Source organism: Cibotium barometz, chromosome 41, assembly GCF_041138505.1.
Source record: "Cibotium barometz isolate CiBa-2024 chromosome 41, ASM4113850v1, whole genome shotgun sequence".
In the NCBI taxonomy this organism is placed as follows: Eukaryota; Viridiplantae; Streptophyta; class Polypodiopsida; order Cyatheales; family Cibotiaceae; genus Cibotium; species Cibotium barometz.
The window spans coordinates 6,932,959-6,996,042 of NC_141086.1; the positions used below are offsets into that span (position 1 = coordinate 6,932,959).

The 63,084-nt window shown below is 42.0% G+C and overlaps 1 protein-coding gene across 1 annotated transcript; it reads left to right on the top strand.

Moving 5' to 3' along the window:
• Positions 1-14,678: 14,678 nt before the first annotated feature.
• LOC147614646 (uncharacterized) lies at positions 14,679-39,499 on the top strand. The gene is made up of 11 exons (XM_086779912.1): positions 14,679-14,902; positions 34,037-34,164; positions 34,282-34,344; positions 34,503-34,624; positions 35,565-35,686; positions 35,769-37,341; positions 37,746-37,967; positions 38,073-38,168; positions 38,313-38,507; positions 38,604-38,717; positions 38,857-39,499. The coding sequence occupies exons 1-11, from the start codon at positions 14,793-14,795 to the stop codon at positions 39,115-39,117; spliced, it is 3,006 nt and encodes a 1,001-aa protein (XP_086636038.1). The 5' UTR covers positions 14,679-14,792; the 3' UTR covers positions 39,118-39,499.
• The last annotated feature ends 23,585 nt before the right edge of the window (positions 39,500-63,084 follow it).

Below are 63,084 nucleotides of genomic sequence, written 5' to 3' on the forward strand. Positions count from 1 at the left end.
TCCTCATCGAGAGAGATTTAAATTGGAGTTTTCATAATGTCTTTAATTTCAATGTAGCTCGGATCATCTCTTTGATCCTTGGTTTATCTGCATCTCTCATCCTTATGGGCTTGTAAAGCTTTTTGGGCTTTCTTCCTAAGTTCTTCAATTCAATCCATTAGGATTGTCCCATCAAGGTTGTCTAGAGTGGCTTGAATCATTTATTAGATCCTTGGTTTATCTGCATTTCTCATCCTTATGAGCTTGTGAAGCTTTTTGGGCTTTCTTCCTGACTTCTTCAATTCTATCCATTAGGATTAGCCCATCGAGGTTGTCTACTCATCGTTCTTCTTCTAAAGTGATTTGAGTGGAGGAATCTGGAACATCCTCGATCTCAAAATACCACAAAAAGTCCTTTGGATCCTTCTATTTTGTTTCTTTCTCTCCCTTAGGACTTTGAGAAGTCCTTGATTTCATTAGTTCGGTTGGAGGCTCGATTAGAAACATTGTTGCCTTCTCTTTGTTATGATCTCTATTTCTTCTTTTCCCCTTTTTAATATTAGGAGATTCTAATGCTGAAGTTGTCATAAAGATGTCACGGACAGGGCTACCCAATCTTGCAATTGCCGGCTTGGGCTCTTGACCACCAACAGTACTTCCTTTTTTCTATCCGAGAAAGATGATGGACAAGTAACACTAATGATTCCCAACCCTATGGCAAGTGATGATGTATTCATTGTAGGATGTGGAGTTGTTAGCTTAAAAGGGCAGTAATTCATCAAATGATCAATGTCGCACTTTGTACACCATCAAATGATCAATGTCGCACTTTGTACACCATCTATCCAAGGGCAATGGGTTAGCTTTGCAGCTTCTAGGCTGGCTTTCATTGGGTAGTCAACCACTATGTGAGGGCCTTGACATCTGAAACATGCTAATGGAGCTCACCTCAGTGTATTGATGTCCCTCACTCGTCAGTAAGCTCCTAGTGCTATTTTCATTAATGTAATCAATTTGGTGTGTGCCTACTAGCATCAAATGTCATGGCTAGGTCATGTGGTGTTCACTCCTTGGTGGGCTTCCTACCTCCACATAGGTTCTTTTATGATAGGCTTGGTACCCTTTCCTAGTGGGGGGTGGTTGAGGCGCTAACACTGGAGGTGGAGTCTCCATGTCCCTATAAGGATTCCTAGCAATAATTTGGCTTTTGTTGACATGAGCTAGATTGGTACCGTTGGGAGGTGGTGCTCTAATGGTTAAGGAGGCACCGATAACGCTAGCGCTCCCATGGGCCATTCACATCATTCCCTGGGCATGGTAATAGTTAGATGATTCATGATTTTCATTTCTTATATAGTATCCACACATTGGTTTGCTCTAGCTCTTAGAACTAGACATTCATGAACAATGTGGTTGCCTCTACAAATAGCACACCACATCATTTCACATCTAGGATCTAAGTGAGGATGGCCAATCTCTCTTGAAGCGGCTTTGAATACCCTTTTGAGTCTTTTGATTATAGTATTGGCATCACTCTTTGGCTCTTTAGCCTTCTGCCCGAAGTTATCGTCGAGGTCTATGTTTTCTAAGCAGCACTCTATTAGTGTTCGATACCTCTTAGCATATAATGCATCATGGAGTTGCTTGCTTCTCAACCCATCTAAGAACAAAGAGATTAGCTTGGTTTGGCTTGGTTTCCCCTGTTGTGTTCAAGTTCTTGAGATGTTTGATGTAGTCTCTCACAATCTCGTGTTCAAGTTGTTTGAATTGGTACAATTGAGTTGTTGAGCTATATGCTACCTACCTTGGAGAATCCCATTTGTAAATGCTAGCTCCAAGTCTTCCATGGATTCTTTCCTGCAAATCCTCTACATTTGGAACTAAAGCAAACCTCTAAGTTCAAGCCGAAAGAATCTATCTTTGTCCTAGGATTGGTCACCCTTTTTCTACACTACAAAATTTCTTGAAAATAGCCAAATGGCTAAAGCAAACCTCTAAGTTCAAGCCGAAAGAATCTATCTTTGGTCACCCTTTTTCTACACTACAAAATTTCTTGAAAATAGCCAAATGGCTATAGGGATCTTCCTTTCCTTTGTACTTGGACATTAGTTTGGCTATGCAATAGGGTCTTATCTTTGGATGGCTATGTTCCACTTCCTCTCTCATTCCTCTTGTGGGTTTGACTTCCCCGCAGGAATGGCATCTATGATTCTTCTTATCTCAAGGGCGAAATGATATGAGACCTTTGTTTTGACCAATTTTGCTATTGGCTCACAGAAGCCACTGCCATGTGTCTTGGTTCTCAACTCTATGAGATACATGATTATAGGATGGTCCCACATAACCATAGGCTGGTGCCCTAAAAGATGCTTCTCTTGATTATTCACAAGGTATGAAGCCTTTGCATGTGTCATTGGCAATATAGTGGTACTCCATGAGTTATCGGTGCACTTGAGGCACTATGTTCATGGATCTCAAATCTTGCGGTTCCTTGTCCTAAATGGATTGATATGACTACCTTGATTGGGTTTACCATTCTTTCTAGAGGCAGAGTTTCTTGCCTAATGGTTCTCATTCCAATGAAAGCTAGATGTTTCTCCTTATTGGATCTAACATGGATGGAATCCTGACTTCGGCTTTAGGTCTACACTTAGTTTCCCTTATGGAATAAAATGAGAACTCATCTTGTTAGCCACAGAGTTTCCTAGTCTAGAATTTATTTTCTCTACAAAAGTCTCTTTTCTCCCAACCTCAAAGTTCTATGTTCTAGGTTGGTATTGGATGGAAAGACTCACCCCTACCCATACCTTTCTATACCTCTCACTTCTTTGGTAGTTATTGGGACATATGAGCTACCATCCTCATCCACATATGTAGTTTGATCGGTTGTTGGATGATAACACTTTTGCTAACTAAGGGTGCATCTGGAAATTTGAGGTTTCCATCCACATCCATTTGCAGAACGGTGCTAATGTAGAGGTTATCAAAGGCATCTAGGAATTTAAGGTTTCCATCCACATCCCTTTGCATAATGGTGATGATGTAAAGGTTGCCAAAGGCATCATCATAATAACTATGTCACCTTGATTGGCTCAAACTCTCCTAAAAAAGAATCTATCCTACTGCTACATTCAAAGGTTGAGCCCCGATAAGCTTTGTGCAAGCTCTTGATGTTTCATGTACTCTATAAAAAGTCCTTCTACTCTAGTTGGTACTCCAAATGTCCTGATATACTACTAGAGGAGTTTTTCATGGAGATACACATGCTTCCTTTTGGATCTACGTAGAATTCATGTCCACCATCACGCATAGCAAGAACGACTTTTGGGTTGTCAAGGATCTCTAGTTCAATGCCAAAAGTAACCATCGTTCCAAGAGTACCCTATTATGGTCAATGTAGATTGGAACTTTAGCAATCTCATGCTAGTCATAGCATTATAATGCATAGGTTTCACTAGGTGTTTGAATATACACTCGTTCCCCCATATTCTCACTAACCACATCTTTCTCTGGTTTGGTGAGCTACTTGATCCCTTTCGGCCCTTCTTAATGATTCATTGACTGATGCTCTATTGATTCCTATCCTACTAGCAGAAGCTCTACAGGGTTTATACCCCGCATTACTGATCTAGTCTCTTTCATTGTGAAGGACTCTTGGTCTACTTCTGAGCTAGTGTCTGGAACAACTAAAGAGGCTAACTCTACATGTGGTCTAGTACTGCTTCCTCTAGTGTCTGGCACGACTAGGGAGGTTAACTCTACATGTGGTCCATTATTACTCCTTGGTGTCAGACTGTGAGACAAAGTCCCATATTTGAAGATTGGGTTTGAATAGGACTGAGCACGAACTCACGGCCTGAGTGCAAATGCATAAGCACTTGATCCAACAGCTGTAATTTTTGGACAACCCTTACTGATCCATCTTTCGGGAATGATGCCCATTGCCTCTTGCCCAAAATACACCCCTCACATACATGTTTAATAGGTGCCTCATACTTTGGCAATTCTAACACCATCTCTTGCCTTTTAAGACATAACAAACTACCAAAATTCAAGTGACCAAAGTGAGCATGCCATAGGTCATCACTCATAGCACATGTGTAAGTAATTGAACAAGCATTATGTGACAATCTCTCATACCTCCTGTCCAACCTGTAAAGCCCATGGCTTAGAGTGATAACTCCATCACTCCGGTCCATGAATTGTACACCTATCATCAACAAATTTGACCACTAGGCCAGCTCTAGCAATGGCAAAGGACAACAAGTTCTTTTTAATACATGGCACAAACAAGACTTTTGAGAGAGTGATCGCCCCACCATTTGCAGTAGTGAGAACAACCTTACTAACTCCTTTCACTGGATATGAGGAGTTGTTTGTACATGTGATTGTGCCTCCTTGAGGAGCATACTCAAGAGAGGAAAGCAAATCATGCTATGAGAAGTAATGTGCTTGCTAGCACCACTATCAAAATATCAAACATGATGATCTATCACTAAGATGTATACATCATGGATAGAAGGGTCATAACTGTAGTGCACATCATCATGTGCATAGTTTGCTGACTCCTTCTTTTTAGCACTCGGTGCTAATGCATATACCAGCCCACAACCATGCCTGACTCTTTCTTCTTCTCCTTCTCTAGTCTTAGTCTATACATTGATATAATGAAAAAAATAGTTATGTTTGCCTTTCTTCTTAGGCTTCTCGCCCCCTTCTCGTCGACATAGAAGACTGGGTTGATTTTGCATTTGGCTTATAGTTGCCCTAAGAAAAGGCTTTACCTTTACCTTTTTGGTTGTTAGAGAATGCCTGATCTGCCACACACATACTAGTTTGGTTTTGCCAAAATTTCTCTTCTTGCTAGAGCACTACAACCAACTCATCAAACATAAGGGCATTCAGATTACCCTACATCATGAGCGAAACTTTGGTATGAATCCTGTAAAGTTGTGAGAACACTAGACACAAATGAAATGTATCCTTGTGAGGAATTTATCCATTAAATCTCCCTCATTCATATGCTCGAACTCTAATTGCTTATGTAAGTGAGCCACTCAACCCTTTGGTAAACCAATACATGATGCCACATTAGTCATATGCTCAAACTCTAATTGCTTATGCAAGTGGGCCACTCAATCCTTTGGTAACCAATAGATGATGCCACATCATATAAGACCACAACAAGTAGTTGGTCTCGTGAAGCTTATTCTCAACAGATAGCATCCCAAATACATCACTGCCTACCATTTGAGCCTACAAATAACAAATCTCTAACACAAAATACAAATATCCCAACTACCCTATATGTAATATCAATGCTTACTAAATGCAACCGAGATGGCCTACCAACAATAGATCATTGATGATGAAGGAAACTTGCAAAGTGTATGAAAAAATAGCATAGTGTAGAGTATAAATAGCATAGTGTAGAGTATAAATATTACTAGCAAGAATGCAGAAATCGATGACAATAATGAAGGATGCTATCGAAGCTATTTAATGATGAGCTCGAAGATGTAATGTCAAAGATAATGACAACCATGTCTGAACACCAAATGCTAATACGGTGTAGAAAACCCAAAATCAAACAAAGACACTTTGAACTGACACTCACATGGGATGTTTACAAAAGCCTTATAACACGTGAATGAGTCCCGAAATGCATAAAAACTCTATTAACAACACACTATAGGGTATACCTTCTCCGTCTAAGAGGATAGCTCAACTTGAGACAATTAAAAAAACAAATCATTGTATGAGGTATGCCTGGGAGCTCGCCTCTACTGGGATGTTTTGCCCCCAAAGTCCAGCTTGCCAGAGAACCACCTATTTTTTTTGTGGCGTTCACCAAGATGGTGAATTAAGTAATAGTGGGCAACCTGTGGTGGCAAGAAGCCGGGTCTTCCATACTCCACCAAGAGACTCCTACCATCACCTCCGGACTGCTTACATGTGCCCTTCGACACCTCCAACTGCTCCGACCACCATCACCGCCAGTGCCCTCCGACCGCTTTGACCGCCATCACCACCGGTGCCCTCCGACCGTTGTCACCACTGGTGCCCTCCAACACCTCCGACTGTCACACCGTCTCGGTACCATCCGACACCTCCGATTGCTCTGACCACCGTCACAGCCGATGCCCTTCAATATCTCTGACCCATCGGGTCCTCTGACTACCAGTGGCACTTGGCACTTACGACTTGCATGGCCAACTCCAATAGTACACATGGAGGCAACACCCCTCTCCCTTTCCCAAGGCAGGGCCTCTTGAGCACCATCTCACTTTTCCCGTCACTTTTCCCGATGGAAGATCTCCTCTCTACACAACATGATGAGGGTGGACTTCGAGGAGGAGGACACCCAAGGAGGAGTTAAGGGGAGCACTCTCTCTGCCATGGAGCACATTCTCTCTCGTGTACCACATTCTCTAGGAGAGGACATTCTCTTGTAGCACATTCTCTGGTGTATCACATTCTCTATTGGAGCATAGTCTCTCTTGTATCATTCTTTTTGGAATTTTGTTATACAGTGTTACACTCTTGTGGTGTTTTCTCTCTCTCTCTCTCTCTCTCTCTCTCTCTCTCTCTCTCTCTCTCTCTCTCTCTCTCTCTCTCTCTCTCTCTCTCTCTCTCTCTGTGTGTGTGTGTGTGTGTGTGTGTGTGTGTGTGTGTGATCAAGGTGAGTGAGTGGTCAGTGATGGGTGTGGTGTGAGTGAGAGACCTATAGGGATATTGCGGTGCTAGGTGGTGGTTAGAGGGCACAATAGACAGTGTAGAGAATAGGTCTTGCATGTCTAGCCAGTAAGGTCGACTCATCCTTGGTGGGTATACTTCCCTAAGAAGATCCACGCTCCCTTTCCCGTAACCCTAGTGTTTGTGTCGGTAGTCCGTGAGCTCCCTAGTGAGGACCAGCAAAGTCATCCACACATATGACATATCTAAAAATGCTGGTAAATGTGCCAAAATATCAAGTGCCTTTATGTCTTTCAAGACCAAATAGCATAAATGCCTAAATCTCTTGTGCCACACCTTGTAGTGCCCAAATTGGCCTACACAAAAATCCTAACAATTTATATAAATTGTTATGACTTAAACATCTCCCAATGACATTGTTGCTAGCATCCAAGATGACTACACTAGCCCTTGATCAAAGTGAGTGAACCTTGAGGTCACGATCTGCTATGGCTATAAATTATAGATGCAACAACAAAGATTAGGTTTCACTTAATATCTAATACATCTAGCAACTTTTTCGTGTCACGTTCACACAAAAGACTATTGTGCTTTTTCAAATTGAAACAAACATGACTCATGCAAGGTTCTCCAAGTGGGATTATGGTGGCCAACATTGTTTGGTGATGCCATATAATTTGTTAAAGGATGTGAGGAATGTCAAAGATTTCTGATAGAATACCCCTCACACCAATTATAGTCATACAACCCTTTGAGAAATGGGGAATCAACTTCGTAGGACCTATTAGTCATGTCACATGCCAACAGCCTACCATGATCACATCCTCCTCGTATCCTCCTCGTCTCGCATGAACTTTAAGAGAGAGAGAGAGAGAGAGAGAGAGAGAGAGAGAGAGAAACAATACACATTCATTTTGTCTAGCCAAGTAGTGTAAACACTAGTCATTAGTATATAAGTTAATTTTGACATTAAGCAATACACATTCATTCCCTTGTAATAATAGAGTACTTTCCCCCTTCTCTGCTCTCTTGCTTGCTTGTGTTTTGTTGGATTCTTGCATAACTTGATGGTTGCTTAGATGGATAGTTTTGAGTCTAAGTTTCTCCCTCTCATGAGCTTCTCTTCTACCCACCTCTTGTGAGCTAGAACCACATGAAGGGACCCTCTTCTTGCCTATATCTAGGTAGATAGATTCCTTCCTCCTTCATACCCATAGATATGGAAGCATTTCACCGTGACAATTGAATGAGGAAGGATGGGATAGCATACTCATATAGGGAAGTTTCATTTCATGACTCTACAACAAAGTACCAATGGCACATGTTTTGGCATAGACAATGTAGGCTCTAGTCTTGAATAGATTGACACCACCCCTAAGGACTAGCCTAGGTGGTGTCCTTGCATGAGCTATCTTGTACTATCACATTCCCCTTCTCAATCTCCTTTACTCTATGTCTATAAGTCTTTGAGGCAACTCTTGCTTTTTCTAAGATTTCATTGATTGGTAAAACCCATGCTTGCCCCTGGATCCTTTGAGAGATGGAAGCCTCTCCTACTATATGGGAAACTACTCTCTCTTAATTTGCACGCATGCAATAATTGCGTTGAGGAAGATTGTCTAAACATATCCATCTCTCTCACACTTAGCAAGTTAAGACTTTCCAATCATTTTGGACCTTGGGCTAGGTCTGGCAAGGATGCTTGCAATGGGTAAGTCTTGTACATGTGATCTATGCCACGGAACCTATACAAAAGTGGTGTGTCAATGGTGATTGTGTTGGTAGTGTGATTGCCATGGCTTTCTTAATGTAGCACTCATCCACACAATGAGGTCCCTTGTAATGGTAGCTTACAATGTTAACATTGCAGTGGCTACCTTGCTCCTAGAGAGTGTTGATATCTCTACCTCTAGTGTTCTGCCTTTCTTAATGTGGCACTCATCCACACAATGAGGTCCCTTGCAATGGTAGCTTACAATGGTAACATTGCAGTGGCTGCCTTGCTCCTAGAGAGTGTTGATATCTCTACCTCTAGTGTTCTGCACTGTAATGTGGTAAGTTGTCACACCATCTGTGACATAGTGGCTTACGATCTAAGTGAAGGAGGACTATGAGCCTCTAGCGTCTACCCTCCTCCCTGCCATCCCCCTCAAAAGAGGTGGTTCGAGTGGCAACACCAACGGTGGGTACCCTCAAAATTCCTCATTGGGACACATGTTACCCTAGGTTAGGTGAATTAGCGATTAACGGCCTTGCCTATGGTGCTAGCAATGCCAAAGGTTTCCTTGCATGGGCCGGTTTTGCTACCTTACTTACTAGTTCTTATAGCAATGAGTCATGTCATGGTTCTTCTCAAGTCTCGTTAAGCACACTAAGCCTTATCTCGGCCTTAATTTTGGGCATTCCATGCTAGTGTGGTTAGCACAACAAATTGGGTACCAAAACAACTCACATTAAGGATATATAAGTGGTTGGCCCATGTCTTTTCCTAACCAAGGGTACATAAGTGGTTGGCCCGTGTTGTCTTTTCCTAGTGTAAGTGGTTGCTACATGAGTGTAGTGAGCTCTACTATTGATAGTGCCATTGATGGCTCTTTTCTTTCGGTCTTGCAGTGACCTCTACCTAACTGGTGGTGGTGTTGCTATTGTGGTTGTGATGCTCTTTCAAAGGAGTTGTGCTAAAAGAGGCCTTTAGGCACTCACCTTTACTTAGTCATCTCGCCATATCCAAAGCTAAAACATTTAGCCAAACATTTCTAAGTAAGCAATGGGATATTTTGTCCCATTTAATTTCCACACGAGTTTAGCAATTTGGATTGGTTTAACTTTGTTAAGTTGCTCTGAGTGGTGCAATGTTCGATACATTGCGAGTGGTTTAACTTTGTTAAGTTGCTTTGAGTGGTGCAATGTTGGATACATTGCGAGTGATATATCACTAATTTAAGTATCTACGCTAGGAATGGTTAAGGGTAGTAAGAATAGGGATATGGCTAAGGATACAAACTTGGGGCATAGGATGGAAGTGGTGTATGTCCAGCCATAGTACTGTTAGAACTGTGGGGGATATACATGAATATTAGGGTCATAATAAGGATAATGACCTCCCCCTGTTAAAACTGTGGGGGGATATCCTTATTATGACCTTGATATACATGAATATCATGATCATAATAAGGATAGTGACCTCCCCCTATTAGAATTGTGGAGGATATCCATTAATAGTAGGGCCATAATAATGATAGTGACCTCCCCATAGGGTGTACCTCCCCCTGTTAGAACTGTGGGGGATATCCATTAATAGCAAGGCCATAATAAGGATAGTGACCTCCCCATAGGGTGAATCTCCCTTTCTTAGAACTGTGGGGGACATCCATTAATAGCAGGGTTGTTAATAAGGATAGTGACCTCCCCCCTCTCCATTGGGGTGAACCTTGGGGCATAGGGTGGAAGTAGTAGGGTGGAAGTAGTGTATGTCCAACCATAGTAATGTTAGAAATTGTGGGGGATATCCATGAATACCAGGCTTGTAGATTCCTCCTGCTCTTGGGTGAAATTGTTTATAGCTTCTTATACTTTGGTGATGGTGTGAACCCTGAAGCTCATGTTCTTCATGTTGCCCTTGTGCCATATCCAAAGCTAAAACTTCTCATACCAAAGAATGAGGATTGAAGCCTAAAGCTCTCCCAAAGCTCAAGTGCTCAAGTGCTTCTCCCAACCCAAATATTCTAGTGGTTCTAACCCCCCGAAGCCTCATACACCAAAGCCAAATGACCCTAATTTATGTTGAGGAGACAAAGGCTCTTGATGATGATTAACAATGGTTATTATTGTGTTGGTTATGTTAAGGGAGGAGCCACTCTTCCCTTGAGGGGTTTGCACTTCTTCCCCTTGATCTAGATGTATTGTGTTCTATGCTTGGGATGGATTATTCTAAGGCTACCCTTTTTGCCAATTCTGCAACTCTTGCGATATGGGCTTCACTAGGCACCAAAGGTCAATATGGGACTCCTACAATGTGTCTTTGAATCAAGAAAGCATTGGGTAGGGGTTGGTGAGTCTAGCTCATCTCTTGGAGCTCATCGTCCATATATGGTTGGATTGTACTTGGTTTCTAGTTCCCACTAGCTGTAGGCTTCTCCTAAGCTAGCATCCTCGCTATCATTAGAATGTGTTGGGTTTTGCCCAATATTTTGGGTCTTAGTTAGCCCTGGGAACAAGTTTGTAGAAGGGGGTGAGAATGTGTTTTCTAAACAAGTGGAACTGCACATGGATATAAGGACATGTGAATATATGTGGCTATCTAGGAATGCACATTCATGGATAGCTATGTGAAGTGGAAACATGTGTATAGATGTGAGAATGCATGCGGATTTATGCATGTGAACAGACATGGACAAGTCTAGGAACGTGCATTCATAGACTATATACAAGTGTGTGTGGTAAGAGGTGGGTACGTGCATTCTCAAGGTGACAAGGACGTGATTGCATGACCGAATAAGCATGCATTCATTAGCCTATTAGGATGGTTGGCTAGAAGCCAAGCCAATTGGGCCAATTGGGTTAGTTTTGCCAATTAATAGCCACAAAAAATTAGGGTTTGCCCAATATTTTGGGTCTTAGTTAGCCCTAGGGGAACGTGTTCGTATAGGGGGTGAGAATGCGTGCTCGTAAATGGGTGTGTGAATAACATGGCTATCTAGGAATGTACATTCATCATGGATAGCTATGTAAGGTGGAAACATGTGTATGGATGTGAGAGAATACACATGGATTTGTGCATGTGAATGGATGTGGACAAGTCTAGGAACGTGCATTCATAGATTATATACAAGTGTGAATGGTAAGAAGTGAGAACGTGAATTCATAGACTATATACAAGTGTGCATGGTAAGATATGAGAACATGCATTCATAGACTATATACAAGTGTGCATGGAAAGAGGTGAGAATGTGTATTCTCAGGGTGACAGAGCAGGGACATGACTGCACGATCATTCACACATGCATTTGTAGGTAAGCCTATATATGTATATGGAACACCCATTCTTGATGCGTTATAGTCTGCATGTAGGAACACGTACATGGCTACCTTTTTGTGTGAACGTATGTTTGGCAATCCCTATGTGAGTGCAAAGAATGGGGGAGAGAAGGAGAAGAAGGAGGAGAATGCAACAACGAGATGAAGACAAGAGTAAGCAATCTTCACTCTAAACACTCACACATAATCCACAAGAAAGCAAGAAAGCAAGAAAGTATAAATAGAAAGCAAACAAGCAAGCCATCACCACAAGAGCACAAGATCAAACTCAATCATGGTAACATAATTGTGCGATTTCTCATTGGTTACATCTCTTATGTCTGATCGCCCAATAAAATATTTGAGGGCCCAAAAGCTAAAACCAGGCTAATGTCCTAAACTATGTATAATTCAGCGTTATACAAGTTGTAAGATCAATGCCATTATGCAAGCTGTGAGCTTAGTGATTTCCTATACTATCTTATACACTAAGCACACATTGTGCATTACAAAAAGATGTGGCATATCCACAGTCATGTTAGCTAATGTGGTTTCATATGGCGTGGTGTGCTGCTTGGCCCACTCTCCTCAACTGTGTGGCCTAATGAAGAGGCCATTATATATGTGGATTCATTTTAAGTCCTTATTATTAGGAATAGTGATAATCTCTCTCTCTCTCTCTCTCTCTCTCTCTCTCTCTCTCACACACACACACACACACACACACACACACACACACACACACACACAATGATGTATTATAACGAGGCCCAATAATGCTTTGGGAATGCTAGAGAAGAAGCTGAAGGTGAGTATATGAAGTTTGTGAAGAAAATAAATTTTGAGTGTTTTAAAATTTTGCCTAAGTGTTAAAATTGTGTATAAAATGTGGCAGAGTTTTAGTACAATCTTAATTTCCATAACTATAAAAATGGGATAGGGTGTGGTGTATGTGTACTTCTACAATCGTACAAGTATAAAGACTTCATGACTGAGATTTTTGTTGACATTTGTAGAATTTTGGTATCAATCGGAGAAGTATGGGGTTTGACTTCTACAGCCGTAGAAGTCAAACCCCATACTTCTACAACCGTAGAAGTATAAAGACTTCATGACTGAGATTTTTGTTGACATTTGTAGAATTTTTGTATCAATTGTAGAAGTATGGGGTTTGACATTTGTAGAATTTTTGTATCAATTGTAGAAGTATGGGGTTTGACTTCTACAGCCGTAGAAGTCATGGATTTCCATAATGATTTCTACAATTGGAGAAGTGATTTGGACTAGTAGTAGATCGTTCCTTAAGAGCTTTAGTGCATGTACGAATTCTTACCTTGGGATCTATGTGTTGCCTTTAAACAAATCCTTGAGCTTCCAAAAGTAGCCATGGTACCCACATGGCTCTCATTGTTGTGGCTTGTGCCACTTCTCTTATCTTCCTCCACATCTCGGTTCTCTTGATATGATGTGGCCAAATACCTTGAGTACCCACACACTAATATTCTCGTGATCACTTCTAGCAACTAGGTACCCACTGCTATTCTCTTGATTTTGGAACATGAGAAAACTTGTTGTTAATATTCCTTTCCTTGTTTCCCACAACCCTTCAACATCATTTGACTTGAGTCATGCACGGAGTGGTTGTGAAGTTTGTATTGAGTAATTGACATAGTTGTGGTCGGGCATTATGTTGTTGAATAATAGAATGAAGCATTAGTTGATGATTAGTGAGCAAAGGCTTTGGTGGGTGAAAGAGTTGTGATTCTTAGTGTGACGGCTTCTTGGGGAGGAGGTGTAACCTCATGGATTCCCATTGGCAGTTCCATCTTTTTTGAACGCCATTTGGTGGGTAAAAGAGTTGTGAAGGCTTCATGGGGAGGTGTGACCACATGGATTCCCATTGGCAGTAGTTCCACATCATTTGAAGGGTTTTATTTGTTGTTCGTCCTAGTGGATATGGCAATGATATTTTGCTATCCACCCTCTTTCCAAGAATCCTCTAATCGAAGGAAATCCTTGTCTCGAAGGAGTCTTAGTTTTTCACGCTTGTGAAAAACTTAAGGATTGATTTTTTTCATGCATTCATGACATAAAACTTGCTCTTCACGAGTCAGATTTAATGCAAAATGAGAGATTTACACAACCCGTAATCTCAACAGTCGTGGCATCACAAAGGATGCCAACAAATGAAGAAGTTGTACCTAGTCGTAGAAATTGTACCTAGTCGTACAGTTGTAGAAATGAGACTTCTACAATCGAAGAAGCGTGACTTCTATGGGTAAGACCTAAGACCTATGATTAGCCCAAAGTGGGAAAAAAACTTGATGCACACATTAGTCATAGAAGACACTTCCTATGTGATTTGGATAAAAATATGCACAATACTTCTATGTGCGTAGAAGTAGGAAGTGTAGATTGAGAGAATAGTTTTTGAATTTTGGAAGCAAAATTTGGGCTTCTTGCCACTTCAAAGGATGCTAAACTAGTCCTAATCCTACTCCAAATCACAAGTACTATGTAATGATTCAACCTCACACACTCGTGATAGAGAAGAGTAGAAGAAGCACTCTACCCCATGAGCATGCAAGTAATCCCTCTCTCAATCATGCACACAACCACACTTCACACACTTTGAGAGCATCAAACACACAAGAGAGCAAGAGGTTAGCAAGAGAAAACAACTTTGCTCATTCAACATTAATCGCCTAAGAAGTTTCTATATATTGAGCACTAAGATTCCCTTCTTGAACGTGCAAGAGAAAAAGCTCGAGATCGTGTCTTCTTCGTCCAGTGCGAGCAAACCGAGACTAAGATAACTCTTGTTTTTTTTAAATAGTCCTCTTGTGTTATTGTACCTCTTTCCACTAAGAATTGAGAATGCATAAAAATAAGAATTTGAGATAGCATACCCCTCTACAAGGTTACAAAGTTATGTGGGGTATACCATTAAAACCCTAAATTTGTGTTTTGCAAAAAAGAAAAGAATTAAGTGATATTATCACAAAAAAAACACAGAAATAAGCTGAATTCAATTCAATCGGGGGCTTTCTCAGCAGGCCGTGTATTTTTGCGGGATTAGCGAAGGGATCTCTGTCTCTCTCATGGCTTGTTCGACGCCATCGCTGCTGCTCTTGCTCTTCGTTGCTCTCGCAGCGTTCTGCTTCAGCCCCTGCGTCTCCATTTATGAGGATCAGGTCGGGGTCTGGGACTGGTAACTCTCTCTCTCTCTCTCTCTCTCTCTCAACAAAACCCTAACTTGCTTGCTAACCATTAGCTAGATCCTCAATCAAAACCCTAATTAACAGCCTGCATCCAGATCTTGCTGCTCTCATGACGAGACCAAGGGAAGAGTTTTGGGTGGCGCTGAGTTACCATTTTGCTCTCTTGTCAAAACCCTTCAAAAAGAGGCAGATTTGTCAGCCAAAATCCAGGATTTCATTTCCGATACACTTGACTTTGAGGATTTATTGAAATTTAGCCGGCTGAAGTTATTAGTACGTATGTCTGTCTGTCCACACACACACACACACATACACACACAAAAGTAAAAATGACCCCTGGCTCTGTTGCTTTTTGAAAGTTCCCCCAAACCTATGCCAAAGCTTTTTTCTTCCTCTCCCCAACTTGCCACGTGTAATTATTCCCGAACTTGCCATGTGTAAGGCATGGAATAGTGAAAATGAATATATATACATAATATATAATATATATATGTGTGTATATATGTATATATATACACATGTATGTGTATGCGCGTATATATGTATGTATGTATGTGTATATACACATATACATATATATGTATGTATGTATATGTATATGTATATGTATATACGTATATATGTATATATAATACATATATCTATATATAATACATACATATATATATATATATATATATATATATATATATATATATATATATATATATATATATATATATATATACATATATACATATATGTATGTATGTATGTTTGTATTCATGCACCCGGCACGGAGGTGCTATGTGACACACTGGCTTAGCATTCAGTGTAACATTGTACCTAATTAGTACCCTTTTAGGAACATTTGTCGTATGCCATGGTTCCATTGTGAGCCCTTGTTTGGGACATGTCAAGCACGAGCTATGTAGGTCATTCTCTAAGCCTTAGGTGTTAGGGTCAATCTCTTAACCCACTTGGAGAACAAAGCATGTAAGTCATCGGACGCTAGGCATGGTAGAGTCAGTCCATTAGATGCATTAAACCCATGGAGGACAGCCAAGGCATGTCCTATGGCTTGCATATGGTGCCAAGCATCTGGGAATGGGCTAGCATGTGGTAGTCTCCTACGGTATTGGTCATCCTATATGCGGGGTCCAATCAGCTCACCCATTATTCCCAAATAACTTAGCTTCATGTTCGAAGATTTGTCGAAAAGTGCAAATGTGATCCCTTGCTTGCAGGTTAGTCACCTACTCATTGTAGAGGGCTTCTAAAGACATTAATTAGTCTTCTAGCTTTGTTCCCTAAAAGATAAACAACTAATATTCTCAGCCTCATCACCAACTCACACATGTGAAAGGTACCGGCACTTAGTACCATTTACAACATTTCATACCTAATTATATAAGGGCTTTTAAAACAGGCCGACATTAGAGATCTCAGCTGACTTGCAGCATATGACAATATATAAGCCGCTCCACAGTCCCTTGCATAAATCATCTTATTTCTCAAGAAGGTCATCAAGCATTAGTGAGCATGTGTGCCTAAAAGCCTTCAGGTTTTTCTAGAGCATACAAATCAGCCTTCAAGCATCCCGTGCTTTATCCCCTAGGCTGCGAGCACTTCGGCTAGCAAATGTGCATATCCTCAGCAAGTCTAGGCATAAGTGGCTTCATGGAGTCTTCTACAGTGCTCTTGGGTCAGCATATGGTTCAGTCTGCATTTAGTCTTCCTCGTTCTTGCGTTTGGCAGTCCACGATCATCATGCACATCATTGTACAAGTTCTCTACAGTAGTACAAGCAAATACTTCTCTGCTTTGCAGGGGGTCCTTTAGTGGGTAACTGGGACCCAATCTGGTGCTGACTCATCTCCTCTCTCTTAAGTAAAGTGGATTGCATAAACTCATAGGTTTAAAGAAGGCTTTGTTGTGCGTCACAACGGTCAACCTATTGCATGCTACATTGGTATCAGAGCTTCAGGTTGTGACCCAACTTAGCTACTCAAAAGTGAGAGCATCGCATGGATGGTAAAACTGCAGTCAAGAAAAACCACCCAGGTCGCCATAATGTCAGGAGAGACTTCTTCAGAAAGCTTCAAAGAAGACATGGAAGGAGAGATCAACAAAGATAATATCACCAAAGAAACGCTTCTGCACTTCAATGACGACTTTGTCCAAGCAATTTTGGAGCAAAATAGATTGCTCAAGCTCCAATTTGAGGCTCCTGAAGAAGAAACAAAAAAGCCAAAGAAAGAGTAGAAAAAGCTAAATTGGAAGTTGAAAAAGCCAAGGAAGTAGTCAAAGAAGATGAAAATCCTAAAGAACTTTCAGAGCTTGAATGATTGTTTCTCATCATGGAGTAACAAAGGCAAAAAGAAGAAGCCAAAGGGGCTAAAGAACGAAGGGCCAAAAAAGTCGGATGTGATGATGAACGAAGGGCCAAGGATGCCAAATACAAGGATGATGAAGACCAACGAGGGGCAGACCAAGCAGTCCGAGAACACCAACAAAGGCTTGAACAAGACACTATGCAACTCAAACATCAGTAGAGTTGATAGCAACTATGTAGGCAAATATGTTGTGGTTTCTCTCTACAATTGTACAAGAAGACCCGAGTTCCTCCACTACTCTAACCACCACCGTCGTCCAAGCTCAACCCAAATTTTAGTAACCATGAAGGTAAGTGTGATCATGTCATAGCTATGCAGTTTATTCATCAATTTGTGGCGTATTTTCCTTTGGCTAAGCTTTCGGATCCTCAAGATAGAGTCCACCTGGCAGCACCTCGCTTCTCAGGCAAAGCAGTTACCTTGTGGACCTGTGGTGGTGGCTACATTGGTCAAGTCTACATGTAGACTTGACCATAGGGCTTCCGAGTATGTATGGGACACATTCGTGTCCAACCTCAAAAAAAGATTCCTTCCTGTCCAATACATGATCAGCCTTGAGGTTGAGTTTTATACTCTCTCAAAATGGGTCTCCAGTCTTGACATGCTGTGACAGAGTTATCACGTCTGCTCAGCAGTTGGGGGTATCCGAGGAGGACAAGTCGAGACAGTTCATTAGGGGGTTGGATACGAACATTAGGTTCACTATGTGTAACTTTGAGCCACAGTTATATGGCATGGCTCTTACATTGACTCAACATCAAGAGATGATGTTGAAAACCCCCAGCATCAATCATCATCTAGATGGGAAAAGGAGCTTAGAATAGCAAGAGTCCCGGAGCATCTCAGGAGGCAAGAAAGATAGAGAATACAAGCCTAAGAAGACACCCGAGGAAAAGGCCAAGGAGAGTAATGGTGGATGTCTCCAACAAAACGAGCAAATGCGGTACAAGACAGAGAACCGATGTTTCTTTTGCCACACCGTGGGGTGTGGTAAGAAAGATTGTACCAACAAGTGGCATGTTGCACAAGCCCCAAGACATCTGTCTCCACAGTAGCCACTGCTACAGCTTGATCCACACCACCACCATCGGCCACTAATGCCGTACAACTCTTACCCGCTTTAAACTCAGTGCCAACTGTGGTATTTGACGATAAGCTACAGGGTGAGGTTGAGAAGCAAAAGAAAGCCCTTATGTGTGCTTATGGCCACATCTTTAGTCTTAGGCATCTTCTCTTCTCCTCATTGAAAGGCCAAAAGCTTTCCCTCATAAGACTAAATTTAAGTTTAATCTGCTAGGTGTGGAAACTTTTCCCATTGAATTTGTCAATGAACATGTGGGTTAACATGATATGCTATGAATTTGAGAAGGTAGCAAAGGAGAGTTCCAATGCTAGTGTCTAATCCCTTGCAGAGAAAATGCGAGAAATTAGGGTTTCCAAACAAGGGGGTTTTGATCAATGATGCTTTAGCAACACTTTAATGCTCGATTTGTACCCTCAATTTTGAAGAATGGAGTAATTAAGGTCAATTGCTCTGATTAAGCAAGATCTTGTGGAAAATTTAAGAGTCCCAAATTTTACGTTATGTAGTAGAAGGACAATTCAGTACTGGCTTTCATCCCCAGACAGATAGCTAGACCGAGAGCATGAACAAGACTATGATCACGATGCTGGTGTTATTGTCAAGAACGTTAAACTCTTTGGGAGGAGTTCTTGCCATTGGCGGAGCATGCCATCAATGATACAATGCAGGGATCGACGAAGAAGACTCCCTTTGAGGTGGTATATGGTCGTTCAATTATCAACCCGATGATTGGAGCTCTTGAAACTTCCACAGGGAACTATGGTGCAGACCACGTGGTTCAAGATTTGGACCAGCTATTGTTTGTGACAAGTTCAAGAGTTGTGGGGTTGAGTTTACCATTATACTTATTGCAGTTCATTTTCTCCGGAAAATGATTGGAGGAAGCCATCGGTGTCATTCTTGCGTCGAAAGCTGCAAGGTATCTTTCGTGTTCCATGCGTCGCTTGGCATCTTCTTGTGCAGCAGCACGGGGTGATGCCGCACGGTCGTCCATCATTCGAATCTCCATTGCTCGCATCTGCAACTGGAGTGTTGAACTCGGCTGCGGTCGTAACCCTTCAAAAGGGTCATTCGGTAGAGGATATGCTGGCGGGATCTAGGAAATGGAAGGAGAGGGAGGAGGAGACAGAGAAACAGTGGTTGGAAAACGGGTGCGCTCTTCCAGGGCCAAGATCTGCGCCTCCTGCTCTTCCAATTTGGTACTTTGTTCTACGATTGCTCGCATCATTTGTTGGCACATATCATGCACACTCAAGTTTGCTGCCCTCGAAGGACTGCCTGGTGCACTCAGTTCTGAAGTTTGTCGTTCTCTCTCTCTCTCTCTCTCTCTCTCTCTCTCTCTCTCTCTTACCTGCACACCACCCGCCCCTCCGCCACCACCTCCCATCTCACATTACACTCAGGTCCTTTTTGATCACGAGCTTGACCTTGTTTACTCAAACCACATCTACTGTGGAACCTACGGTCTCCTATCCACCCTCACATCACAACTCACCACCATACTCCACACATCCACTACCACTTCTTTCATCTGCACACGGCGGTCTACCGCCAAGCCACCTTGTGGTTCCATGCCCCAGAACTGTTGGTATGATGACAAATGTCGGGCCACACGCTCTCGTCTTAAGCATGAGGTATGGATTGGGCAAATCACGGAGCGCTAAGCGCCACGGATTTCTCAACGGTTCACCCAACACAAGAAACAGGAGTTCTACGCTCGGAAAAAAGGATGAGTTATACCGACTTTTCTTAGGGCCGAATTGCAAAGAGGCCTGGATGAAACTCTGAGAACACTGCCCTCCCACACCTATCACCTGCACGGACACATGGCACTCCTATCATATCTCCCATCGGCCGCCACCTCCACCATCAGATCCTCGTCCCACCACCTCCACCTTCTTCACAAAGGGCATGGTCCTCAAGGCCATTCATAGACTATGCAACGGGCGAGCCCAGGATCATGAGGGACTCACTGCCGAGTACATCTCGCATGCCGATGATACCCTGGCGCCCCTATTAGCCTATATGTTCAATAGAGCCCTTTGTGAAGGATTTCCACCCTCTTGGTCCACCAACACCATCATCCCCATCCTCAAAGTTGGAGATCCACTTGATCCTAATAACCACAGGACGATCATGAATGGCCAAACTCTATGGATCAGTGCTAGAGGCGGAGCTCATTTCATTTGCAGAGAGCCAGGGATGCAGAGCCTCAAGACAAGCTGGCTTTCGGAGGAGCTAATCTACCCTTGACCATATCTTCACTCTCCGTGCCATCATCGAGGAGGGTAGAGCATGACATCAAAGGATTTAATGCTGCTTTGTGGATTTCCACAAAGCTTTTGATACTGTACCTGGAGCCTGCCTCCTACAACACCGTCTATAGGAGATAGGAGTCCCATCTGACATGGTTTGGAGCATCATCGCCCTTTGTGAGTCCATCATCGGATGAGTGAGATCCCCAAGAGGTACATCACAGTAGATTTCCAGCACTATTGGGGTGAAACAGGGCTTCCCTCTATTACCCACTCTTTTCGGCCTCTACATTGATGAGATCTCGAGCTTCATTGATGGATTAGGCGGGGCAGGCCCCACACTGGCAGGCATATTGATCCCCATACTACTTTATGCAGATGACATCGTCCACCTCTCAGTCTTAGCCGAGGGGCTTCAGAGACAGTTGGATGCCTTATAGGACTTCTGCACTCAGTGGGACCTCTCTGTTAACCTTGGTAAAACCAAGGTGATGGTCTTCAATACCTTATATAGAGGGGATCTTGTGGAGATTGTCTCATCCTATGTCTATCTTGGTGTCAGTTTCAGTGGCCCACGCTTCACCATGCTTCCTGTAGCACATGCCAGAGTGACGGGGATATGCAGCCTTATGCTTGCTTGAGCGGCAGTGCTTCCTGGCACATTTCTAGGAGCCTAGGATGAAGGGCTGGCTTTTTGACACCCTCGTCACACCAGCCTTGATGTATGGAGCAGCCTTCTAGGGCCAGATTTATCCGATGAGGATTGGCAGTGAGTTGAGAGGCCCAAGGTCATGATGTTCTCCCGTATGATCCGCAGCAAATCATTAGCCCCACACTAGTTTATCTAGGCAGAGTTTATTGCAGCCCTGATGGTAATTGATGCACTCTTCTAGACAGTCACATACCTCCATCGCATTAGTCACATGGATCCCACCCGAGGATTGCCCTGGAGTCCTCAAGATAGCTAGCACTTGAGGGCCACTCTGGAGTATGGTATGCAGTAGTTTCCACTTGGTTCTCAGTATATGGGCTCTGCATGGACTGCCTACCCCCCCTTCAGTACAGTTTGGACTCCCCTTTTCTCTAGCTCTCTCACAAGGATACCAACCGGGTTATCCGGTTAGATCTTCTGAGCGTCCACACCCATTGCACATGGATCACACCTTCTGAGCTCCCCATGAAGATGCACTTCTATAGAGATCACTTCCTCACACTCACTGAGGATGGATTCATCCAACAGCTAGGCTGCTTGAGTGTTCACATGTCCCATGCCATGCGGATTGCGATTGGCCAGATACGGGCCACCATCTCAGAGTGGAGACAGGTAGAGTTGAGCGCATCTTCAGAGCCAAGAAGCTCATACGGAGACCCAGAGAGGAGAGGATCTGCGGATTATGCCACACGGAGGTTGAGACGGAGGAGCATTACATACATAGTTGTTTCTCGTACCGGTATGAACCTATTTGTACCGTACGGTACCCCTCCTCCCCCCCCAAACTTGAGAAAAAATTCCAAATGCTAAAAAAAAAAGGAATCTACTCAACAAAGATCCCAAATGCCCACAATACTTTGCAACTTTCGTATCCACTTTAGTATTCCATATGGGGTTGATGAGAAACCTAAAAAATCTGGCAAGGTAGACTGGTAGTGTACACTTGAGTGGTAGGATGAGAGAATCTTGCTACATCACTTGGGAGATCCCTAGTATAGGTAGGCTAGATAGTCAAATCCTCAAGTTATGTACGAGGGAGAAGATTTGGACAGGGCCATTTTGATCTATAGAGGAGTCCCTAAACCTATCACCCTAGATGCACTGCTCCTATTTGTGCAAGCACGGTCCCTTAGTCATAAACGCTACACTGGGAGACCTTTGGTATCGCATGACCTATGGAGGCTCTTTTTTGGAGACAATTGGGAGATCCAATGGGAGAGACACATCTCCATGTTCTGGTTCTTCAAGCATTGTAGACTCCCCCCCCCAACCCTCCCTCACACTCAAGCTTGAAGCTCCATAGTTTGTAAGTGTTAAAAAAAATTCGTATTTTATCGTATGGTATCCCAAATTTTCATAGCGCACCAAAAATTCCCGTACGGTATCGTATTTTCGTACCGTGATAACTATGATTACATATGCCGTTGCCTAGTATACTATGAGATCCAACCACACAAGCAATAATTTTTCTTTCTTTCTTTTCTTTTGGTTTTTTGGCTGAATCATCACACTTGAAGAAGGCTTTGATACCGGTGGTGCGTTCCAAGGGCCAGGACAGCCAAAGGGAAGTGCTCCAACCAAGGTGAAAAGTGCACCTCAAGATTCAGTCTTTATTTTCAGATTTACATCATTCTAATAAAGCAAGTTTGGGAAGAAAAATGGATGGCACAGACAAAGCAAGTGTGCGAGGCTGACAAACATCTTCGGGACAGGAAGGTGATTGGCCATAGAAGAAAGGCCCATTCAAGATTATCAAGAAGCTCAATAATGATGTCTTCAAGCTGGAGTTATTGAGCCATTGGAGGATGCATCTGGTGTTTCAGTCGAGCAACCTTGTAGAGTGTCATGGGCTATGTTGGAATGAATTCTTCCCCTCCTCCTCCACACGCTGCCATGTGGTAGTGCATTATCCCACAGTGGGTGGGGGTCTAATTGACTCCACTATATAGGGCTAAATAGCCCTTGGACTCCCCTCATCCCCCACCTTTATGGTGGTTCAGAGGATCTTTTGGGGGGGGGGTGGGGGGGAGACCTGTTAGGAGTCATCTCCTGTCTTTATCAGACACCAGGGCCTCTGTTGTGGGTGTGCGCGCTCTGTATAGGTGTTTTCTCATTTTTCCTCACTCCCCGTATTTTTTCCCCATTGCCCCCACATCATTGTATCATCTTTTCATTGCGGGATCTTGTGTATAGAGAAGAGTTACACGCCCTTCTCTCTCCTTCTCTTGTGCTTTCTTTTTTCTGCACTCTACTTGCTCTTGTGGTGTCAGATTTGGTTATCATCTCCGCTGCGTATTTTGACATGGTATCAGAGCCCTAGGCTCTTGAAAGATCTTGGGAGTTTTGTGAGCAAGAGGGGTATTGTTGCGTTGCTGATTGGTGGACTGTTAGGGACTGTTCGGGAAGAGAAGTAGCAAGAGGAAGGCGGGCTAAGTTGCTGGACAACCACTTGCAGGTTTAAAGTTTTTTTTCCCACCCACCCACCCTTTTCAGTTACATCCCCGCGATGGCAGATTTGTTAGAGCTGGTTGAGAAGCATGTGAAGATCCCAACTCTCCCCACGTTCCCAGTGGACCGTCAGTTGGACGGGAACAATTACGGCATCTGGAAGGTTATGATGGAGTTTGTGCTGGAGTCATATGACCTTGCTGATTTCATCGTTATCGGGGTTCCACGGCCGGAAGCAGAGGAAGGGGAGTTACTATCAATGAAGAAGGACCGCAAGGCACAGGCACAGATATGGGATCGTGTCAACGCCAGGGCCCGGTCATTTATTTTCCTCAACTGCACACCACAAGTAATCAATCATGTAAAGCATATGACGCTGGCCAGAGGCATATGGTAGCACTTGGCTTCTCTTTATGACAGGGTATTGCCCATGAAGAGGATTTCCTTGGAAGTACAGATGCGGGTTATGAACCCTGCAAAGTCGTCGACGATGCGGGAGCACATCAACAAGTTGCAGGCCCTTCAGCAGGAAGTCCTCTAGGCTGGGAAGGAGATATTATCAGAAGATATGGCCATTACTTTGCTGTCCCACTTGCCTGCTCAATATTCCGCTTTCTACTCCTCTTTGATTACTCGTGGCAAGCTCAGCACCATTATCTGGGAGGAGCTTGTGCCCATGGTCTTGGACCAGGAGGAACGTTTCACGAACCCTCCTCATAGCAGAGGTTCGGAGGCCTTAACTGGCCAACGGCGGAAAGGCCGGAATAACAACAAGGGCAAAGGGAAGGCTTCACCGGAGAAGTCTTCTGAGAAGAAGCCTGACACAGAACGAGAGAAACTGAAGGCCGAGCGGTCCTGCAATGATTGTGGCGAGAAAGGCCACTATTGGAGGAAGTGTCCTAAGCGGGCTGGGAAGAGTGCTGATTCTTCAGCCTTCCTGCATTTGTGCACTTAGAGATGATGGACTCTTCATCGTCTTCGAGCGAGGAGGCAGTTGGCTTCACGGCGAAGGATACCCGAGAATGGATTCTTGACAGTGGTGCTTCTAGGCACATGACTCCGTCCCGTGACTTTTTTTTGGATCTGAAACGGCAGTTAGGTCGCATTTTCATTGGCGGCAACTCCACTATTCCGATACACAGTGAGGGCCGAATGGAGATTATTCCCGACGGAAAGGGGAGCAAGCATGCCTTCCGTGTTCTTTACGTCCCTGCTCTTGGTTTTCATCTTCTGTCAGTGCATGAAGTATGCAAGACTGGCTTTCGGGTGGAATTTGAGGAGCATTCAGTTGCTCTACAGGACCGTGAGACTGGCCAGGTTGTTTGGGAAGGCGGTGTGGAGAATGGTATCTACAAGCTCTCTGGGACTACTTTCAAGGATTGGCACGTGATGGTGGAAAAAGAGTCTGGATTGCAGGTAAAGACCCTGAGGGCTGACAAAGGGGGTGAATTCTCTTCCAATGTATTTCTCAGATTTTGTGCAGATCATAGCATCAAGAGGGAACTGGCCAATATAGGATCGCCTTTAGAGAATGGAGTTGTAGAACGCAAAAATAGGACTGTGGTGGAGATGGTGAGGACCATGCTGGAGCATCGTGATCTTCCTCGTGGCAACGGCTGTCCATACCCTCAACCGGTCTCCAACGACTTCAGTACCTAATATGACTCCGATTGAGGCATACTTTGGTAGGAAACTTGATGTCTCGCACTTCCGTGTCTTTGGGAGTGATGCGTATGTACATATTCTGAAGAAGCAGTGGGGGAAGCTTGACTCCAAATCCCGCAAGCTTATATTTGTGGGGTATAATTCTCTTACCAAGGGATACAGATTGTATGATCCAAAGAGGAATGAGATTATTGTCAGCCGGGATGTGGTCTTTGATGAGCATGTTCCAGTATCCACTGTTGAGGAGCCGCCACTTCTTGGAGACCAAAAGAGTCTGATGATGATTCCCAGACAATTGTTCCAGTTGATCGACCTCATTCAGTGTACAGGAGGTTGAGCCCGTAGCTGGAGTAGAGCCCCCGCAACGACAGGAGGCTCCTTGATTTGCTCGAGTATCCAGGTGGTTGTTGGACACCCTTCGGGAGTCAGGTGTCATGGAGTCGGGTGTCACGGAGCTACCCTCCGAGTGGACCATAGAGGACGGCCCTCGAAGATCGCACAGAGTCCGAGATAAAAGCAATACAGCGGAGCTTCTTCAGGTAAACTATGCTCTGATGTCTCGCATTATGTAGGACAAGGAGCCCACTTCCGTTAAGGAAGCCCTTTCACAAGATACTTGGAGGAAAGCCATGCAGGTGGAACTTGATGCCATCGAGAACAACAAAACATGGGAGTTGGTACTAAGGCCGTCGAAACGGTTAGTCATTGGTGTCAAATGGGTCTTTAAGACCAAATATGCGTTAGATGGGTCGGTGGACAAACACAAAGCCAGACTTGTGGCTAAAGATTGTGCTCAGCGGCCAGGCATCGACTACGAGGATACCTTTGCACCGACAGCACGGATGACCACGATTCGGACCGTTCTTGCTCTTGCTTCTTCTCAGAGGTGGCCCGTGTATCAAATGGATGTAAAATTTGCGTTCCTTAATGATGACCTGCAGGAGGAGGTGTATGTTGAGCAGCCTCCGGGCTTTGTTGTTTCCGGATCAAAAGGGATGGTTTACAGGTTACGTAAGGCCTTGTATGGTCTTAAGCAGGCTCCCAGGGCTTGGAATCAGAAGATTGATTCCTTCTTTGTTCGGATTGGTTTTCAGAGATCGGTTGTAGATCCCAACCTGTATCTCTTTCGGGAACGCAGCATGGTTACGATTATCATCCTTTATGTGGATGATCTCATTCTCACCGGCGGTCATGTGGAGCACATTGGCGTGTCGAAGGCTGTCTTGTCAAAGGAGTTTGAGATGACCGACCTAGGCTTACTCCATTTCTTTTTGGGATTGGAGATCTAGCAGACCTAGAGGGGGTTTTTTGTCTCTCAGCAGCGGTATGTTCATGAGTTGCTTGAGGCCTTTGGGATGGAGAACTGCAAGCCTATTACTTCGACGATGGACCCAAACACAAAGTTAACTGTTAATGATCCTTGTGAGCCAGTTGATACCTCGCAGTATCGGAAGTTGGTTGGTTCATTGATCTGGTTGCTGAACACCAGATTGGACTTGAGCTTCTCCGTGGGGCTGTTGAGCTCTTTTATGCAGACGCCATTGAAGTCTCATTGGGAGGCAGGATTGCGGATCTTGCGGTATTTGCAGAGTACGAAGGATCTAGGACTCTTTTAAATAGGAGGGGATGGAGTGACTCAGATTGGGGAGGAGATCCAGACACGAGGAGATCTACTTTAGGTTACAGTTTTACCCTCGGCTTAGGAGCAGTTTCTTGGAGCAGTAAGAGGCAGCCAACTATTGCTCTATCTTCGACAGAGGCAGAGTATCGGGCTGCTTGTGGTGGTGCTTGCGAGGTTGTGTGGCTGCAAAGGCTGCTAGGCGAGATTGGGTTTCCACAGAGGGAGCCCACAGTCATCCAGTGTGATAACCAGAGTTGTATAGCTATTGCTCGGAACCTGGTCTTCCATGCCCGGAACAAGCACATAGAGATAAAGTATCACTTTGTACGTGAGAAGATCTTGGCTGGTGACATCTTGCAACTTAAATTTTTGACGGAGGACAATGCGGCGGACCTCTTCATGAAGTCTCTATCTCAGGCTACGCTCAGGCGGCACTCCAGCTCCCTAGGGTTGATTTCACAGCCAAAAGAGTGCCCTGAACAATATGCCATCCACCTTTGAAGCTTCCAATGGTCATAGTTGGGTCCTTTCAACTTAACATCCTTGTTCGTACAGGGGGGAGCCATATCCATAGCAACAAGAAACACAAATCTCAGCTCTTGTCACATGCACTCTGCACTCAGTGCATGGTGACAAACTGGCTCATCTCATCAGTAGTGCAACATTTATACATTATTAGAACCTAGTAGGAGGTTATTTGTCGTACGTCGTGACCCCATTGTACATCCTCACTCCAGGATAAGTCTGGCACGAGCTACGTAGGTCATTCCTCAGCCTTAGCGGGTCAATTAGTCGGTCAAGTCCCTTAACCCACTTGGAGAGAATCATTGATGCATGTAGAGTCAGTAGAAGCCTTAGGGTTTGCATCAGAAAGCACTCTGCATCTTGCATAATATGCATTCATATGCTTGTGCATCATTTAGAACATCCCAGAAGCATTAGGGAATTTACTAGGATTTATCTGGTATTTTTCCCATATTTTATGATATTTATTTAGCATTTAATGTCATTTATAAATATAAACTTTATTAAATAAATGACCAACCAACTTGACCAGCCCCTAGTTAGTATAAATAGGCTTGCATATGGCTTAGACATTCATTCAGTCTTCAGTGAGCTAGGTGCCTTCCTCCTCAGCACTAGGAGCATTCCCCGCCTTCAGCCTAGACTAATCCATCCCTCTTGAAGCTTCTGCGTTTGCTTCTCCAGCCTTTGAGAACCAGCGTTTGCTTCAGTCAGCAGTCTTACACAGTAGTTCAGCAGCTGTACAGTCCCTACGGTCATCGGGCGCAGCCAATCTGTACCCTAACGCAGCAGTTCTGTCCTTTCAGCCTACAGGCGCCTGCATACAGCACTCTTTCAGGCCCCAGTCCAGTAGGTACCCTCAGTAGGTATTCAGGTCAGTTCAGTCCTGCGTTTGCAGTTCTACAGCAGTTTACCTTGCGTATTCAGCCATACAGCAGTGCCTCCGCCCTCTGTGCATCATCCATACATGCTTCAGTCATCTGGTGAAGGTAACACAGCATTCATAAGCATTTTCAGCATATTTACATAGCTTAGAACAGTCCACTACAGTCCCTTCTCAGCCTCAGTTGTGCAACCCTTCCTCATGCCCTTGGGAAGAGTGCATAGGCTCGAGATCAGTTCATTGTGGTGTTTCTACAGCCGTGTACAGTTCAGCCAGGCTTCCGATCCTCCGAGATCTTGCGTTTGGCTTATCTACAGTCCACTACAGTCCACAGTCATTCTCTCTAAAGTAATAAAGCAAATACCATCTCGGTAACGGGATAGGGGTCCCTTCAGTGGGTAATTTGGGACCCAATCTGGTGTACAGTCCTCATGTCTCTCTCTCATATCTCTTTAAAGTTTGAAGAATTAAAGTGGATTGCTAAACTCACGAAACTCAGGATACAGAAGACGGTGTGAGCATTTGTGTGACAGGATCCTCCAATACGAAGACTTCCGCTGCATATTACAGCTCTCAAAGACTCCTCTCATGTGCTTTCCAAGGAAGTGAGGCTCCAGAACCAATCAGCCCCCTCTCAAACTTGAGAGACACAAAGGCTGGACAGCAGCAAAACAATCCAAGAAACCACCGGGAACCTCCTACGGGAAGGGTAGGGACTCGTGGAGGAGGAAGAAGATGTACAGCCACTTGTCTGGCAACTCCACACGCAAGAAGCTCACCACAACTGATGCTGAAAAGAGAAAATGCAGCCAGTAACTCCAACGCTTGCTTCTGAAGAGCAAAACACAGCTTGTAGGGCTGGCCGACAGCAGCAAGAGGGCTGGCTGGACCAGAAAACGCAGCAAGGCAGTAAAACGTAGCAACTAAATTGCCGATCTGCAGTTGGAGAAGCTATGGAAGTAAAACGCACAACAGAAAGAAGAAGGGGGGCAGTTTGCAGAAGGATGGAGCAGCCTGAACCTAAGCAAATGATACCATGCTGGAGAATGCATAGGGGGAAGCATAAATTGAACAAGAGAGAGAGTAGAGAGAGTTTGTGGACAAGATCACCTTTTATATTAGCATGAAGGCTTTACAATGGCAATCAGCGAGCAAGGAGTGTTGAACAATGTGCACGGGATTGGATGAGAAAGTGAGAAATGGGAGGCCTCCTTATATAGTGAGTAAGTGCACCTGGCCGACTGCACTAGAACAGGTCGACCAGCTCACGACTCATGAAATAAGGAGAAAATACATTAAATGCCCAATAAATAGGCCTTGCCCAAATACACTGAGATGCACTAATTGTAACAACACGATCATACCGGTGGCATGCTACAAGTGGCCACTGGACAATGTGGCTTTCACACATGGCACATCATATTTGCCTGGGACTTGGACAAGGACTTGACACTTGTCTTGGCCTTCCCAGACACACAACCATTGGTCTAATAAGTGTGTAGTCTGGCCTATACAAGCATTACATCTTTCAAAGAGGGTTACATAGACTTGTGCCACGCGTATGACAGGATTGCACCCTATTGACCAGACTTGTGCCATGGGTATGACAGGATTGCACCCTATTGACCTAGATGGTGCTGGGAACTCGTCCCTTGGACTAGGGCTTACAACACACTCAAGGCCCATTAGAAAAGGGATCCTTTGTGTAGATGAAGGAGAATGTCCATATAGCTTTTAGAAGTCATCTCCTATCTATATATATATACACCAGGGCCTCTGTTGTGGGTGTGCCCGCCCTTATTAGGTGTTTTCTCATTTTTTCCCACTCTCCGTATTTTTTCCCCATTTTTCGCTATTTTTCTGTGGCATGGGAGGCAGTCTTGTAGTGGGAGGAGGACCTTGAACTTGGCCGACTGCATCTGTGGAGTCTCTGGAGGTGGCCGACTGATTTGCATGAGTCGTGGACTTCTCTGATGCTGGCCGATCCCCACTACTGCTGGCCGACTGAGTATTTTCAGTCGTGGGGATTTTATGTGTCTTGTCGGCTGCCCTACAGCAGGCCGACTGCTGATGGGGGGCCATATAAAATGGCCCCCAGTCCCCTTGTCATTGTGGTATCATATCCGGGATTCTTTTGTGTGTATAGAGCAGAGTTACACGCCTCTACCTCTCTATCACCTGTGCTGTTATTTTTTGCATTGCGTTTTGCTCTTGTGTTCCCAGATCTGGTCATCATCTCCGTTGTGTATTTTGACATGGTATCAGAGCCTAGGCTCTAGATAGTTCTTGGGATTTGTGTGAGCAAGAGGGGGACTGTTGTGTTGCTGATTGGTGGACTGAACGGGACTGTTCGGGAAGAGGAGAAGCAAGAGGACGACGGGCTGATTTGTTGGACAGCCACTTGCAGGTGTTAGTTCTTCTTTGTTCCCACCCACCTACCCTTTTTCAGTGTACATCCGTGCAATGGCAGATCTGTTTGAGATGGCCGAGAGACATGTGAAGATCCCGACTCTCCCCACGTTCCCAGTGGACCGTCAGTTGGACGGGAATAATTATGGCATATGGAAGGTAATGATGGAATCTGGTTTGGAGTCTTATGACCTCGTTGATTTCGTCGTTGTTGGGGTTCCACGGCCGGAAGTAGAGGAAGGGGAGTTACTGTCGATCCGAAAGGACCGGGAGGCTCAGACATAGATGTGGGATCGTGTCAACGCCAGGGTCCGTTCGTTTATCTTTCTCAACTGCACACCGCAGGTAATCAATCATGTAAAGCATATGACGCTGGCCAGAGGTATATGGCAGCATTTGGCTTCTCTTTACAACAGGGTATCGCCCATGAAGAGGATTTCCTTGGAAGTACAGATGTGGGTTATGAGCCCTGCAAAGTCGTCGACGATGCGGGAGCATATTAACAAGCTGCAAGCCCTTCAGCAGGAAGTTCTCCAGGCTGGAAAGGAGATATCATCAGAAGACATGGCCATAACGTTGCTGTCGCATTTGCCCTCTCAGTACTCAGCATTATACTCGTCTTTGATTACCAGTGGCAGGCTCAGCACCATCACGTGGGAGGAGCTTGTGCCCATGGTCTTGGACCAGGAGGAACGATTTACGAACCCTCCTCAGGGTGGAGGTTGGGAGGCCTTAACTAGCCAACGGTCGAAAGGCCGTAATACGGGCAAAAGGAAGGCTTCAGCAGAGAAGTCTTCTGAGAAGAAGTCCGTTAGTGACCGCGAGAAACTAAAGGCAAAGAGTACCTGTAATGATTGTGGCGAGAAAGGCCACTATTGGAGGCAGTGTCCCAAGCGGAAGACCGAGAAGGGTGAAGATTCCTCAGCAGCAATCATGAGGACTCCGGCTTTTGTGCACCTGGAGGTGATGGACACCGATGTTTCATTTTCTTCAAGCAGGGGGGAGATTGGAGGATTCTCCGCAACGGATACTCGGGAGTGGATTCTAGATAGTGGTGCTTCCAGGCACATGACTCCTTCCCGTTCAGATTTACAGGATCTTTGCAAGTATTCTGGTCACATTCTTACTGGGGATACATTCACTACAGCGAGGGCAGGATGCAGATAGTTCCCGATGGCAGAGGGGGGAAGCATTCCTCCCAGGTGTTGTATGTTCCGTCACTTGGTTTTCATCTGTTGTCAGTGCATCAGGTTTGCAAGACTGGCGTACGGGTGGAGTTTGATGAGCATTTTGTTGCTCTCCGGGACAAAGCAACAGGCCAGACAGGTGTTGATTCTTGTGAGCAGTGTGATGCCTCGTTGACTCAGAAGCAGAATGGTTCATTGATCTGGTTGATGGACACCAGATTGGACGGGAGCTTCCTGATGAGGCAGTTGAGCTCAGGGTTGCAGATGACTCTTTGGGAGACAGGATTGCGTTTCCTGTGGTTTCTGCAGCATGCGAAGGATCATGGACTCTTGTACATAGGAGGGGGATTGATTGATGGAGTCCGACTCCACGGTTGGAGTGACTCAGTTTGGGGAGGAGATCCGGACACGAGGAGATCTACTTCAGGCCCAGGAGCAGTTTTTTGGAGCAGTAAGAGGCAGTCATCTTTTGCCTTGTCGATGACAGAGGCAGAGTACCGGGATGCTTGTGAGGTGGTGAGGCTGCAGAGGTTGCATTGCAGGATTGGGCTTCCTGTGGAGGAACCCATGGTCATCCAGAGGCACTTTGTTCGTGAACAGATCGTTGCTGATGACATCTTGCTAGAGTTCTGTTCGACGGAGGACAATACAGTGGACCTCTTCACGAAGTTGCTATCTTAGGATTTGCTCAGGCGGCACCCCAGCTCCCTGTGGTTGGTTTCACAGCCAGGAGCTGAGAGGGGGTGTTAGAAGTCATCTCTTGTCTATATATATATATACACCAGGGCCTCTGTTGTGGGTGTGCCCGCCCTTATTAGGTGTTTTCTCATTTTTCCCCACTCCGTATTTTTCCCCCATTTTTCCCTATTTTTCTAGTGGCATGGGAGGCAGTCTTGTAGTGGGGCAGGAGGACCTTGAACCTGGCCGACTGCATCTGTGGAGTCTCTGGAGGTGGCCGACTGATTTGCATGAGTCGTGGACCCCTCTGATGCTGGCCGACCCCCTCTACTGCTGGCCGACTGAGTATTTTCAGTCGTGGGGATTTTATGCGTCCTGTCGGCTGCCCTACAGCAGGCCGACTGCTGATTGGGGGCCATATAAAATGGTCCCCAGCCCCCTTGTCATTGTGGTATCATATCCGGGATTCTTTTGTGTATATAGAGCAGAGTTACACGCCTCTACCTCTCTATCACTTGTGCTGTTATTTTCTGCATTGCGTTTTGCTCTTGTGTTCCCAGATCTGGTCATCATCTCCGCTGCGTATTCTGACAATAGCACCCCAGGATAGGTGTTGCATGTGATCGTACCAGAAAAAGGTGTTACAACTGAATTTCAAGTACAAGAGATGATTGGGAATGTTGTCCACCATTCACAATTTGCAACCCAACGCTCTGCTATAGTTTCCCCTTGGCCAGCCCCCATTGCAGAGAATTGCTCTGTAAGGCTGCAACACTGAGGGAATGCAGATGAGAATGACTGAATTCGCACGCACATATATATAGCACCTGATGTGCTGGTTGGCGTGCTGAAGTGCTGTTGGCCAGAATACACCTGCTGGCTGTCCACTCCACTGGCTGACAGTCATGTGGTACCTGCACTGGCTGTGTCTGCCCAGTGCCCACGGGTTCCTGTGCCTGCTGCCTGACTCCTACAGGACAACCGGGTGTACCTACAGGTGAGGGGTGTCACAGGCCTTTTCACGGCTGTTATGGGCTTTGGCAAGGGAGCATAGTGCTGACACAAAGTGACGTGCAAACTTTTCAGAGTCTGACAAGTCAAAAGCCAATCTGCAATGTGCAAGCTATACGTGTGACAACGCTGCTGGTTTGTGGAATGAATTGCAAAATGCTGAGCTGGCAGGATCCCATGTACATTTCCTTTTTGATTTGATGAGATGTTTTGTTTGAACATTAATTGGAAATGCTCATAGATTTTCATCCTGATATTTTTTGGGATGCAGGTATCAACAGTACATTGGGAAGGTTAAGCATGCAACCTTCCAAACACAAGGTGCAGGAAGGAAGCGCGTTGTAGTTGCTACTGAACAGAACATACTTGCATCCCTCAACCTTCGGAGAGGAGAAATCTGTAAGTGGTTAAGGTCACTCAATGGATGAAAGCCATCTAGGATCATAATGAGGTCGTGTATGACATGCATGGGCAAAATGCAGAGTATGCATTTCTTATGGAAAATGGATTTTACAGTTTGGAAGCATGCGCTGGGGGACTCAGACCAAATTGATGGATTGGAAATAGTGCTTGGAAAATGTAAGTAAACGCGTTGCTTAGCTACTTACATAGAATTTAGTGCTTGGCTACTTAGATATTGGGTTAGTGTGCTTATTTCTTCTGTTTTTTTTGGTATTATTTCATCATTTCCATTGAGCACCCCTTTGATCTTTTTATGTTGTTTTAAATTTCTACAGATGTTCTTACACTGTCACATCAGGGAAGCACAATTAGAGCATGGCATCTTCCAGACGGGCAGTTGGTGTGGGAGACATTTCTGCAACCTCTGGGCTCTTATCCGGTGCTTCATGTCACATCGGTAATTGTCCTGTGAGGAAGGTGGTTGAGTTTTACTATCTGTTTTGCTGGTATTTAGGGTTGTCTAAGGCTAGAATTTGCTGCTGGATGCAGTTTTTCTATGCCCGAGGGACTGGAGTAGGTCTGAATGCCCAACCTTTTATGGTGATCCCCCTCCCCTCCCCCAATCCTCCCAAGCTGGTTGGTCTGTTGGCCTACTGTAGGGGACCCCAAAAAGGAGTGGCTCGAGGGCTGTCTATGAGGTGGAAATAATCCCTAAACAGGCTGTTCTCTACCTGCACATCAAGTTCCATGCTAAAATCTGCCTGCCATTGGTTACTAAACCCTGGTCCATCTGTTCCCAGCCTGTCATTGTCATAGGCCAGTGCCTCAGGGACTTGGAAATCCTCTATAAGCATTTTACTCCTACATCATCTTTGTGCATCTTCAAGCCTCACAGTGAGCATGGCCTCTGTACTTTAATCAGATAATGATAAAAGATGGCCAACACTCACCTATTCTTTCATAGCTTTCCGGTAGTATTGTACATGCATTTGTGCTGGGGATGTTGCATATGACATCCGGGTATTTGGCTCTGGGGTTGAAGTGGTGGAAGCAAGCGCTCTTGCCATTTAACCTGCAAGGGTCAAAAGTAAAGCAGTGTTTCTACTTTGAATTTTCTGACCTTTTAAACCTTTTGGGGGGGGGGGGGGTGGGGGATGGAAACGGTTTTATGTATTAGTAAAAAATTGTTCAACCCTAAAGGAGAAACGGGTATAGCAGTCAGAGCTCCTATTAATCATTAAATCTGTGCACAAGATGGCCAGACTCTGTGCAGAAATGACGGTTTTTCTGTTATACGCATCAAGCTCAAGGAATGGCTAGGCAATAACACATCTAGCTTATTTTCAGTTTTGGTCTGTTGGATATTTGCGCACTTATACTAGTGCTTTTACATGCAGGTTGACCTGCCTCCTGGTCCTGGTAGGGGAAAACTTGTATTAGTTTTAGGAGGCGCATTGTTGCATGCTATTTCTAGCATTGATGGCGAACTTCTGTGGACTGCCAAGACCTTCAAATCAAGGTACGTTTTCTGGCACCATATTCCTATTGCTGTTAGACCTTTGCTCTGAAAGGTTTTTTACTCACTTTTTTTTTCTGGGCAGTGAGGACGGTGAAGTGAATGTCAAGAAAATTGTTCAATCTGGTGATAAGGAGAACCTTTATGGAGTTGGGTTTGTGGGTTCGTCAGGCTTCTCTATATGGGATATAGATGCAAAGGCAGGACAACTAAATATGAGAAAGACACTCAAGTTTCAAGGGCAGCTGGCCACCAAAGAGATAGTTGTTACCAAAAATTTGGCTATAGCCCTGGATGCTGAGGGCGAAAACATAGCCATGGCTTCAATTGATCAAGAAGATCAGCCAGCTATACATGTGACCAGTATAAAGCACCTTGTTTCTGGGGGACTGGGCAAGCCACGCTTACTTGAGGAAACTGTGGATGGCATCTTTGGTCTTCAATTCACTAATCAGATTGTGATGGTGAAGTTAGGTCCTTCACATCATGATTTAGAAGTTGTGAAAACGTTTGAAGGTCCTGCTGCAATCAGTAAGGGTCTTGAGCTGCCAGGCAAGAAGAGCGCATTATCAGTGGTGCAACAGCTGACAGACCACAAAATTGCAGTGCATATCATTCTGAACGAAGGTGGAGAGAAGAAGGTATCTAGTGAGCTTGTTGAGCTAGGTCCACAGAAAGGTTTGGTGCAGCAGGCTTACTTGAATGACTACATCCGCAATGATAGGTCACATGGATTTCGCGTGTTAATAGTAACAGAGGATGACTCCTTGTCCCTGCTTCAGCAAGGGGAGGTTGTATGGAATAGGGAGGATGGATTGGCATGTGTTGTCGAGGCTTCAACTGCTGAGCTTCCTCTGGAGAGGGAGGGTGTTTCAGTGGCTCTGGTTGAGCATAGCTTGGTTGAATGGCTGAAGGGTCATTGGCTGAAGCTCAAGGCAACACTAATGCTGGCCAGCCCAGAAGAAATTGCAACTGTACAAGCTCTGCGCTTGAAGAGTGCAGACAAAACAAAGATGTCTCGGGATCATAATGGATTCAGAAAGCTTTTGATCGCTTTGACAGAGGCGGGGAAAATCTATGCCCTTCACACTGGGGATGGTAGAATAGTCTGGTCCTTGCTAATTCCTGGATTTCGAAGCCCTCTGATAATGGGAGAGAGTTTAACAATATTGAAGCTCTTGCCTTGGCAAGTGCCCCACAAGCATGCTTTAGATGAAAACCCGGTTTTTCTTGTAGCTGCAAAGTGTGTCGGGGGAGATGGGCCTGTAGGTATGCTAGCATGGGTGGATGCTTTCAGTGGAAAAGAGTTGAAATCAGCAAAGCTGACTTACGTCATTGAGCAGATTATCCCACTACACCTTACAGACTCCTCAGAGCAGCGGCTGCATCTTATAATAGACGATCATGCTAATGCTCATCTGTTCCCTTCTACAGATGAGAGCTTGCAAATCTTCTTGGATCACGTTCCCAGCACATATTTCTATGTGGTTGATGAAGAGAAGGGGACCATCACAGGCTATGTTGTGAAAAGTCCAGAGGCAATATCAGCAATAAGCCCAACAGATGGCTTCTTCTTTAGATCACAGCAGCTATGGACCATTATGTTTCCTAGTGAGTCTGAAAAGATTATCACGACAGCAACACGAAAACCAGATGAGGTATGCATGGGTACCTAACCCATATGACTTAATCCTTTTTGGCGTGCCTTTGTGAAGGCAGATGAAATTGATAGTTTGTTTTTTTTTCCTGCTTCAAAAAAATGGATTTATTCCCCTCTCCCCTCTCCCTCTCCCTCTCCCTCTCCCCCCCGCCCCCGCCCCCCTCCCCTCCTTCCGGTGGCAAATGGTTTTTAAAAATTTCATGTTTTTTGACATACAAAAGACCCGAAGGGTCTACAAGACCAAAAAAGTGATATATGTGCTCTCTTTTCTCCATCTCTTGCATCCTTAAGCCAACAAAGGCAGGCTAGCTATAGACAATTCATCTTGCTCTATCTCAAGTGGAATTTAAGATAAGGTTGTTATTAGGCTCCTGAAGTCATTGATTCAATTGTTTTGAGCAGGTGGTCCATACTCAGGCAAAGGTCCTAACCAGTCAGGATGTTATGTACAAGTATCTCAATAAGAACACACTGTTTGTGGCAACTGTTGCCCCCAGGGGGTCCGGAACTATCGGCGAGACTTCTCCGGAAGAAAACTGGCTAGTGGCTTATGTTATTGATACAGTTACTGGTCACATTTTACACCGCTTAAAGCACCCCAATATGCATGGCCCCGTGCATGCGGTAATTTTCAAGCATATCTCACATGTGTCTTTACATTGAGTACATGCATTTTCTAGCCATGCTTCTACTCCTATTCAACCAAACTGTATTCTTTCAAATGTGCAGGTGTTCAGTGAGAACTGGGTTGTCTATCACTATTTCAATGTCCGTGCACACCGGTTTGAAATCTCTGTGGTAGAGATGTACAACAAGAATCGTGTTGTAAGCTTTTCTCATCATCATTTTGGCACACATTTTTCAAGCAGTATTCCTCAGACTCCTCATACACCAGTAATGGTGTTAGAAATGGGCTGCTTTGCTTGCAAGTCTGTTTACATGGCATCTTTTCTTCCTTGTCTTTTGCAGGATAATAAGAATGTATTGCAGGTCATGTTAGGTAGGCATAATGCAAGTGCTCCAGTCTCTTCATATTCCCATGTAGATTTAGAAGTGAAGACCCAGAGCTATTTCTTTCCGCACTCTGTGAAGTCACTTACAGTAACTACAACTGCTCGTGGCATCACTGGAAAACAAGTTTTGGTTGGAAGCGTCAGTGATCAGGTGTCGTATACATGCCCTCTTTGCCTTTGTCGTGCATTGTGTGAGGCCTTTGTCCCCTATCAAGCTAACTTTATTATATGTTTGTACTAAATGCAGGTTCTTGCTCTTGATAAACGCTTGTTTGACCCTCGTAGAAGCCTGAATCCAACACCGGCTGAGAGAGAGGATGGCATTATACCCTTGACCGATTCTATACCTATCCATCCACAGGTGTGTATATTCTACTCTAGTTGCTTGTAGCTGAGCATGACTACTATTGGGTTTAATGGCAGATGAGGCATGATAACATCATTCCTACATCTGCCCCTGTTTTGATGTAACTCATTTGGTTTATGTGTCTTGGTTGCAGTCTTATTTAACTCATGCCTATCAAGTTGAGGGATTGAGGGGCATTGTTTCCGTGCCTGCAAATCTGGAATCAACAAGCTTAGTATTTGTTTATGGCTTGGACCTGTTCTACACTCATACAGCTCCCTCCCGAATTTATGATTCACTCACTGAGGACTTCAACTATGCTTTGCTTTTGATTACCATTCTCGCGTTACTTATCGCCATTGTAACGACGTGGATTTTGTCAGAAAGGAAAGAGCTCAGAGAAAAGTGGAAGTGATAGAAAGGAAAGAGCTCAGAGAAAGGAGGAAGTGATGACATGTATGGCCTGCTTTTGGATTTGAATCCATCATGATGTCATGGGCATTGTTATCAACCATCTTTATGTCTTGGACAGCATGATGCACTTAGATGGCTTTGGCTTTAAAGCCTGCACAAGGGCAGCTTGCCTCTGGGTTTGACCGAGGATTTGCATGTGCGAATCTCTGAGTTACTGAATACAAACAAATATTTCGAGGTTCACAACATTGTTCAGAGGCACCTTGTTTTTGAGGAGACATTTCTCTCCTCTTGCCTTCGATTGAATGGATGAATACCTCATAACTCTTTGACAGTGGTAATTTTGACAACCTTTAAATCCAATACTCCACGGATTAAGTAAAGCTGATTTCTCAACTGTGTCACTGAGTTATAACAGCTAGTTGATAATGGACTCAATCCTGGCCACTTTCCAAAAGAATGATGGCACACTGCATTTTTTTGATGTGTAATAGGCGATGCCTTAGAGCATTCCCTAAGTGCAAAGCACCTTGGTGCATTGCAGGAAAGCACTGTGAAGTGGCCATATGGTCCTATGCTAAGCGCATAGGGGCAGGACCGTACGGCCACAATCCATTGGGGCAATGGACAGTAATGCAGTCACTACCCATTCTCTCTACTTGCAATCGCTGAGTATTGTGGCACTCTGGCAAGGCGGGTGGCATACAAGACACTGAATCTTAATCCTAATCCTCCATTCTCTCTACTTGCAATCGCTAAGTATTGTGGCACTCTGGCAAGGCGGCTGGCATACAAGACACTGAATCTTAATCCTAATCCTCTCGTATGCTCTCTGTTGGTGGGTGAGGTTATCTCTGTGGATAGGCTATATCTTGTTTTGGCGGGGTGTGTCCTGACACAAACTCGTGCGTGTCACTGCTGTAGAATGCACGAGGGTTTGATGGCTCTACCAATTAATTTAGCTGAAGAGGGAAACGTGATAAAAATAAACTAGGGAAAAGAAGTTAATTATTTAAATCAAGTGCTAGTGATTATAATAGAGTATTCAATTACAAGAGTTTCCCTTTGAAAAATAAATCAATACGCACCAGTGTGTGTGTACATATTAATTAAATTAGTTGGACTAAGGGTAATTCTTCTAAGGTTTGGAAAACCACGGTTTGGCTAGTGGATTGGGTTGGTAGTGGTGTATATCAATTTATTTTTCCAAGGAAAACTCTTGCAATTAAATGTTTTAATATTTTAATTAATCACTACCACTTGATTTAATTATTTATTTGGGTCTATAGTAATGATAGATCTCCTTGAGAGTGTTTGCTATTGATGGTGTATTCTCTCAATGGGTCTTCAATATTGATGCCACAATCTCATGGGTGAAGATGAAGATGGTCAATCTATTATGAGGATGCACATCCATTGTTTTGTACTTTGAAACGAAGCAACTTCTTCACCGAAAATTGTATTGCTCTATGAAATTAATGGATTGTGCAACAATAATTTTTAGTTAAGCACTCCTTGTGCTCTTACGTTCTCTTTAGATGTGACACTAATAGAGATGTCAATCACATTTAGTAGTTGAGTAAACACATTTAGCTTTTGTTCAAGGACCATTGTGCGTGGTTCAGAATGAGACAAACCATGTACTTGTGTGTGCTCCATCTTGTGAGCCCTTACCACAAATGGTCCATGATAACCAAATGCCCAAGTGGTCACAAGCTTCTATGATGACAATGTTCCTAAGTGTGGATGATTGGTCAAAAATTTGTGACAACTTCGTGATAGACACAGCTGTTTGTTTTATTTTAGCTCTTCTCAAGGGATGGGTCACTTTGTTGAATGGTGGCATTGATGCGATACTAAGCATGGCGCGAAAGATGGGCCACCTTGTTGAATGGTGGCATTAATGTGATATTAAGCATGGATAGAGAGCATTGATTTGTTGGTAATTCTTTTTTTTCTTTTGAGTTGGATGGAATTAGAAAGTACAACACTACACACACCCATGCGCGTCACCACTTGCACAGTGAGGGCTTGAAGCCATGACCTTGGGACACTCAAGCAACACCTTCAGGCACAGTGGATTTGTTAGTAATTCATTATCAATGTTGCTATGTAAAATAAACATGACTTATCAAAATGACATGAAACCTAACAATGTGAAGCGCTAATTGATGAATGATTCATTCTCAATGTTGCATTGAAAAGATAGACACGGTGTGCTAGCTTATCAAAATGACATGAAACCTAAGAATGCGATGCACTAACTGATGAATGATTTATTGTCAATATTGCATTGAAAAGATACACACGGTGTGATAGCTTGCTCAATGGTGGCATTGAGGCTAGTCTAAGCATGAAAAATGCTAATTCATCAATGATTCATTCTCATTCTTAATATAAAGGAAAAAATCCAACTTTTTGAAACAAACATGGGAACCAAAGCATCCATAGCACTAAGAGGTTGACAATTCATTCTCAATGTTGCTACGAAGAAACAAAGATGAATTTATACAATGATATGAGGCTATACTAAGAAAAGTTAATTTTGATTACTTGTCAGCACATGAAAAAGGATACTATGAAAAGTGCATATGTTAGAATTTTGATTACTCGTCAGCACATGAAAAAGGATACTATGAAAAGTGCATATGTTAGAATTTCAAGAGTATTCTAGGAATGAGGTGGACACTAAAGAAGTCTTTTATAGAATCCTTACACATCAAGATGTAAACCAACATTTGTTATTGATGAAGTTAATTGCTTTGATTATAATAACATTTCTTGTGTACATGTGTATGAGCAAAAAAAAAAAGATTATGTTTTGTCTTGGTTGGAGAAATAGAAGGATGTGAAACATCCCACATTCAGATTGTTGACTCTGAAGAGTGACATGGGAGAATGGAAGTTGTCCATGTGGTTTTGGAGAGTAATAGTTCCATTTGCACTTGAATTCATATTTTTTGAGACCTCTTCTCTTCTTCTAAATGGCGAGACTTATTCACATGGGTGTTGGATTGGTGGCCTTGCTTTGGGTGCCTATGTCTATTCACATGGCTAGATTTGGTGGCCTTGCTTTGGGTTCCTATGTCCTGCATGGCTTGTCCTTCAAGGTCCAAAATGTCAACCATTGCAATAGGCTTCTTGAGGTCTTTCACAAAAGCACTCCTTTCTAGGTGCCTAGCATCAACCTCTCTTTGCACATGTGATGGAAGGCTAGGACACTTGAACAAGTAAATTCCCAAATATTTGTACTAAACTATCTTACTTCTATTAACTCACATTTTCTCTTGCCTCAAATTGTTGTTCCTAAAGAGAGATCTTTGCGTCATGATAAAAATCAAGTATCCCACCATACCCAATGCCTTTGGGAAGATGTGAGCCACTTGATTCTCTATGTATGCTGACATAAACCAAATCCACATCACCTACTATGACCTTCTCTCTCACATAATGATAATGCATCTTAATGTGCCTTTTCCTTGCATAATACACTCAGTTACTGGGCCAATTTATGCTGACCATGTTGTCATAATAAATGACAAGTGCCCTATCCATGGGCTCACGCATATCTACAAGTAGTTACCTCACGCATATCTACAAGTAGTTACCTCACATGTCACCACAGTAGGGCCACTATACATAGCCTTTGTATTTGATAAAGAAACCATCGGCTGCTTCTTGCTACTCCTCCAACAACAGCACTCTCAAAAAGAGAACATAAAGTTGTTGGTAGACCTCCTATCTGAGATATTACCAACCTAATCTCCATATATGTATCCATGTATATATACATGTATCCCAGTCTCATTAAAAAAATTACAGCATGTACTATGGAGTTTATGTACATGAGTATCCTCTAACGCATCTAAATATGGCTTCCTTGGGGCATGCATAAACTGACTCACCAATCCAAGCGCATAGGTCAAATCTGATGGCCTGGTGATAGTCATGTAAATCAAACTACCTACTATGAAAGCCTAAACATCGTAGGGCCCTCAAAGAGATCACCTATATCTGCAACCAACCTCGTGCTCAACTCCAATGGCACTGAGATTGTCTTACACTTATCATGCCATACTTGGATATAGTATGTCCAAAGCATATTATCTCTATAAATGCAAAATCCCATAGTTTAACACAATATGTCTACTACCTTTGCAAAATCCAACTCCCATCGTGTAATCTACTCACCGCTATACCCACCAAGAAGTATCATAGCTCACCCTGACAACTAGCACAATCCCCCTATTAGTCGTTCTTACATAAAGTGAGAATTCAACATTGAATATCTAAAATCCAATAATGACAATATACTCCTCTATCTTATCTAACCATGCTCTTGGTGATGCTCTTCAATCCTCCTCCATACAAGACTACCTACAAATATACTCCTCTATCTTATCTAACCATGCTCTTGGTGTATGCTCTTCAATCCTCCTCCTCCATACAAGGCTACCTACAAATAAAATGATACATATAAACTTGTGAAATTTTCAGCACATGTAGTATCTCGCCGGTAATGGTGTATGGAATGTGTATTGTCCCCTTTAAGTGTGGTACTCTTCAGTTACTACCCAAGAGTTTGGAGGCCATGGCCTCAAATCTTTTGTCCTCGTCCCCTAATCCTTGGTTCCAAGTTTTCTTGGGTTATGGAACAGATTGGTCCTTTTCTTGGTCTTCTCTTGAGCAAGGTGAAACTAGGTCTCGACTTTGGCATCCTCTCCAACTGTGGGGGTTGTAGGAGGTTCAACATCCATTTTGCGTTGGCATGCCCTTACCAGTTCTTGGGCTACTTTGAGCCTGCTATTTTCCTCAATAGGATTGGCGTACTTTACTGGCTTTGACTAGTTCTTCACAGTCTCTGTTGACAGGCTAGGGATTCAATTCTTCCTCTGAAGAGGACAAAGAGATGTTAGAAATTGTATCCTCACCTAATCCCTCTTGAATTTTCACTTGGTCTTCCCCTTGTTTTATCTTTTGGACCTTCGTCTTCTAGTCTTAGGGGTAACTTGTTGGGCTGGTAGGATTTGAGCTAATTTTCATGTCCTTTGAGTATGGGAATCCAAAGCATGTCCGGCTTTGTGACGAGCGGTGGCTCCCCTCCTATTATACATTCTAGTCATGAGGTTGAGAGAATCGTTTGTAATAGCCATCCCCGATTCATAACGAATTAAGGCTTGTACGATTTCTGCTCTTGAGCTGGATCTAGAATGGATGCTCTTAATGGGAAATCCTTGTAGAATTGTGGTCAATACCACAACCTATGCAAAGTGGTACTAGGTGTGGTTGTGGGCTAGTTGGCATGGATATCATAGCCTTCTTCATGGGACACTTTGCCACCCAACTAGTGAGGTCCAAGAGTGTTACCCCATTCCCTCTTCCTTCCCCTCAGGTATTTCCATCAGGGTGTCAATTGGGTCATGGTGGGGGATCACTCTACAAATGGATGGTTGTTGTGGTAATATTGGAGGTGGGGGAATTTTTTTTTGGCAAGCATTTTCTAGCGAGCGCTTTTTTGGAATTCGACGAGTAGATTCCAAAAAGATTCCCTCCCTCCTTCAAGAGAGAGGGAGGACTTCCATGGGTTTGCTTGTCCTCCGGGGTGAACACACAATGAAGTTGCTTCCACTGAGGTTACCATTTTTTGACATCTTGAGCTCTTATCTTTACTATGCATTTTCATTTAGTCATGAGACCCAAAAGTGGGTTGTCACATAGCTAATGATAAACAGCACACAATGCATGCTATCCTCATGGTAAACCTCTACCTCCTTGATTTTCCAAACACTATTAAGTGGTAACGTTTTACCTAGAACACGAATAGTACAAGTTTGTTAGGGGGGTGTTTGAGGGAGAGAGCGAGGGAAAGTGAGTGAGGGAGGGAGGAAGTGAGAAGGCATTTAAATGGCACCTTGCCACGTGGTTGGGGGGCATTTAAGGGAGAGAGAGCGCGAGAGAGAGAGCGAGTGAGCGTTTAAATGGAACCTACCATAGTGGTAGGCACACGCATGCACAACACACAGGGCAATGCCGCGTGTATTGCATGCATAACACACATGCCACATGTATTGCTCGTGTGCAGGCAATACACATGGCTACGCCACATGAACGCCATGTGTGTATTGCCCGTGTTCGGGGTAACACATGTGGCATACCACATATATTGCCCACATTCAGGCAATACACAGAGCGCTGGCACGACTGTCATGCATGTAACACATGTGGCAGTGCCACATGTGGTGTGTTTTGCGTGCATGCAACATATGTGGCATGTGCCACCATGGCAGCTGCCATTTATATGCCCCATTGCTCACTCCCTCACTTACTCTCTGCCATGTTCTCTCTCTCTCTCTCTCTCTCATGCCCTCTTGCTCTCTCCCTCGCTTGCTCTCTTCCCCGTGCTCTCTCCCTCTCTCTCTCTCCCTCGAATGCCTCCTAAAAAATGGTCCCTTAGTAAGCGTACCTCTCCCCTCTCACCCTCTCGTAGGCTATCCCCCCCCTTCTAACAACCCCCCTCTCAGCATCTCAAACTCTCCTCTCCCTTCTCACCCTCTCGCACCCCTCTCACCCTCCTCTCCCCTGTCAAACATAATCGCCACCCTCTCTCACACTCTCTCCCTCAAACTCTTTCCACTCTTACCCTCTCAAGTACTCTACACCTCCTCAATCTCTTCATCTCTGTGAGACCCCACTGCCCCCTCCGCCCACCAGATTCCCGATTGATAGAGCAGCGGAAGTACCTTCCTCTTGCGTGGGACAGGGTTTCCCACTCGGGGCCTCACCCTCGAATGTCCGGACACGAGACTAATCAGGTGGTCATTCCGAAACCAAAACCGGGAAAATTTTCCTTGTCCGAAAAACGGGGACGATTCCACCTTTTTGATTTTCTTAACGAATTTTCTAACGAGGTCAAGAGACTAAACTATCCTTCACCTGATTAAACCAGATAGAAGGAAAACTCTTACAGACTTAACTTGAAGAAATCAACGCTTTTTTCCTAACCGAATCAGGCACAATCGTTGATCTAATCACTAGAAGTCTTTAGGTTTTTATTTAACTACTCAAGTTTTAAGCGTATTTCTATTATTCAATTTCATTATTAAAACTCCACTGATTCCAGCCTAACCCCATCCGGCCCATGGGTTAGCCACCACCCAACCACTGGAATCGGTAGAACCAGACAATTACTCACCTACCCATAATTGAATGCCTTTCTTAACTTTTGCTTTCGTTTAAAATTTAACTTATAAAACAATCCATTGACAAACAGTTATTGGTTATAGATATCATAACTCAAAATTTTCATCCAATCCTTGTTTCAAAAAAAAAAAAACAGTATCACTTTGGACTCTCCGTTGAGACCAGTTGGTCAGCATTGAGATCCAGTAATAACAAATAACAATAATCATTGGTCCATCATACAATCTTCCACGACATACGCATGGGTGTCCTAGGCACCGCGAGCCCGTGTATCGCCTGGTCAAAACCCTCCAGGATCCTCCTTAGGTGTCTTGGAACTTCACTCAGGGACCGCTTCGTCGGCCCTCGTCCATCGTACTGGAAGTGCACCATTTTAACCGTACCGAGGCTGGTTAAGACTTGGGCAGGCTTTGCCGCGTGAGCTGTCCTTTGAACACTCCCCGCCAGCTGTTGCAACCGAACTTCCCTTTAAAAAAAAACATACCAAATGCTCCCTCCAGCATTTTGGCGTACGACAGTCCTTTAAGAAAACAGGGTTTCTATGCAAGTTTTCAGTTTGATTTTTCTTTAGAATACAATGAGCATATCTTAAATTAGTATCCCTAAAACTTCATGATTGAATTATTGAATTTTCATAACAGGATTTCTCGAGTTTTGTAACCTTGATCCACAGATCAATTTGAAGGGTCTCAAAGTTAGTTACAGATTTGGTGGGAGATTTGAGTGTATTTTCCTGAACTGGTCACATCTTCTTTCCTCAAAACTGATGAAAGAGTTTGGTCTTGGTCATTTTTGGTCTTGGTCATAGTCTGATTCAGGGTTCGAGTCTGATAAGGTTTTTCATGAACTATCTTTCTCAAAAAGGGGTGATATTTCAGTTACTATTTTATTGAATTTCATTCATTGAATATTCACTTAAGTGATTTCTAAATTAATCACGAATTCGATGAGGAATAAATTAATCATTTATTTGAATTTTTGACTTCGATAGATTTTTTGAATTTTCTCTTTACAATCCGAGTGAAAAGAGAATTCTAATTTTGATAAAAAAATATTCTTTATGCATCTATTTATGCATAAAAATCAACGTCAATGGGAATAACACTTTTATATAAAAGAAAATTCTTTTATGCATCTATTTATGCATAAAAATCAATTTTAATAGGAATAACACTTTTAAAATAAAAAGAATTTCTTTATGCATCTTTTTATGCATAGAAATTAAATTCAATGAAAATAACTCTTTTATAATAAAAAATTTCCATTATGCATCTTTCCATGCATAGAATTTAAATTCAATGAAAATAACACTTTTATAATAAAAAAATTTTCATTATGCATCTTTCTATGCATAGAAATTAAATTCAATGAAAATAACACTTTTATAATAAAAAAATTTCCATTATGCATCTTTCTATGCATAAAAATTAAATTCAATGAAAATAACACTTTTATAATAAAAAATTTCCATTATGCATGCATAGAAATTAAATTCAATGAAAATAACACTTTTATAATAAAAAAATTTTCATTATGCATCTTTCTTTGCATAGAAATTAAATTCAATGAAAATAACACTTTTATAATTAAAAAATTCCATTACGTATCTTTCTATGCATAAAAATTAAATTCAATGAAAATAACACTTTTATAATAAAACAATTTTCATTATGCATCTTTCTATGCATAGAAATTAAATTCAATGAAAATAACACTTTTATAATAAAAAAAATTCCATTATGCATCTTTCTATGCATAGAAATTAAATTCAATGAAAATAACACTTTTATAATAAAAAAAATTTCCATTATGCATCTTTCTATGCATAGAAATTAAATTCAATAATTAATATCAGTGATATCCATGCTTATTCATAGGTGAATATGTACATGGAGTAAATAAGAATATTTCTTTTAGAATGCACAAATGGTGGGAATTACTCTTTCAGAATAACATAAAGATAAACTTTCTTTTCCACAAAATTCAAGAAAATTTTGCCATAACCTCCTTTGTATGGCTGACCATTTCTCAATTTTTAACATTTTATTTTCTATTTAAATTAACCCCAATAAGGTGTAAAAGGACTCTAATCTACACAATTTTTAATTTCAAGAGAGTAAACAATAAGAAAAGTTTAATCAATCTATTTGTTAATCATTCTAGGATAAAGAAAGGCTGAATTTTTATAAGGAAGAGAAGGGGATGGCCTTTTCATATCAAGGCATAGCATCAGAATTCACTTTAATCAACAAAAAATAAAAATAAATCAGAAAACCATAGGTTTGAAATTAAAAAGTAGAATTTTAGCTTACATGGAGTTTTGTAAGCTTTCCTTTGGCTTGAGGGATTGAGGGTTCTACTCTTGTTTGGATCAAGAGTGGCCACCAATTTCTTTGGAGAGAATTTAGTCAAAAACAATTGAATTATCAAGAGAATTCAATGTAATTGGCTCTGGGTAGGAGTAGAGTAACAGTGTATAAACACTATTAAGCTTTTACAAAGGGTGAGGCTTCTATTTATAGAAAAAAGTGAGCCTCTAACCAAGCAAACTGATTCTAGAATTTTCCAAATTAGTTTGGTCAATTTTTGACCATTTTTGGGTCAGTTCAGCTTACTTTTTGGAACTAGACTTGAAATAGGAGAGAGGAGAGGATAAATATCTCACTTAGTTGATTTAAAATTGGGGAGCAATGATGAGAAAAAAGACGGCTTCTTCATGAGGGGGAATCCCCACTCTGAGGTGTCAAAAATTCTTTTTTTAAAAAGTTTCCTTTGGTCCTTAGTCCACTCTTCATCTTATGTGAGTATTTACTCATTTTTGGGGGGTTTTTCTTTATTTCTTCAATTTATCTCCTCTCCCTACGTTTGGATTAATCTTATTGGTCCCTCAGAACCTTAATCCAAAATTTTTAGAAAATCTGGACCCTTAGGCTAAGGTCTTTTGAGCAGATTATAATTTATTTCTAATGCACATTAGGAATTTCTTTTTAAACGTCTGTTTCAGGAGAATTTATTTTTATAAGAAAGGATATTTTTCCATCCAAAGATATCTGAAAATTGAATTACCTCTCTCTAAGCCAAAACAGGTAGAAACAAGATCTTTTATTATTCAGAAAAGGGGATTGTTTACAGGGGAAGAAATTGGACATGTTAAGGGGTTGGGGAGGAATCTTACATTCTCTCCCAGTTGAAAAACGCGAGATGTCCTCTTCTCGCAAACTGGGGGTAATCCCGCATCAGTTCGGCTTCTTTCTTCCATGTGGCATCTTCAAAAGGATAGAACTTCCATTTGACTAATAATTCTCTTAGAATTTTGTTCCTGAGAACCCTCTCTCGAACATCAAGGATTTCTTTAGGTTAGAGTTCCATCAGCCCTTGGGTTTTTGTTGAAGAAGTTAAGAGTTCATCATTAAGCACATGATTTGGACTCGGTACATACTTCTTAAGTAAGTTGACTTGAAATACATTATGTACTTTGAGATGAGGAGACAGAAGAAGTTCATAGGCTAAGTCACCTACTTTCTTTGTAATCAGATATGGCCCATAGTATCTGGGGGATAACTTCTTGTACTTCCCAAGATATAGAGAACTTCTTTTAGGGCATACTCAAATGAAGACCATATCTGCTTCTTCGAATTTTCTGTTTGACCTCTTCTTATCTGCATACTGCTTCTGTCTATCCTGGCAACTTTTATATCTTTGTGGATTGACTGTATTTGCTGCTCTATGTCGTCAAGCATCTGTCTAGACATCTCGACCCTAATCAATGGGTCGGTTGTCCATACAGAGCTTTGAAAGGGCTCATCTCGATGCTTTGGTGATAAGAGGCATTGTAGGCGAACTCAACCAAGTGCAGATAGCTTAGCCACTTCTTGGGTTCCCTGTCATAGCATGACCAAAGTATATCTTCGATTACTTGGTTCACCCTTTCTGTTTGTTGACCATCGGTCTCGAGGTGGTAAGCTATGCTGAGATCCAAGAAAGTTCCTGTTACTTCAAAAAATGCAGTCTAGAATCTTGACGTGAACTTGGGATTTCGATCACTTACTATTCTCCTATGGGTAGGCCATGCAATCTGAAGATTTCCTTAAGGAACACTCTGGCCACATCCATTGCAGTGTAGGTTTCTTTTACTGGAATTAGATGGGCAACTTTGGTTAGTCTGTCAAGTACGACAAAGATGGAGTTATAACAAACCTGATTGCACTGAGTCTAGTAATAAAATCCATACTGATACATTCCCACTTCATCTGGGGGATGTCTAATGGATGTAACTTCCCAGGCATTTTTACTCTCTCGACTTTGACTTTCTGACAAATTAGGCATTGACATACATGGTTAAGTACATCCTTTTTTAGTCCAGGCCAAAAGAAGCTTTTCTTTACAGACATGTAGGTCTTGATGAAACCTAGATGTCCTGCTATAAGGTTGTCATGGGCTTCATTCAGAATTTGACCCTTAGTTCCCTCATCATTGGTGGGAATGCATAGCTTGCTATTGTAATACATAACTCCTTCATCATCCAGGCTGTACCCTTGAACTTGGTTCAACTCCTGAGGAGTTTTTCTTTCCTACATAAGTAGGGTAGCAATAGAGCCAAAGAATCTATTCTGCATGATCTTCTCTCTTGCTTCATTAATCAATGGATTTGACACCACTGTGATTGCAAGCAAGGAGGCTTTTCTGCTAAGGGCATCTTCTACCACATTTTCTTTGCCTGGGTAGTACTGATTTCAAAATCAAATTCCTGTAGGGTCTGCATCCACCTTCTTTGGCGCATGTTGAGATCCTTCTGGGTTAAAATCCACTTTAAGCTATGATGATCTGTCATCAAAGTGAATCTTTAACCCAGTAGGTAATGTCTCCACAACTTCAAGGCATAGACTACTAAAAGTATCTCCACATCGTGGACAGCATAATTTCTCTCATACGTTCTGAGTTTTCGGGATTCATAGGCCACTACATGATCTTCCTGCATGCGGGATTGGTTACCAAGGCAGTCTTCAACTTATCACAAAAGCACTCTGACACCTGGCAGACCATTGAAACGGGATATTCTTTTTGAGAAGATTAGTAAGGGGGGAAGCTATGAGAGCATACTTAGGTATAAAAATTCTATACCAACCAATTAATCCAAAGAATCCTCTGACTTCTTTCATTGTCTTAGGTTCATGCTAATCTATGACTGCTTGGACTTTTGCGGAATCTGGAGAATTCCGTCTTTGGATACCAGAGCCCAAGTATGCAACATGGTCGGCAAAGAAAGTGCATTTGCTCTTTTTTGCTTTGTAAAGAGTTGGTGCTTCCTTAGAATCTCAAGAACTTTTCGGACGTGAGCTTCATGGTGGTCAGCTGCATTCCTTGAGTAAATCAGAATATCATCAAAGAAAACAAGAAAAAATCATCCAAGTATTCTCTGAGAATGTCCTGGATTAGGCGATTGAATGTAGTTGGGGCATTTGTCAATCCAAATGGCATGACTCTGTAAATTCAAAGTGCCCATATCGAGTATTGATGGCTGTCTTTGGGATATCTTGCTCATTAATCCTGATATGGTAATACCATGATTTGAGATCTATCTTTGTGTGAAGATCTGGGCTCCACTTAGCCTGTCCAGAAGCTCATCAATTCTGGGGATAGGATACTTATTCTTAATTATCACCTGATTGAGACCTCTGTAATCCACACAGAGTCTTAACGTTCCATCTTTCTTTTTCTAAAAGAGAAATGGCGCTCCCCAAGGTGAAACACTGGGTCTTACAAACCCTTGTTCTAATAGCTGCATAAGCTGTTCCTTGAGTTCAATGGCTTCAGGGGGACTGGCATTTTGTACGTGCACGCTGGGCTGCTGGGGCTGAGCTCCAGGGGTCAATTCTATCACATGATTGGAGGCATCTCTGTTAGCTCTGCTCTGGGAATAAATCATCATACTCACTTAACCATTCTGGTTCTTTAGCTTTTAACTTTGTGTCTATCGGATTCATTTTGACAACATAAATGAGCTGCTTCTTTCTAAGTCCTTTCAGTAACTTAGAAGCTTTTACTAATTGCAGACCTGGGGATCCTGAAATTCCGGTTCCTTGAACTTTGTTTCCGTGAAGGTCACGGAAGGAAATGGTTCCATTGTGACAGTGAATATCAGCTTGATTTTTGTGGAGCCAATCCATTCCAAGGATGTCGTTTTGAAAACTCCTAAAGGTAGGACTCTGAACTAATAGTCAGTTACATTCCCATCTAGATTAAACTGAATACGATCTGTCTCATGGTGAGTGAAAAGGATCTTCCCACTTTGGCCAATTCAACTTGCATAGGTTTCCCTAATTTCTATTCTAAGACTAGCTTATGCAAGCATCCAGGGGAAATAAATGAATGAGTACTATGCTTGAATCAATCAAAAGCTTGAATGACTTATCCTTATACTTAGCTGGAGTATGGATGATAGAGAATTGATGATTTGGCCCTTGGTTCTCAATTGCGGCATAAATCTGACCTCTTTTCTCTTCCACTACTTCTGCTATTGTAACTGCTCTGGCTACTACAGATTGGGGTGGAACTCTTTCTCTTTGGTTACCCCAATTTTGGGAGGGAGTTCTGAGATTGCTCTGAACACAGGCAAATGGCTGAGGTGGATTCCTCCTGAGATTGCCCTGATTTTGATGAGACGTTGATTAATATATGAAGGGGATGGTCTCTGCATTCTAGGTCCTTGACTTCCCTATCCTCTTGACATGGTAGGAGTCGGGCAGTCTTTAAGTTGGTGACTAAAACCCTGACATCCAAAACATCTGTTCTCACTTCTAAGCTCATCCCTCTGAGTCCTTGAAAAAGGTGGGGCTCCTGAGAAAGTGTTCCTGAGGGAAGAGTCTTCCGTCACTTTGGAATCTACCAGTATCTTGATTTTGATTTGGACCTTGCTGCCTCTTTGGGGGTGGAAAGTTTGAAGTACTTCTCGGGGTTTGGAACCTTTTAAAGTTTGGATGCAGGCTTTGGTGGGACCTTAACAACAAATGCCTTGGCAAAGTCCTTTGCCATTTTGATAGCTTTTGCCACCATTGAGACTGGTTTGGCATTTTTCACTAAAGTGTCTAATGGCTCGTTCATTCCTCGAATGAATCTGGCCATCAGTTGCTCTTCATCCAAAAGTGGAGAATATCTCAGGAGAGAAGGGCAAATGCCTGATGGTATTCTTCAATTGTCTGACTATCCTGCTTCAATTCCAAGAACTCATTCATTTTGGTTTCCAAGAAGGTCGAAGGACAGAACCTCTTCCTGAGGTATGCTTTAAGATCTGACCAGGTCTGGGTATTTCGGTCGAGATGGTTTGTCTCTTAATGGTTCCTCCATGCGACCCTAGCCGTTTCCACAATTTTTAATCTAGCGAGAGACATCTTGCTCCTCTCATTATAACCGATTACATCAAAGTACTCTTCCATTGCCTCAATCCATTTTTCCACTGCTTCACCTAACTGTTCCCCTTCACCCTTGAATGGACCAAGTTGGGATCGGTGTGCAGGCTTTACGAACGTCCGGATTTAACTCTTCATCACATCGATAAGAGGATCCGGCTGCCTAGCACACGGACTGCTTGCCCCATGATTCTGACAAAATGAGATTTTTGTCAACTTAACTTTGTCATCAGATTTATGACTATTTAATTTTTGAGATTTATTTCTTAACAATAAATATTCCATCATAATTTTTGAAAACAAGATTCACTCTGATAATTTTGCTAACCAATATTCACAACCACAAAAACAATTTGGAATCTTTTACAAAACATCATTTATTATCAAAAGTTTTTGATATATACATAGAGTGTCTCGGCTCCAAAAGTCACTGCCTCAATCGCGTACGCATAAAAAGGCGATATTGCGATGGAGACATGCTATGATATACACGATTTATCACTGATAATGGTGCTGTAATTCTGTTCCTAGGAATAAAGCGGCTTAGAAGTCTGAAAATTCGACGAGAAATTCTAAAATTCTGGGGGGTGAATGATCATAGAGTTGGACATAATGAATAACTCCTAGCCTTAACAAGATCATAGCTCTAGTGAGATATTCTGTCTTAGTCTCGCTGATTGGTATTGATGTTAATACATCGCCCTCCAGAGAACCACATATGCTGATGTCGCTCTACTGGATCAGGAAAGTATAGATCCTCAAAGTGACGAGCGAGTCTCACTCTGCTTTCTCAGGTTGTAGCGGAGTTGATGAGATTTTCGAAAAGGCAAAGGCGATCATATCCTCCCTCTGGGAAAGTCCACGAATACTAGACAGATTTGGAGTATCCATCTAAAAATCCAGTTCAATTTATGAGTTTTCAATTTATGAATTCATTTCAACATAATCTTAGCAAGAGAAAACATTATTTCCCAGATTTACTTTAAAATTTCAGGCAATTTTTGCTGCTGTTTCATAAGTTTACAATAGCGCTCTGATACCAGCTGTGAGACCCTGCAAGCACCAGATTCTCGATTTGATAGCAGCAGAAGTAACTTCCTCTTGCGCGGGGTAGGGTTTCCCACTCGGGCCCTCGAATGTCCGGACACGAGACTAATCTGGTGGTCATTCTGAAACTGAAAACCGGGAAAATTTCCCTTATTCAAAAAATGGGGACGATTCCACCTTTTTGATTTTCTTAACGAATTTTCTAACGGGGTCAAGAGATTAAACTATCCTTCACCTGATTAAACCAGATAGAAGGAAAACTATTATAGACTTAACTTGAAGAAATCAATGCTTTTTTCCTATAACCGAATCAGGCATAGCCATTGATCTAATCATTAGAGAAGTCTTCAGGTTTTTATTTAACTACTCGAGTTCTAAGCGTATTCCTATTATTCAATTTCATTTAAAACTCCACTGATTCCAGCGCCCATGGGTTAGCCACCACCCAACCACTGGAATCGGTAGAACCAGACAATTACTCGCCCACCCATAATTGAATGCATTTCTTAACTTTGCTTTCGAATACAGATACGCACACACTCCTCTTTAAAACTTAACTTATAAAACAATCCATTGACAAACAGTTATTGGTTACAGATGTCATAACTCAAAATTTCCATCCAATCCTTATTCCTAAAAAAACAGTATCATTCTAGACTCTCCATTGAGACCAGCTGGTCAGCAACGAGATCCAGTAGATTACGATAATCATTGGTTCATCATACAATCTTCCACGATATACACATGGGTGTCCTAGGCACCGCGAGCCCGTGCATCGCCTGGTCAGAACCCTCCAGGATCCTCCTTAGGTGTCTTGGCACTTCACTCAGGTCCGCTTCGTCAGCCCTCATCCATCGTACCGAAAGCGTACCATTTTAAACGTACCAAGGCTGGTCAAGACCTGGGTAGGCTTTGCCGCATGAGCAACATTTTAACACTCCCCGCCAGCTGTTGCATCCAATCTTCCCTTAGAAAAACACATACCAAATGCTCCCTCCTAGCATTCTGGCGTAAGACAATCCTTTAAGAAAACAAGGTTTCTATGCAAGTTTTCAGTTTGATTTTTCTTTTGAATACAATGAGCATATCTTAAATCAGCATCCCCAAAACTTCATGATCGAATTATTGAATTTTCATAATAGAATTTCTCGAATTCTGTAACCTTGATCCACAGATCAATTTGAAGGGTCTTAAAGTTAGTTTCAGATTTGGTGAGAGATTTGAGTGTATTTTTTGGAACTGGTCACATCTTCTTTCCTCAAAACTGATGAAAGAGTTTGGTCTCGGGTCATAGTCTGATTCAGGGTTCGAGTCTGATAAGGTTTGATTCAGGATCATAGTCTGATTCAGGGTTCGAGTCTGATAAGGTTTTTCATGAACTATCTTTCTTAATAAGGGCTGATATTTTAGTTACTATTTTACTGAATTTCATTCATTGAATATTCACTTAACTGATTTCTAAATTAATCACGAATTTGATGAGGAATAAATTAATCATTTATTTGAATATTTTGACTTTGATAGATTTTCGAAATTTTCTCTTTACAATCCGAGTGAATATGAAACGATAGAAATTTCTCTCAGAGTATTTACTTATTCATTTATCAAATACTCATAGAAATTAAACATAGAATTAAAGAGAAGTCTAATTTTGATATAAAAAAATTCTTTATGCATCTATTTATGCATAAAAATCAACGTCAATGGGAATAACACTTTTATATAAAAGAAAATCCTTTTATGCATCTATTTATGCATAAAAATTATTTTTAAAAGGAATATCACTTTTAAAATAAAAAGAATTTCTTTATGCATAGAAATTAAATTCAATGAAAATAACTCTTTTATAATAAAAAATTTTCATTATGCATCTTTCCATGCATAGAATTTAAATTCAATGAAAATAACACTTTTATAATAAAAAATTTCCATTATGCAATTATGCATCTTTCTATATGCATAGAAATTAAATTCAATGAAAATAACACTTTTATAATAAAAAAATTTCCCTTATGCATCTTTCTATGCATAGAAATTAAATTCAATGAAAATAACACTTTTATAATAAAACAATTTCCATTATGCATCTTTCTATGTATAGAAATTCAATTCAATGAAAATAACACTTTTATAATAAAAAAATTTCCATTATGCATCTTTCTATGCATAGAAATTAAATTCAATGAAAATAACACTTTTATAATAAAAAATTTTCCATTATGCATCTTTCTATGCATAGAAATTAAATTCAATGAAAATAACACTTTTATAATAAAAAATTTCCATTATGCATCTTTCTATGTATAGAAATTAAATTCAATAATTAATATCCATGATATCCATGCATATTCATAGGTGAATATGTACATGGAGTAAATAAGAATATTTCTTTTAGAATGCACAAATGGTGGGAATTACTCTTTTAGAATAACATAAAGATAAACTTTCTTTTCCACAAAATTCAAGAAAATTTTGCCATAACCTCCTTTGTATGGCTGACCATTTCTCAATTTTTAACATTTTATTTTCTATTTAAATTAACCCCAATAAGGTGTAAAAGGACTCTAATCTACACAATTTTTAATTTCAAGAGAGTAAACAATAAGAAAAGTTTAATCAATCTATTTGTTAATCATTCTAGGATAAAGAAAGGCTGAATTTTTATAAGGAAGAGAAGGGGATGGCCTTTTCATATCAAGGCATAGCATCAGAATTCACTTTAATCAACAAAAAATAAAAATAAATCAGAAAATCATAGATTTGAAATTAAAAAGTAGAATTTTAGCTTACATGGAGTTTTGTAAGCTTTCCTTTGGCTTGAGGGATTGAGGTTCTACTCTTGTTTGGATCAAGAGTGGCCACCAATTTCTTTGGAGAGAATTTAGTCAAAAACAATTGAATTATCAAGAGAATTCAATGTAATTGGCTCTGGGTAGGAGTAGAGTAACAGTGCATAAACACTATTAAGCTTTTACAAAGGGGGAGGCTTCTATTTATAGAAAAAAGTGAGCCTCTAACCAAGCAAACTGATTCTAGAATTTTCCAGATCAATTTGGTCAATTTTTGACCAAATTTTCCAGATCAATTTGTTCAATTTTCTAGATCAATTTGGTCAATTTTTGACCATTTTTGGGTCAGTTCAGCTTACTTTTTGGAACTAGACTTGAAATAGAAGAGATGAAATATCTCACTTAATTGATTTAAAATTGGGGAGCAATGATGAGAAAAAAGGTGCCTCCTTCATGAGGGGGAATCCCCACTCTGAGGTGTCAAAAATTTATTTTTTTAAAGTTTCCTTTGGTCCTTAGTCCACTCTTCATCTTATGTGAGTATTTACTCATTTTTGGTAGGTTTTTCTTTATTTCTTCAATTTATCTCCTCTCCCTATGTTTGAATTAATCTTATTGGTCCCTCAGAATCTTAATCCAAATTTTTTAGAAAATCTGGACCCTTAGGCGAAGGTCTTTTGAGCAGATTATAATTTATTCTAATGCACCTTAGGAATTTCTTTTTAAACTTATGTTTCAGGGAAATTTATTTTAATAAGAAAGGATATTTTTTCATCCAAAGATATCTGAAAACTGAATTATCTCTCTCTAAAACATTTTCTCTCTCTAGGTCGAAACAGGTAGAAATAAGATCTTTTATTATTCAAAAAAGAGGATTGATTACAGGGAAAAAAATTGGACATTTTGAGGGGGGCTGGGGAGGAATCTTATAATCTCTATTATCATGGGTTCATCCACCAATCCCTCTAATAATACGATGTTTACAAGCATCTTAATTAAAGCTCTTACATCTTTTATGCATCTCAAAGAAAAAGAACAAGATCGGATGCAATTTTGAAGTCATGGACAACAATGTATGAAGTAAAGGAGCTCTACAATAAGCTCACAACAACGGAGAAGGTGGTAGACCTTGCAATCAAGAACATGCTGGAGGTGAAAGCGACAATAGCCCCATTGGGATGTGGAGAGATTTTGGCATCATTGAAGAGGAAAAAGAGGCTCCTCTTCAAGGAGCCTCTTTTTGGCATCATTGATTGAAGAGGAAAAAGAGGCTCCTCTTCAAGGAGAAGTTTCCACCTTCATTGAAAATTTAGGGTAGTCGTAGAAGTTCTAGATGTTAGTTGAGGTCCCACATGCTTTGATGTTGTGCTTGTGTTTAACATCTCATAATTGTTTTGTCATCATATGCTATAGTCTTATAATTTTTATTTGATTTGGAATATAATGGAAGTTTCATCTCTCTATGGTGTCTTTCTAGCAATGGTAGTAGCCAATTGAAGTAAACAATATTGTGTGCACACATGCTTTCATGTATTGTCGCTTGTGTTTAACTTTTTGTCATAGGTGTTTGTTAAAAAAAACATGCTATGAAATTGGAGTACATTAATAGAAGAGAGGAAGAGAAGGAGAGTGAAACAGTAGAGAGAGATAGAAAGTGTTACATCACTGTAATTGCCGCCATAGCACTAGAGGGCAAGGAGCCCAACCATAGAGGAATGTTAATAAGTATCCACATTGCCGGCTTATATAGTGGCCTGCCTTCCCATACTAGTCCGAACACCCACAGTCCTAACCCGAGCGTCTCGCCTTGAACCCTAGACACACTCACCACATGCACTCTGGCGTGTGGACTTCCTGTCAGGTCGATCTTCGTTCGTTGCTATGGGGGACTCACGCATGCCATTACATGCTACATCGTGAAATTAACCCCGTCCCTGAGAAAACAAACAAGGGATTGTTTGTTTTCACTTGAGACCTTTTCTGACCTATCCTTCCACTTAACAATTTCTCATCGGTACACAGTACACCTCGTGTTCTGAACTTTGAACCTAAGAATTCTCCTTGGTTTTCATGTGGAAGTGTGGTAATTCCAAGGACTTAGCTACAACTTTAAGAAAAAATCTGTTGTCTTGGTGATACATTATTTTGACATTCCACTAACATGAAAAGCTAGGCGTACTCAAGAGCTCTCCGGCAACTCAAGTTTGTAGACTATGCTACCGACCATTTGTAGACTACGCTACTAAATATTTGTAGACTACACTACCATGCTATGTTACCAACTTGTTGACTCTTCTCCTTGCATAGCTTTACGGCCATAGGAGATCTAGACTAGTGTCCATAAAAAAACGTAAATGAATCAAATCTAGTCATGAACATCAAAAAACAGATTCCAAAGGTGAGAGGTACTCCTCTCCACTACTAGATTATTCATCTATGCACAAGTATATGCGCTAGACTCCCTTGTTGGGTTTTAGTTTGACCACCACCAATCTACGGATGGTTGATTTCACTCTTAGAGTGATATTTAACCTTTGAAGATTTTCCTTCAAAGATGACTATCAAACTTTCCATCTCTACCCAACACTATATTTGCAGGGCCAGGCCATATAGCTCGTAGAGATGTTTGATAAAGAGCCTTTTAAACTCAGATGTTTTCACATCTTATCAGTTGGTCAAATATTGACCTTTTTACTTTTCCCTTCAAGAAGAGTTTTTGTTCACACGAAAACAGTTCAGAAAGTTGTAAACAATTGTCGGTGTTTAGACCATATGATCATCTACGTTTGTAACTTCCCTAAGTACTACAACAAGGAAAGCTAAGTCTTTAGAAAATTGTTCTATAATGTGGTAAAGTTCAATTAACCTTACACATAGTTAAAGGAAAGATATACTTTTCTCTCTCCAAAAGTTCTTGCGTTCTTCCAAGAATAGTTTACACATCTTGCAACAAAGATGATTTCCACATAGACAGCATCTATGTGATGTATAGTATCTACGCACTACTAGAAAATCAAGAGTAGCGTGAACCAATAAGAGTACCACTCCTAGTCCATGAGTAGATACATGCCTATCCACATGTCTACTCCTGCAACCATTTTAGTTGCTGGCAACACATATCTATGTCTCTATGGCCCCAACCATGTCTCTACAAACATGTTTATGGACTATCTATGGTTACATTTAAAAACTAATAGCACCATCCAGACACACCTCTATGAGTGTGGTCTCACTGGACACCTCTAATATGTGAAACAATATTGTAAATCATTTCAATTATGGGAAATGATTTACTATGAAGAAATAAACGAGAAATTCTTTATCAATTATTCAGTTTGTATATACATATGCTATAATATGTGGATTAGGTATGCCTCCAACACACCTTACACTGATAGACAAACAAAATCAATTATGTACTTTGACATGAATAACACAACATTCAATTTGTGTTCAATACCAATATGAAGTTTGGCATATAACAAATCTTTGTTGCCTCCTCATTACAGTGGCAATACACTACCTACCTGTATGAGGCAATATACTACTCAACTATAACCGATGACAATAAAAAATAATGGGTCCTGTACGCACTTTATAAACATATTACAAAACACAAATTTGTACAAGTTAATCCTCTTATGAATTTTGGTAAAGTTGGACTTCGCCACTTATCTCGTCTATCTTAAATGCCAAATTCTTTCTCAATTTGGCTAAGTAACTCCGAACTCTTTACAAACAATTCCGTACTCATGGACACACCCTTCCTGAGCTGGAATATCCACAGAGCCATCTTTAACAAGATGCTTGAGCCACTTACGAAGTGCTCATCTAGATTGACTCAAAACCTTTGGCACTATGGCACAAAGTATGGGGCATTCTAACACCCAATTGTTGTTGATTCAAAGACATTCACTCAACAACTATGTCAATCTCTAAAGTCTACCATTATTATCTAACCATGAGTCCTACTAGGCTGTGATAGTAGCCTTAGACTTCAACTTTCAGTGTGAATATAAATAGCAAAGTCCCTAAAGAAGTTGCTCAAAACTTTGTGGTACCACCTCATGACCATCTATCATGCCTAAGCATAGTGTGAAAACAATTTCAGGCATACTTGTAGCATTATATGGTAATGATGTGTGTGAACACACTTAGGACTGTCGCGGCACTTTTTCCCTCACTAGGAGGTTTTTTCCTTCGTGCGTATATACACACTCTATCGACTCATTTTGGGGTGTGTACTTATCTCTTGTATCTGGCACACATTTGTTCATTCTATTCTAGTGAGTTTGTGTGCTCTCAAGCTTCTCTATCTTGTGTGTGTGCATTGTTGCAACCCTAACTCTAATTCCAACAAGTGGTATCAGAGTTAGCTTCCTTGACACTTGATCTAGTAGTCTGCCTCCCTCCTCACACGACCTTGTTTTTCTGTCTTGGATTGAGATACCCTCTTAGGAGAAGAAGGTATATACTGTAGTATGCTATATACTTTGTTATATACAAAGTATATAGCATTCTCGGGGTCTGCGGCGGTGTGATTTGGGCACGTTTCGGGCGTGTTTTGGGCACCGCAAGGTTTTTGCAGACGTTCTGGAGAGGTATCATTTTGGATTGGTTTTGCTCGATTTTGGGTGTTTGGACTGTGCAGCGGCAAAGATTTGGTGTGTAGTAGCAACTACAGTGTCTTCAACAACATCGACCATCATACTTTCACCAGTAACACTCTATTCTCTACTTTGTGTTATTTTTCATACACTTTGTAGGTGATTCCATCACTCTGCCAGCCATGATTGTCTACCAAATGCAAAATCTATCAACACACTCCAAGTACTCAGTATTATTCATCGAATGCAACCCCAGACGGTTGCCAACTGACTTATTTAACATGTTATTTGCTGAGGACAAACTTGATGGGACTAACTACCCATTGTGGTCCTATATGATGAGGTAATCCTTGAGGAAGAGTTAGGAAAGGCACGCCTACTCTTGAGAGGAAGGGAGGTTCAAGTAGAGATCCCTCGAAGCCGACCTAAACGTAAATGCTGTAAGAGCCATAAAAGAATCCGTAAACAAGATGAGAGGGAACGACGTGAGAGACTACAAAAAGAAAAGGAGGAGTCTAAGAGTGAAAACTCTCGACCACCACCTCACTTCTCAGGAAAGAACGGATATCTATACTATGTCCAAGCACAAGATAGTATCAAAGACCAAGTAAAACGATCAGATGGATTCCAAGCAGGAGAAAAGCTAAAAACTGTTAGCAAAAATCGTAAAAAAACAAAGAAACAAAAACCAAAGTCTAAAACCGATTCAAAAGAGAGTGTTGGAAGTGCAAAGACAACGGTTGAACAAAAAAATCCGATGCAAGATGGCAAAGGAGAGGTCAAAACCGCATGGTCTTCAATGAGTGAAGACTCAAGTGGACAAGAACAAGGTCTCAATGTTCCTCCCAATTTCACACAGTACACTCTTCAAGATCGGAAGATTGTTCTTCAACAGCCCATGCGACAAAAACCAAGCGTG

Coding starts and splice junctions, on each gene's coding strand:
- LOC147614646 (XM_086779912.1), top strand. CDS start 14,793: ATGGCTTGTTCGACGCCATCGCTGCTGCTCTTGCTCTTCGTTGCTCTC. Junction 37,342..37,745: donor CAACACGAAAACCAGATGAG/GTATGCATGGGT, acceptor TGTTTTGAGCAG/GTGGTCCATACTCAGGCAAA. Junction 38,508..38,603: donor TTGGAAGCGTCAGTGATCAG/GTGTCGTATACA, acceptor TACTAAATGCAG/GTTCTTGCTCTTGATAAACG.